The sequence below is a fragment of the Morus notabilis genome, unplaced genomic scaffold (assembly GCF_000414095.1).
Source record: "Morus notabilis unplaced genomic scaffold, ASM41409v2 Scaffold1006, whole genome shotgun sequence".
NCBI classification, from domain to species: domain Eukaryota; kingdom Viridiplantae; phylum Streptophyta; class Magnoliopsida; order Rosales; family Moraceae; genus Morus; species Morus notabilis.
In genome coordinates, this window is record NW_010363971.1 from 68774 (window position 1) to 139290 (window position 70517).

At 33.7% G+C, this 70517-nt stretch overlaps 7 protein-coding genes across 8 annotated transcripts; 5 read left to right on the top strand and 2 right to left on the bottom strand.

The window, feature by feature from the left end:
- Window positions 1–6861: 6861 nt before the first annotated feature.
- Window positions 6862–10347, bottom strand: LOC21392001 (cytokinin hydroxylase). The gene is given in 6 exon segments (XM_010105488.2): window positions 6862–7278; window positions 8629–9010; window positions 9280–9521; window positions 9706–9935; window positions 10079–10290; window positions 10292–10347. Coding segments are annotated over 6 exon segments (1539 nt in total).
- A 19953-nt stretch (window positions 10348–30300) lies between these two features.
- LOC21392002 (zinc finger CCCH domain-containing protein 17) lies at window positions 30301–33959 on the top strand. Of its 2 annotated transcripts, none has more exons than XM_024170360.1 (5): window positions 30301–30315; window positions 30468–30545; window positions 31178–31394; window positions 31525–31635; window positions 31742–33959. In XM_024170360.1, the coding sequence occupies exons 3-5, from the start codon at window positions 31266–31268 to the stop codon at window positions 33638–33640; spliced, it is 2139 nt and encodes a 712-aa protein (XP_024026128.1). In that variant the 5' UTR covers window positions 30301–30315; window positions 30468–30545; window positions 31178–31265; the 3' UTR covers window positions 33641–33959. The 2 variants fall into 2 exon arrangements, with proteins under 2 accessions (XP_024026128.1, XP_010103791.1); XM_010105489.2 differs by lacking the exon at window positions 30301–30315 and adding an exon at window positions 30339–30383.
- A 3716-nt stretch (window positions 33960–37675) lies between these two features.
- LOC21392003 (ubiquitin receptor RAD23d) lies at window positions 37676–43041 on the top strand. The gene is made up of 13 exons (XM_010105490.2): window positions 37676–37897; window positions 38579–38740; window positions 38978–39031; window positions 39329–39382; window positions 40376–40455; window positions 40546–40635; window positions 40784–40961; window positions 41747–41902; window positions 41983–42048; window positions 42133–42180; window positions 42280–42389; window positions 42494–42572; window positions 42786–43041. The coding sequence occupies exons 1-13, from the start codon at window positions 37832–37834 to the stop codon at window positions 42906–42908; spliced, it is 1266 nt and encodes a 421-aa protein (XP_010103792.1). The 5' UTR covers window positions 37676–37831; the 3' UTR covers window positions 42909–43041.
- Window positions 43042–46893: 3852 nt separating this feature from the next.
- Window positions 46894–51665, top strand: LOC21392005 (ubiquitin receptor RAD23d). The gene is made up of 13 exons (XM_024170367.1): window positions 46894–47133; window positions 47907–48068; window positions 48172–48225; window positions 48857–48936; window positions 49027–49074; window positions 49262–49337; window positions 49653–49754; window positions 50293–50448; window positions 50530–50595; window positions 50680–50727; window positions 50818–50924; window positions 51036–51114; window positions 51323–51665. Exons 1-13 carry the CDS (start codon window positions 47068–47070, stop codon window positions 51443–51445), a joined length of 1167 nt encoding a protein of 388 aa, XP_024026135.1. The 5' UTR covers window positions 46894–47067; the 3' UTR covers window positions 51446–51665.
- Window positions 51666–53575: 1910 nt separating this feature from the next.
- Window positions 53576–54884, top strand: LOC21392006. The gene is made up of 4 exons (XM_010105493.2): window positions 53576–53749; window positions 53861–53964; window positions 54040–54211; window positions 54301–54884. The coding sequence occupies exons 1-4, from the start codon at window positions 53576–53578 to the stop codon at window positions 54880–54882; spliced, it is 1032 nt and encodes a 343-aa protein (XP_010103795.2). The 3' UTR covers window positions 54883–54884.
- Window positions 54885–56449: 1565 nt separating this feature from the next.
- Window positions 56450–58463, top strand: LOC21392007. The gene is made up of 5 exons (XM_010105494.2): window positions 56450–56649; window positions 56732–56835; window positions 56954–57128; window positions 57231–57353; window positions 57523–58463. The coding sequence occupies exons 1-5, from the start codon at window positions 56464–56466 to the stop codon at window positions 58216–58218; spliced, it is 1284 nt and encodes a 427-aa protein (XP_010103796.1). The 5' UTR covers window positions 56450–56463; the 3' UTR covers window positions 58219–58463.
- Window positions 58464–58982: 519 nt separating this feature from the next.
- Window positions 58983–60140, bottom strand: LOC21392008 (30S ribosomal protein 3, chloroplastic). Its single transcript, XM_010105495.2, has 2 exons — window positions 59782–60140; window positions 58983–59443 (listed from the first exon to the last, which is right to left on the bottom strand). Exons 1-2 carry the CDS (start codon window positions 60043–60045, stop codon window positions 59162–59164), a joined length of 546 nt encoding a protein of 181 aa, XP_010103797.1. The 5' UTR covers window positions 60046–60140; the 3' UTR covers window positions 58983–59161.
- Between the last annotated feature and the right edge of the window lie 10377 nt (window positions 60141–70517).

Below are 70517 nucleotides of genomic sequence, written 5' to 3' on the forward strand. Positions count from 1 at the left end.
TCCTCTGATATACCTGAAAATATCTCCCATCAATTGTTTTGTGACTTTTGTTTATGGTGATTGGTCACCATATATATATACATATATAAGAGAAAGATAAGTAGATAAAATTAGGTCACGTCATAGCTATATATTAAAACACCGTCAAGAAAATCTTATATGAAAACGTGTACTAGTCTATAAACGTAAAACAGCAGACCCTTTTTTTCCAATCCAAAAAACTAAAATAAAATAAAATAAAAAACAACGGATCCTTTTCACATGTATGGAATACAGCAGAATTTTCAAGTTGTTCACATACCCAAGAATAACTTAAAAAACGATGAAAAAGAAGTATTTAGCTTGCAAGCATGGCATTTCAAATGAGATACTTAAGATACAATTAACTGAGCCTAAAATCACTTGATCTAGTGGTAGCGGGAGTTTGAGAGAGATAGAGTTCAGAAAAGATTGCGCGTTAGATCTCGTATCTAAAAAAAAAATACAACTAAATGATACTCTTTAGAATAACTAAGTCAACTTCCTTCCGCTTTCATAAACGACAAGTCAACTCCCCAATTTACGTGGTTTGATTTGTTTTTCTACACCCAATGCAAAAACTTTCTTTTGTGACTTGACCACTAATTTCCAGCTTTATTATGTCTTACAGCCTTATTCAGCTTTTATATATATATATATATGCGTTCTCCATTAAAGCTGAATCACGTGTGTCCATATAAAATAGATTTATTTATCCTTTTTAAAAATTTCCAATCATGTGCATTAACGTGTAATTAAAAAAACCATATAGGTGATATTATCTTTAGATACTTCTCCACAGAATTCATATAATTTAACTCTAGATTTCATTATCGGATCAGGACATTGAGATTTTATGATTTTTAAAACTCTCCAACCTCTATTTCTAAGAAGAAGAAGAAGAAGAAACGTCAACTCTATCTGGTATCAATTCCGGGACTGTATTATTTGTTTAATTTTAATGTCTAAAATGATGTTTGACTCACAAAATACCACATCATTCAAAAAATTTTAAATGTTTTTTAACTAATTTTTTCGTACTTTAATGTTTGCGTCCATTAAATGACTAAATAAAATGTGATTTTAAAGACACAACTTTGAACGTAAAAAAATGGAACAAGCTAGTGATATGAATTGAGTGAAGATAAATATTTTAAAAAGAATAAATTATTAAAAATATTTATCGGGACGCCACTTGAGATTAGCTCAAGTGATTGAGTACGTGAATGTAATCTAAAGTTTGAATTTACTTTTCCCAATCAATAGGGTATGATTCACAAGTTGTTACTGAATCTCAATGAGGCTGCACATAATTATTATAAAAATAATCTCTATATTTTATCAAAAGACAGATTTACACTCCATATTTTTTGTAATGATAAAATTATCCTTTATCCACATTTTATTTCTGAATGATTCTTACACACATTTTTTTTTGGTTTGTTTCAGAGACCATAATTTTTAAGGTTATAATATGACCATAGACTTTTATTTCTCACCATTTACGACTATAATTTTGACTTTGATGGTAAAGATTTTCTTTTAAAAAAAAAAATCTAGAACTGATCCCTATTCAGTAGTAACTAGAATATTATCAAAACAATCACAAAACTAAACCTATTTGAACACCACAATTACATCAATTTGATAAAATCTCAAACTCATTCAAAAATAAAAATTAGCTCGAACAAAACATAAATTAATTTATAAAACCATCTTAAAATTTCACATAAAATCAAACTAATTTACTAAAAATGATTTCAATACATGGCCCAATTTCACATATAATCAAAATCTCCTCCAAAAATAAAAATAACTATTTTTTCCTCAAAGAGACGGAAACTTTATGCCAGGGGAAACTGCGATGGGCCTCACAGCCGGTGAGCACACAGAGGGCGAGGGGGATTTTTTCCTTTTTAGAAAACTTAAATATTATTTTTGTCTCATGAAACTCTTTTTACATGTCCAAACATTAAGTCACAGTTTTTACTTCACTTTTTCGATAAAAGAAAGGCAAAAGCTATGTTAAATGGGTCAAACATATAAGTCACCTAAAATAAATTTAAAGGCAAAAAAATTAATTTTAAAGGCAAAATATGAGAACATTAAGACTTGGCAAACTTATCCTTGTTGAATGCTCCTTCTTCTTTACTTTCTCCAAACTAGCCCATAAAATCCTAAATTGCTAAAGAAAAAAAAACAAAGATAATCAGTGTTTAAATTTTTGCCTTTTAATATAAGTTTATAAGAGTTACATGATGTGAATAATGCTTGTCATAAGTTTGAATGAAAAATTTAAACAAAAATTCAATTTTTTGTAAGAAAAAATACTATAGGTAAAAGGTTACATTATGATTCAAATTTATAAAAAGAACGTGGCTCACCTACATGTGAATATTTAATAAAATTTCTCTCTCTAATTTACCTTTGCTTTATCTATTGTATCTTTTTTATTTTTTCTAAATAAACTTGTAATAGAAGTTAGTCAATTTCTAAAATTTACAGTTCCAAAAATATGTTTACATAGTAATATAGTTGATTTTTAGCTTTTCTTTGTTTTAAATTTTAAATACGAAAATACATAAAAAAAAAAAGATAAAATTTGGGGTATAACTGAATTTTACAAGCAGCCATTGTGTTGAGGACAACTGCCTTCTTGGAACCAGTGTAGCTCTGATCTTGCTTGAATGATAGAGTGTCTTCTGTTGGTACACCTCTGGTGCGCATTTTAAGGTTTCGTTCGCTTCGTGAATTCGAGTTTTCAATTCAAGCTAAGATGTGATATTTTCTGACAGCTTTTAACTGTAGCAAAAAATGTTAGATGTGACATTATTTAAAAGCTTTTAATTGTAGAAACTTAGAACTGAAAATTCGAATCAGTTAAATAAATGAGGACTAAGAGTGTGTTTGGTTAGAGTGAAAGATGAAGGGATGAAGAGGGGGTGGAGGGTGAGAGCTAATCCCATATTTGATTAAGGGGATGAGCTCTCTTTTTGAGCCCACAAAATTGAGGATTCATTAAATACATTAAGTTACGCTTAAAATTATTTTATCCTTAAAAAAGTTATTAACATATAATAAAAAGGGTAATTTAGTAATTAGACAAATATATATCCATTCATTCTTTTAAACTTCCCCTCCATCTAACCAAACAGTTTGGAATGATCTCCTGGAACCAAGAGATGTAATAAGATATTTATTATTTATTTAATAAAATAGTTTATTCATTATTTTATGTGCATATATTATTGAATATTTTATAAATATTACTGAAAATTCCATAATTATTTATGTAATCTTAAATATTGTATATAAGTGTTATATGCGAGATGATAATATTTAAGGATAATAATCCAAACAATATTCGTAATGAATTTAATTAAAGTTTGAAATTTTTAATTAAAACATTATTAATACATGTCATTCACATTTGGAATGAAATGGTGTTATTCGCACTGTTAGTATGACAAGTTATTAAATAAATATATTACGCATAATGAGATTGTGTGGAATTGGGACACATACACAATATGAATTTATGATAAATTCTGTTAAGTATAGAAATTCTAATTGAGTCTACTGATGGTCATATATAGAATTATCTTAATCCTGAGTTATTAGCATAATCATATTTATAGATTTGTGTTTTTTGATTTACTCGCTACGGATTCCGATATGTTGAATCTTATATCTTGTATTTTAGATACATAAAGAAGTGAGTAGCTAGGAATGTTATTATGCAAAATGGAATACATTCCGTCTTGAGAAAGAAGTAGATAAATAATTCTCTTGAGGATTGATTCGGTACTTGGACTAGTAGGATCTCCGATTTATGAATTTGTTTCATGAATCACTGTCCATTAGAGAATCAATGGTACTCAAGGATAAAGATGTAATTAGAGAGGTTAACGGATTTTACCTAGCTCTAATTATGAATTATTTATGGATGATTGATCTATATGTAATGACTATATCAAATGGGTACTTCATAGTTTAGAAGTAAATTATATCTATAATTGCGAGAGTGTACTTCCAAGTTTATAGTTGAATAACTTTTAGATTTAGTAGAATTAATTAATTAATTATTAATTTTATTGGAGCTCGGAATTATAGGTCCATGGGTTCCCGCGTCGTCCATGTAATCCTACAAGACACTCAGGGCAAAATGAAAATTTTAGAATTATAGAATTCTAAATAGAAAGCTCAAGAATAATTAATTGAGAATTAATTATAAATTAAAAATAATGTGATTATTTAACTTTAAATTTTAGAACACACATGTTGAGGTGTCCACATGGTGTACACGCCCAACACAGTGTGAATCCCTCTGGGATTCAGTTGTTTACTTTCTAAGTTATCCAATTGGCTTATTTGATAAGTTGTCCAATTGAAATTCAAATTAAATTAAGTTTGACTTAAATTAGAATTTGAATTTGAGTCAAAATTAGACTACAGGATAAAGGAGAATTTTACCTCCTTCCCTATCTGCGTTTTGCTCCTACCACATGGAGGATTATCCCTGTGGTGGTCGGCCCTATAGGATTAGGGAGAGATGGGAGTTTGTTTTCAAAATCAATTAGAAGTGAGAGATAATTATCAAGTTTTATCTTAGATATAAAGTTCAAACTTCTTCTAAGAGTCTGACTACTGCTCTATAAATAAGAGATTGCAGAAAATTGTAGAACGTAATTTTTGCTCTCCCTAACGTAGTGTGGCTGAATTTTATAGAGTGAGGAAAGGAAAAGTTTTCTCCCAAATTCTACGTCGTGCATGTGTTGGTGTTCGTGGAATACTTGAGTGTTTATTTACTAATCCAGTTTTGTTTCAGGTGTACCCACACAGACGTCTTTGTATATTCAAGGAATTAATGAAGAAGATTCGAGTATTCTAAACTAGCTAGCTTGGAGCGATGAACATTCGTAGTAAAAAAAACTTAAGTTATTGACTTAATCGTTCGCTAGGTAAATAAATTATTTTGATTAATTTATTCGTACATAAATTAATGTAATCTATAGAGTGTCTCAAAAGCTTATAAAATTTTTATTATACACGATTTGCTAAATACACACTTCCGCGTAGAAAATTGTTTTCACAACCAACACAAACACATAAAAAATTACCAATACTATTATCATTTCCATTCTTTGTATTCTTTATCTCTCGAACTTTTCCATTCTTGATGCTCTCCATCCCTCTAACCAAAGAGAGTCGTAAGGAGAATGGCTTGATATTGTGATTTTTACTCCAACTCTCAAACTAAACTCATTATTCACCATTTATTGGTGTCGAAAAGTAGCATTTGGACTTTTTTTCCATCTCTTATGTATGATATTAAAAATAAATTACCTTTAGCATATTTATATTGCTTTCTAGATAGAATGACCAAACTATCGAGTCCCACGTACTCCCACTAATTATAAGTCTCTGCTGGAATTTCTTGTACGGAGCATACTACTAGCTAGACATCGTCGACATTCGACAGAATTCCTTAATGGTGGTTGCAAACGCAACTAATAAAATTCCAATATAGGCGAAGTCCTAGCTTCAGCTATCGTATTTTGCGGTAAATATAACTTTTTATATATATATACGTAATATCATTTGTTTGTATATATAATTCTTTTTATACGCCCGTGTAATTTTATATGTTTTGAATTATTTTTATTGAATATTACATTAAAATATATTGAGAGTACACATACGTACAGCGATATATTTATATTATATAAATATATGAAAAAATTTACACGTATCTAATTAGTCCATATGTCGTATTTAAAATAATTCTTATGAATGATTAGAAGAAAAAAAAAAAGAACTATTAATAATTTTTTATTTTTAACTATCATATTTATATTAAAAAATATTTATTTTACATATTTTTTAATTTAATATAATTTTAATTAAATTTAACGGTTACAAACTCACTTTGCCGATAGGAAGGCTAAAGTCCTTATTAAAAATTGAATTTAAAGATAACACAGGTAGTGGGAAGAGCAGAATCTGAGATGATGGACTGGTGTAAGAAGATATAATTATATGGGGGCTAGCTAAAAGGCAACTTTTTGAGCCTTTTCTGTGGAAGAAATTCAAATAAAAATTCGCGACCCTACCTATCTGAAAACATGCAAGTTGGCTTTAGTAAATTCTGTGTTCTTAAAAGCTGCGCACTTAAATTTCTTAATCAAATATTTGATAGAAATTATAATATATCATCCCCTTTCTTTCTATTTTTCTCACTTAAATTATATCTTTTCCTATTTCTCCCCCTTACAAACATTGCGTCAAGACTTATCAAAAACAATCTCGGACCGTTTAATTCGTTGATTCGAATTTTTAATTCGAGTTGAGATGTAATGTGAGAGCTTTTTACTATAGCAAAAAAGTTAAATGTGACTGTTTTTAAGAACTTTTTATTATAACAAAACTCAAATCGGTGAAATAAATAGGGCCTTAATCTCCTTAAAGAAATGATAACATTTGACAGCCAAATTACTTTGTGGCATATGATAAACACTTCCAAAAGCAATATCACTGTGATATTCATTCATTTTTATTGATATCTCTATGCCTTTGTTTAATCCTCGTAACCATCATTTCATCCCTATCTCTTCATCTTCACTATATATAAAATATTCCATAAGATTAAACAAAAAAACAAAAAAAAAACTATTATTGATTTTAAAAAAAGAAACAAAATAAAGAAATCTCATATTCTCAAATTGACTCCATGCATGCCTCACCAAATAACGAACTCAATTAACTCCAAAATTCGGCCATATAGCCTCTTGTACTTCAATCACTCAATTAACTCCAAAATTAGGCCATATAGCCTCTTGTTCTTCAATCTTCTATTGGTTTCAAACAAACTTGAACCCCATACTTTGGCTTAATCGTGAGCACGACGACCGGAGCGTGGCGGTAATTCTCCGAAATGGTGAAGCTAAACCGGGAGATTAACATGGCCAATATTATCTTGGCTTCCATCATGGCAAAAGATTGACCAACACAATTTCTAGGACCGGCCGCGAAAGGGATGAAGTTGGGGTTGAAAACCTTGGAAGAAAATCTTTCTGGGTTGAACTCATTTGCATCTTTGCCCCACAATTCTTTATTGTGGTGAATTGCAAGAACTGGTATCCATATTGATAGGCCCTTTGGAATATGAAGATCCCCTAGTTTGATGTCTTCAAAGGCCATACGAGGAAGTACACTAGCCGGTGGATAAAGCCTCATGGATTCGTTTATTATCATGTTTAGCTGAAAAAAAAAAAAAAAAAAAAAAAAAAACCACCAAAAAAAATTTTTTTTTGTTTGTATTTTTATTTGTCAACTTTAATTAGTCCTATTATTACTATCAATAATCTGGTGTAGCGATTGTACAATCATATATATATATATACACACACATATATATATATAATTGTGGACCACTGTGTAATACACAATTTAAATGGAATTCTTGTGCTAATTAAACAATGTCATTAGCCTTTACATATTTTTAATTGTCAACTTTAATTAGTCCTATTGTTACAATCAATAATCTGGAGTTGCGATTGTACAATCATATATATATATATATATATATAGACACACACACATATAGAATTGTGGACCACTACGTAATACACAATTTAAATGGAATTCTTGAGCTAATTAAACAATGTCATTAGTATTTGCATATTCGTTATAGCAGATGGCTCCTCTCAAAGTATAGTATGCAACTGCCTTTTGACTGCCTTTACGTTTTTCAATGTAACAAAAAAAAATTAAATGTGATATTTTTTAAAAATTTTTAATAATAAAAATTTAAAATTAAAAATTTAATTTAGTAAAATAAACGATACCTTAATCTCCATTTATTAACACTCAGCTACGCCTATATATGATGACACTCTTTTTTTGTTTGTCTTTTTTTTTTTTTTTTTTTTTTTTTTTTTTTTTTTTGTTTTTTGGTGGAATGGGTTTTTCTTTGTTTATGCCTTTTAGCATAAAACGATATTAATAATCCTGAGAAAATGCGCAGCCATGAACTCTCAGCCCTCGGGGAGACCAAGGGTCCACACCATTTCCACGTGGCAAAAGTTCTTTCAACGCACAAAAGCCAAAGGGCATCTACCACAGGATTCTATTTTCAACGGCCTGATTTTGTTTGCTCTTTAGATAACCACTAACGCAGTCAAAGCCAAAAAGGCTACAAACTATTACGCACGAGTTGAATTCTTTTACTATCATTACTTATAATTTTCTCTTAGTAGCACTAAACTGCAAATTAACATGCCATTCCCAAGTTTTTTATTGCACTAACTAGAAGCCCAAAGAAACTTATGAGAAGGTACGATCTAGTAGGTAAAAGTAATGTTGGTTTAAAGTTATTGAAGCATTTCTTTAGTGGCAAAAAAAATATCCCTAGAAAGTAGACTCCCTTTTTTTGGTATTTTCCCCCTCCATTACCTACCCTATTCCCCCAATTCTTAACCCCCACAATAATTTTTTAATTTTCTAATTTTTTTATTTAAAAAAAACCCATTAATATTTTAGTGTATATTTTATTATCACACAAATTGAACCCCCAAAAAATGTAGAAAATTCAAATAAATTTTTCCTTACCAATTCGAGCTTATGGAGATGATCAGCAGAGGGAACTTCACCATTGCACTTTTGCTTGATCTCAGCTCGAACCTTTTCTTGCCAAGAGGGATTGCTGGCCAACAACATGACCGTCCACGTCAGCAGAAGCGCCGTCGTTTCATGACCAGCAAAGAAGAAGGTTTTGCACTCGTCCATTATAAGCTGCAAGTTTAGGCTAAGTTCCTTTCCTTTCTTCTGCTTCTGCATTTCATTCAAAAGCATCCCAAGCAAATCATTCCCATGAGAACTGCTTCTCCCAATCTCAACACAATCCTTTCGGCTTTGTATTATCTCCATTAGAAGCCTTTCCACTTCAGATTTCAATGACTTTATTTCCCTATTATACTTGCTAGGGAAAAACCTGTAAATGTTTAAAAAATTAATTAATAAATAAATTTTAAAGAAGTTCGCTTGGTGAAAAAGATTGGAATCTAATAAAGAAAGCTGCGGGAAACAAACACAACCGCGTAAAAGATATTTCCCCTTTTATAAAGGAAGAATTCCAAAAATTGAAAAAAAAAAGGGGGCAAATACCAGGTCAAGTACTAATTAAATGTGAAGAACTGTTATGACTTTTTTGTATTAATTTACAAGTCTAATGGTAATTTCACACTTATTTTGAAACTTTACCTGCTTCCAGGCAGGCACAAATGACGACTGGCTTGAGCACACAGTTTCTGCAAGACATTGAGCAGATGGAATATCTGCTTTCCCTTCTCATAGCTGCTATCAAACTCCGTCCTCGATATTATGTCGGCAGTGAGGCGAGTCATGTACTCGCTGATCTCAAACTCGGTCTTACCCGACCCAACTTCGCTCTCCAGTGTTTGAAGCATCTTCTTAGTGCATTCCACCATGTACCCCGCATAGCTCTATTAACAAAAAACAAAAACCACAACCCCATTTTAAAAAAAGGGAAAAAGGAATATATAACAAAGTTAAACACTAACATACATATATATATATATATATATAATAAAAGTCTTCATTAGATTATCATCGTGATTACGATGATGATGATAAAATTGATGATTAGTCTTATCAATAATACTATACCTTGACCTTGTCTGCCTTGAATGCAGGATGAACGATTTGCCGCTGGTGCTGCCAATCCTTACCGTTGGCCATCAGCAATCCACGGCCAATAAAGTGCTTACACCCTTGTTGTTGAAGCCAAGATTTCCCTGATATACTACTATACTTTAACAATAGCTCCCTTATCAATTCAGGTTCAGTCAAGCACATCCTCGGCTCTATTATTCCATTCCAATATATAAACCTCCCCCCTATATATATAAATATATGTTAGAAAATATTATTAATCAGAATTCTTAGAAGGATGAAAAATAATAATAATAAAAAAGTAGTTGCAGGTACAGTCTAACGCTAATTCCACACATGACTCGAGCATACGAGACGGGAGTGGTACCGTATTGCTTGGACCAGGCGACGTAATGGGGGAGGAGGCGGGAAACAACGTCGTGGGTGATCGAGTTCATGTCGTGAGAGGTTGATTTGGAGACGAGGGAGGCCACGTCGAGGATGTTGCCGGTGAGAAGGCGTGGTTTGGGGCCACGCACGCCTTGCCGTTCCATGATTTTCTTGATGCGTCTTGGGGTTAGCCAATAGCATGAAAGAGTTTAGGAGCAAACTCAGCAACACCACGAACAATGCCGTTAGCACCCCTTCCATCATCATCTTCATAGGTACTGGTGGTGCTGGTGGTGCTGAATGTTGTCGTATGAGACGTTAATTTGGCTTTGGTGGATTTTAATATTTTGGACTATGTTTTGCCAATTGATCAGATAGAGCGAGTTTTGCAGTGTTAATGTTTGTGAGAAGAAAAAGAGGAGATTTCGTCTTTGTGATTCTTGTTTTGAATGAGGGAGACGCTCCTTATTTATAATGGGCAAATTTTAGCCTCAAATTCGAGTTCTTAATTTGAATTGAAATAAAATTTTTTTATAAAATTTTTAATTATAGCCGAAAAAGTTAAATGTGACATTTTTTGAGAATTTTTAATTATAAAAACTTAAAACTGAAAACTCGAATCGATAAAATAAACGATGTCTTAATCATCTATTAGAAAAGGGAAATGAAAAAAAAAATTATAATTGGGGAAACATTTCTCAAAGGTGGGAGTACCCAATTAAAAATGAAAGTCTTAATTAAGATAGTCGCGAGTAGTGTGATTGTCCTTTTTCAACCGATGACCGGTTTGACATGGATTTTATGGTATAGGAAGAATAGACCAGACAAAAATGTAAACTTTCATATTATTTATATTTTAGATTGTACAAATCCCGTATTCTTAATCATACCAAAATTGGAATTATTCACATTAGACGAGAAAACTTATTCTTCAATTTTAATCTGACCGCTAAGGATGACATGGAATTAGTTTCCAACGGCTAGGAGTGGAGTTCGCTTGCGTTGGTGATCAGGACCAATTAGGTTTTCCCTAATTCATTCTTGTTAAATGGGGGAAAAATAAAACAGTATCCTTTATATGGGGTAATTTAATAAACAAGAAAATACATGCCCAACTTTTCAACCAGGGACGTTAATTAAAATATCATTTACTAACAAGAATTTCTAAGGTGGCAATATCTTAACTAATCGACATATTTTATTAGGAAATAATATAACATTAATAGTAAGTTATTATTTCCTAATATTTACTTACTGTTTCCCTAATATGCTTAATTTGAAATATATACTTGGCTAAGAAAATAATATTAAATGTGCTTGGATGTGGATAATTTAGTTCGTAATTTGTCTTGATACTAATTGTTCTTTTTCATTATTTATTTTAATATATATATAGGTATTTACATTTACTTATGAGGTACTGACCTTTGAGTCGCACCTTTTTTTTTTTTTTAATGGAATCTCGACCCTTTTAGAGTATGAACAAATTTAGCATATATCATATTATGTATCCTAGTTTAAACAAATAATATGGTGTCATACACTTCAAAAAAGATATAAAAAAAATTGTGTCATAAAAAAAATATCATCACAAGATCAAAATACTTATGACTATCTCAGTTTTAAAGTTAGGAGATATTATATATTTCTACATTAGATATGCAAAGCACATCTCATAATGTTGCCTAGTCAAGTGTATTTCCTTTTTCTAATTTTATACTACTAAAATTTCCCCTACCGTGTAGTGTCGGTCACCTGATGTATATATATTTTTTTAGTTAAATTAATATGCATAGCACACTTTTAAATAGGAAACGTATTTAAAAAATTAAGAGTAATTTTTTGTTTTAGGCAAGATTAAGAGTTATTGTTTTATTTCAAGGAATTAACTATGAGTTATATATAAGAGATAAAGACGAAATTCCCTTGTTTTTTTTTTTTTTTTGAAATGGTATTGTTACACTATAATTCTATGTTTTAAAGAATGTTTGCACTTATCTATTACGCTTTATAAATCTTATTGAAATCCTCTTCTTTAACGTTATCTGTTAATCGACACCCAAATTTTTATTAAATTAGCCAAAATACCCTTGTGTCCAAACAAGATTTAATTATTATTTAAAAACAAAATTAAAGCTTAAAAAGTTTCTCAAAAAAAGAGAGAGAGAGGATTAAAAAATTCATATAAAATCAACATAAAAGAGGCTTTAATTTCTTAATTATTAGGATGAGTTTTCAATGATTATATTTTTATTTGTGTTTATCCATTAAATATAGAAACATGAGATGTGATGTGATAAAAGTTCAATATCATTAAATATAATGATGTAGCGGCTCTAGATTTATCCATTTGCCATTTTTATTTAACTTGTTTGTGGGTAGTTTTATTTTTGATACAATACCATTGTGCCACAAAAATAATTGTTGATCTACCAAATATTTTTCTTTTCTTTTCTTTTCATGAGCGCAAAAATTGAGTTTGAGCATTTTTTTTTTCAAAAATTCTAACTCTAAAATATTGTTTGCTTATGAGAATAACAATCGACATTACTGTTCTTTAAAGATATTTTAGTCATTTTCATAGTGAAATTTAAACATTAACCAAGATAAATTGTCTATTAAATACAAATTTATATTTCTCAGGTATTATATAAACAAATAATGAACCAAAAATCATATTCTATATTATCTGAATAAACTCACTGTACGTGTGTGTAAATATCCCTTTTTTTTATAGAAAAATAAAATAAAAATAGAGAGCCTTGTGCTCGAAGTAAAATCAGATTACTTACACAAAAAAAGTGACCAAAGATATATTAAAAACTTAGAAAGAGGAAGCCCAATTTCCTGAACATTGCTTCAGTAGAATCAAACCCAAAAGATTTTTTTTAAGGTAAATATGACAATTTCATTAAAAGGTCACTAAAGGACTAGAATATATGACTTCATCAAAGTCATAAGAAGGGTGTCACTTACAAGACTAGATATTAGTAACACTCCCCTAATCCAATAAGGGGAGGACACCTCCTAAAAGTGAAACTATACCATTTGGTCACGGAAAAACGACTCAAAATCAGCCAAATTCTAGTTTTATAATGGACTTCACACATACACACATACCTCAGACTAGCAGTGACGGGGAAGCCAACTTTTGGCTGAGGGAGAAAACACCACAGACTGAGATAGGTGAGGAAACCACTCTCTAGCTGGAGGAACACACCAGGGATGGGAAACCATCGCCATTATTACAACAAAATAAAGAACAAAATACAAAAAACTATACACAAATCACAACTTATACAAGAGAGATCTTGTTAGAGATGGTGTAAACACCATGAGCAAGCAACACCCCCATGTTTGTCCATGAGTTTCCAGAGTCCACAGCCAATGAACCCTCTGAAAATCGTGTAAAATCACTAAGAAACTCATACCTTTACAGGCAGGCCGAATCTAACGAAATGCCACCTCCTCTGGTTACATGAAGCCCGTCACTTTATAGATCGTCTCGCTGCGAAGTCAGATATGAGATTTTTATGGCTAGAGGTCTGGCAACGCAGAGGAAAAACCGGCAAGGAAACTTAGAGAGGAGGAGGAGAAAAAGTTTTATAAAGAGAGAGAGCGCCTTCAGTTAATTGTAGTAAACGTCAATTTCAGAATAATAAGGAGATAGAGATTTTTATTCAATAACAAAGTGATAGAAATAGTGCAATATACGCAAACCTAAAATACAAAAGCATATCAACCCTTAACATTGACCAATTCTACTATTGAGTTTAAATCACACTCATGGAGAAAAACGTATGCCTTATTTCAAAAGTTTGGAGTGAGTATATATATGTGTGTGATTTTAATGGTTATTTCAATATTTATTTATTAGTATATATTATTATTTTAATCATGTAATATTAATTAGACGGTTATAAAAAATGAGGTAGTTGACGAAATCTATATATGGTAATTAATAAAATTAGTTTCTTATCACATCATGTCTTTAAATTTCTGTACTTAATGAGTAACCACTGATAGAATTTAACCATTAAAAACTCATCATGTATAAATATATGTGTGTGTGAATGTGAATGTTTAAACAATACATTTGTAATATGTTTAAACAATACATTTATAATCGATTGAAATTTTGATCGATCGAGAGCAGGAAACTGATAGTAGTAATTAAGGCCAACCACAACACTGTAAAAGAAACAAACCTAGTTATACACAGACACCTACACTACTAAAAAAACAACTCGAATAGGTTGGACACACAACAAAATCGAAAGGTGGGAAAATCACTTTCATTATTACAAAACAAAATCAAAAATACATGGGCAACAACAACATGTACGTGGCCCGAACAACATAGCCTTTATTAAAAATAAACGACAATTAAAGGAGACACGGTCCAACAACACAATCAAACCATCAGCACAGATCTGACCAACTTGACCAAAAGGACCAAATAAACAATGTTGCAATAAGATAGAGCCATCATTTGGAAAATGAAACCAAATAAGTATAAGAGAACCGCCCTATGTCGTCGACAAACACCTAACAAGGCAAGCGCCCTTCTCACTGCAACATGGGGACCATTCAGGCTTAGACCCACCAAATCTAATAGATCATCCTCAAGAGACACACTTGCGACTACCATCGGGCAGCACATCTATCTAGGGGTGTTCACGGATTGAAATTTACAAATTAAGAGTCGATTTGTAATCTAATCTAATTCAAAACTTATCAAATTTTGCGGAGTGAATTTACTAAACCAATTTAAAATCTTTGAGTTAAGAAAATATCAATTTATATCTGATCTAAAAATTTTTCAATCCAATTCAAAATCTCAAAATGAATTAGATTGGACAAATCAATCATATTGATAAATTTCGTGAAAACCTCTACTTCCATCACCGGCCACCCAACCAGACACTTCGGAGACGTTTGGTTCATGAATTAGAATCATGATATTAGAATCATTTCCGATTTACGTGTATTTTTGTGAGAAAAAATATTGTAGTGAATCATGAATCATGATTTAAATTAGAGTACGAATCTTCTTACCAAAAGTGACCTTCGGTATTATAGAACTCTTCTTTTTACTGCATTTGGGTATTGAAACAATCTTTTTTTTTAAAGGCACTTTAAATTCGAGTTTTGTTTTTTAATTGTAATATTAGGCAAGTAATTAAGTGCCAAAAGGCCCAAAGCATTCCAATTAGTTAATATTTACAAAACAAACTTTTCAACGTCAAGTTCTTTCTCGATTCTTTTCTCTCAATGAAAATGGATTTTTTTTCTATTTCAGAATTTGATTTTTTTTTTTTTTTTTTTTTGCTAGAAGATTGGAAAAATAAAGTATTCATTACGTCATATTATTATCGAAAGTGGGGGAAATAGTGAAACAATTATTTGAATTCAGGCATGCATTTGATGGATTTGACACATATCCATACCACATTGATCGCCAGCATTAAAACATGAGCAATATTATTATTAATGCTATGTATAATCTAAAATGGTGCAACAGCTAGCCAAAGCACCTCTAGTCTATATATGATCAGCTCTCTTTTAGTGCCACATAGCACTAAGCACTCGCCATTTGTTCCATTCTGCCACGACTGTGTAAATAGTTGTCAGCCTAGCTAGATAGAGAGTGATCACCATTGTAGATTGAATCGAGATCCTATGTCTAATTTTTTATATTTTAATTAGTGTCCAACTAATTAAATTACACAACATAATATTATAATAAGTATAAAAATTAGTTAAAAATAATTTAAATTTTTATGCAACGTGACATAATATAATTAGTTAGATACTAATTAAGACACTAAAATTTAAACATGAAATTTGAATCCTCGTAGATTAGTAATAAAAACTAAAAAGTTTCACATAATTTTTTCCGAAGGAGAGGAAGGGACGTTTAAGTTAATTTTACATAATTATAGTTACTATTTGTAACGTTCGTATTCAGGATATCACTTTGCATTGAATGGCAATGGCAAAGATCATGACCACATTGAATACTAGAAAATTCCTTCTAAATCATCCTAGAGAAAAATTGCGCCTGCTAAAGCAACGAGTTTTCCTCATTGATTAAAGTTTCCCGGTATCAAAAAGTTCCTCCTTCCTTTTACTTTATTCGATTAAACCAAATTCAAGGAAGAGAAACAAAAATTGATGGGAGAAAAAGGGACGAAGAAGATGATGAAGAGGCAAATGACATATAAAAGGTAGTGGAGTGTAATTTAATAAGAAAGGAAAAAAAATAATTAAAAACCGTTTGGTATATTAGTTCAAATTAAAATTTTAAATTATGATTCTTAAAATTTAAATTTTTTATGAGATATAAAAATACTATAGCAAAATTAAAATCATAAATTTATACTATAACAAAACTTATATACCAAACATACACTTAAATTTAGATATGATCTTTAACATTCTATATATATTTATATATATATATATATATATTTATATATGTGTGTGTGTCTTTATAGAGAAAAGAATCCAACCGTCCAATTCATCCAATTAGAGGTGTTCTCCTCCATTCCTACCTTCCCCAACCTGGCAGGTTTTGTTCCCCAATCCCTTCATCCTATTATCTGCTTGCGGTTGGGAATGTGTGTAATGACACTCCTACATTCAATCCCCTCTTGTGCCCATTCAAATATATATTATACAGTGACACGCACACAAACATAATACATGTGTGTATGTCTTCATTATCTTTCAAAAGAAAAGTAAACAGACGGGGGGAAAAAAAACAAGGAAAGAAGATCTTTACACTATATTTGGTTGGAGGGAGAGATGGAAGAAGAGCGAGGATTGGAAGAAGAGATGGAGGGAGAGATGCAATTTCTTATTTGCTTGGAGGGAAGAGAAGAATAAGAGAGGAAATGAAAGAATGTGCTCTCCTTCTTAATCCATCAAATTAAATTTTTCCACTAATAGAAGGATTCATATAATCCAACAATTTTTACTTTTAAAAGACTATTTTATCCTTCAAAATTTGATTAACAGATTACACAAATGGACAATATAGTAATTAATTAAATAACTATCATTCATCCTTTCAACTCTCCCTCCTCATATCAAATAAGATAAGAGATTATTATAATCTTCTCTATACTTCATACTACCTATCCCTCTAACTCTCTAGGGATGGCAATCTTACCCGCGGATACGGGTACTCTCAAGTACCTGCCCATAATAGGGTGGATATGGAGGTGAGGGCGGGTATGGGGGGTTAAAATTAACCCCAGAGTCAGGAGCGAGGTGGGATGGGAGAAGCTCCGATGTCCCCAACCCCTGCCTGATTATATGTACTTTTATTTAATACATATTTTATATATGTGTGTGTTATATTTTATAAAGAATCTTAAATAAGATTTATGATTATTAGTAATTATAGATGATCGGGAATTCTAAATGAGATATATATTTCTAAGATATTAATGGTTATATTGCTACATTTATAATAAGTTTAAAGAAATTTGCTTCGAGTATAATAATGTTACAATTTTTTTTTAATTCTTATTTTTTAATGGGTAAATGGGTAAGGTATGAAAATCTTTTTTCTAGTGAGGAACCTCCGATCCCAACCCTACCTTAAATTAAGTGGGTATAGGGGTAAAAAGAGAGTAGAGTATGGGGGTGGGAGAAGTATATCCGTCCCCTCCCGTCCCATTGCCATCTCTATCTTCTCTCTCTCTTACTAAACGAAGTCCATGTGTTTTTTCACTTAATAATTAGGCTTGTTTGATGATATACTTCATTTTTTTTAATGAAAAAATTTTATTTAAACATTTCGTTTTTTCACTTTAGAAAAGAAATATTTTTTAAAATGTTACTTTGGGAGAAAATCTACCGTTCTTCCACATTTTCAAAATTTGAGGGGAAAAAAAGTGAAAAATGGAAGTGTTGCTTAAATGGTTATGGCTACATTTTTTTTAGGGGAGTTATGTTTTCATTTTCGGGAGGCTGAATTTTATATTACCATATATTGACGGCAATGGAAAAATATTAATTATATATATTTGTAATGATGGCTTGTCATAATTGGTGATTGCCAATCTGTTCGCTTTGGTTCAAACTTGTAAGGAAATAATTAGAGGTTGCATGCAATAGGTATTTATTCACAAATGCATGAAATATGTTTCTACTATTTACCAGAGTTTCTGCCATATTTTTCTCCATATATTAATAATTCTTTTTTTTTCTTGTAATAATTCTTTTTTTTTTTGGTTAATTATTAAGTGAGTCTTTTTTTTTTTTTTTTTACAAGACGGGATTAAACTCACAATCCTCCATCCAAACCCTCAGTTCCACTAGACCAAAAGATATTAGGCAAGTGAACTTCTCATAGTCTAAAGTCAATTTATATAAATAAAAAAAAGCAAAAAGCAAAAAAAGTTTTGTCGGATTTCAATTTACTTTCTTAGATGCGTACTAACTTGTTTGATATTTATGGGTAGAATTCGACAAAAGTAAATGGGGTATCTAATTTGGATTAGGAAATGTTGAATAATCCAGTGATTATTCTGGGGCTTTTAGTACTTTTATTTTAGTTTAGGACTTTTAATACTTTTACCCTTGAAAACTGAATTAACAAGTTGCCCCATGATATTTTGAATGAATCAAAGTTTATTAATATTCTCAAATGCCAAAACAATTGAAAAATCCAACTTCTTTGAGATTCTTCTCCAGGGGAACCATCATTTCTTTTATTAAGGGTAATTGTAACTTTTTAACTTTTTACACAATTAATTTTGCATAAGTTTGACATCAGAAGTGAATTTTATGTGATAGGGGTCAATTTGACATTGTTGTACTGTTAAAAATATTTATTGTAGATGTGTTGTTAGTTAAAAATTAATGTCACTAAAAACAAGTAGGAGTGTGATTTTTTTTTTAAAGCTATGATGAATATTAAAAGCACAATTTAAAGTGTTCAATAAACTATAGATAAAATTATTGTATAGAGGTATAATGACTAAAATAAACTTTTTTTACTTTTGTTTAATAAATATTTTTATTTTTATTTTTGAAATTTGTAAATTCTAAATGAACATTTAAAATTATATTTTTTCCTGAAAACTATATTTTACTATTAAGGATGCCTTAGAAAATTTGAACAATGATAGCAAAAGTGGTCATGCAAAAACAACTTGTAATTTATTTCTTAACTGTTTGTTCCTATGCAGCAGCTTTAAAATTTATGGGGTAAAAATAGGATTTATTAAACAGCTTAGTTTATTTGCTGAAATTGAAAATTTACAAGAATAAATTTTGTTTGATTGGGAAAAGGCCAACATAATTATCTCGAAGGAATTTCTCTAGTAGGACAATCATATCAGTAGTGTTAATTTATAGATGTTGAATTTAGTTAAAATCATATCTGATTGAAAAAAATATGTAAAACAGACAATTTTTTTATATAAATTTAACGACTAAAAATAAAAAAATAACGGTAATTTATTTTCAAAAACACAAAATAGACAAAATATGAGAGGTTTATTGTCATTGTCATAAAAAATTAACTAATAGGAAGTGGTCAATCCATCAACTCCGAAAGCACAATTTAAGAGATGCCTTTGACTTCTATATAATATAACGTTAATTTGACATTTAGAAGGGCAGAGTCAACAAGGTGCTCATATAAATATCAGACAAAAGCCATAATGAGGGATTATTCTTTGCGTGCTTAATAAGATTTAAAAAAAAGAAGCAAAAATGTTAATTAATTAGTTAGTGGATGAATTGGGATTTGGGAATGCACGTGCATGTATTTCAAATTTGGGGTTCTAATTGCAACTAGTGAGGGTTTTTCTTTCTTTCTTTATTTTCTCTGAATCAATTTGTGGGACAACTTTTATGGAATACGCATAACATTTATACTTACACGTAGGTACATGAATTCCCATTACTACTATACACTGCGGTCTGCATGACACAGAATTAACTAACACTATCAACTACCTCCAACTGCTTATGCTGTTCTATTCCTTTCTCACTTGTACACGAGCACACACCCATCTTTCTATAGGATCGATCGTTCTTGGCATCTCTGTACCCGTTTATTTTGTCGATTTGAGTCACGGTTTAAATTTTTATATTAGGACTCATTTGTTTCATGCGTTTAAATTCATGATTTTGATCTGTTACAATATTTTTTTCTTAAAAAAATTTAAATTTTAAACGTCAAAATCAATAATTACTGGTTTAAATGCATGAACTAAACAGGTTCTTAGTGTTTCATCTCACAGCAAATTTTGTGTTCAAATAAAGAATAGGAAGGGAAGTTGCCAGAATAGTAAGAGAAGTCTTGTTAAAATCTGATCTACTAATAAAAAACAGAGAAAAAACTTGAGAGAGAGATTTGACACTACATTAGAGAAAAAAATTTGTGCTCAAATCTCAAGGCTCAGCATAATTAGCATTATGATAAGATTGCATTGAAAATGTTACGACAAGAGGCTAGATAGATAAAGACGGATAGAAAACCAGACAAAAACATATCAAGAAAGTAGGTTATATTTAATTGTTACTGCTACACATTAAGGACGCGTTCGAAAAAAAAAAGAAGATAAAACTGTTTTATGGTTTCAAAGCCAAGATATAGAAACAAATTTCACAAAACAATAAACTCGAAAAACAAATAAAAATGTTAATCTTTTTTTTTTTTTCCCCCTCATCTCTTCTACAATTATTAGGGATATCCTAGTCCGAAAAGTTCAACATAAGTCTCTTTTCCTCCCTCACATCTTTTGTGATCTCTTTCACGGAGTCAAGTTTATACGTCCAATTTCAAGTTGTTCATCTTTGTTACCACTAATTATCGGAGAAGGCGAATTCTCGTGTGAGATTTTTTAGTTTAAATGTATTTTTTAACCCTAATCTTTCAGTTTTTGCTAAATTTCAGTATCTTTTGGCATTTCATTCTTTATTCTTTGGACCCCAGTTTATTGAGAATCTGCTCCCTTTATATGTAAATTCTTTGTCTTTTGCTTTTATGTATAAGAATTTAGTCGTTACTATATATTCACTATCGATCTTATTGACTATATGTATAGCTTAGCATAATTTCTCTACTCTTTGTTTTTACTGTGTAATTATATCCAACTTTTTATTGTAATAAATATATGGTACTATAATGAATGATCATTCTAGAAACATTATCAATATGTAATGTTATAGGTCATGAACATATTCTAGCTTTCTCTCCCCTTGTATTAATCTATGCTCATTAACAAAATAAATAAATAAATAAAACTTGCCAAACATATATTATTGATTGTTATATTGAGCGCATTTGAAACTCGTTTTAAAATAATTTTATTTTTTGTATGAAAATGAAAATGAAAACGTTTTCAATCTCAGACAAAAATTATTTTTGAAAATGCATTTGGTAATTTTATCAAGAGATTATTTTCAGTATAAAAAATACATTAATGTCTCTGTCTCTTTCTCTCTGTTCAAGAGAGGAGAAAACGAAAACAAAAAATAAAAAATGACTAAAAATCGTTTTTCATTTCTCTCTCATTTTACTCTAAATTAAAAAATTGTTTTCATTTTTATTTTTTATTTTTATTGCGTCAAACGTCGTTTTGAAAACGTTTTTATTTTTTTTCTTGAAAAAAGTGAAAAACAAAAATGGGATCAAACACTAGGTTTTCATAACATAATTTTTGGTCATTCTTCATGTTTACCGTATTTCATTTTCAAAACTAAAAGTTGCGAAACCAACAATATATATATATATATATACACATATATATATATAAGAATCGATTTATTACTGCAATAATCCCAAAAAATATTGGTCAAACCATGTCTTTGAGCTTATTTGATCGACCTAGTAGCCTTTTCACGCAGCAAATTTATAGATTGTGTTATATAATTATATTATAATAATTTACTACGTCTTCAATTTTTGTTCAAGTTCAATGCATTTTAATTTTTTTTATTTTATATTTTTTGTTGAAAATCATGTGTTATAAATACATATCAACTGACTTTAAAAATCTATAATCTAACAGTATTATTTTCTGATCATGTATAAATTATACTAATGTTAGTTTTTAACTGACACTGTTGTTAGTTTACCAATCAATCTTAAAAACTTAAGCTGTTAGGAGGTGGGTCAATAATAATTTAATATTTTAATACTCATGGACAATCGTGTGGGTAAATTAATTGAAAAACTCAACACGTGAACATTTAAGCCCGAGATATATTAAAGACTCAATACATGATGACAATTTAAATGGGGATAAAGAATGCAACTCAAGACCTCTCACTCTGATACCATGTTAATTTACTAATCTATCTTAAAAACTTAAACTATTAGGAGATGAATCGATAATAATTTAATACTTTAACAACTATAACCTACGATCTCGGCTTTTTACCGACGTCAATTGAATTTTCCACCACGATTTTAAAGCATAATGTGTAGCAATAAATGCAAAAACAATTGTCAAACAACACGAATCTCAAAATTAGTTCGAGAGAAAATGAAATCTTTATCAACGGAAGGATGACCCCTAGAGTTAGGGGGTTTTACCGACTAAAACGCTAGGTAGAGGGGAAAAAACAGTTAGTACTAAAATCATTGCACGATGGGTGGCCCTTGTGCAATGCCCCTTAGAAAAGCATAGGCCTTAGTTCAATGACCCTTGTGCTTAGCGAAAAATCTATTACAAAACATGCTCGCACTTATGAAGTAATATGATTACAAAAACAAAAACAGAAAGAAAAAAAAAAGCACCATATAGCATTAGAGTGAAAATTCTTTTGACAATTTGTATTCAAAAAATGCATGCACTAAATATTCATGGGATGTTTATTTCAAGAGTTCGTCATTGGCTCTGAATCATGATTCTTGATTCTTTACGGTGTTTTTCTCTCACAAAAAATTTAAATTTTAAAAATTAGAATCATAAATTATGATTCTGAACCCATAAATCAAACGTCTCATTAATTTCTTACATGGACCGGCCCATATAGCGATGCGGATCAAAAAACCGAAAGTAAAGCAAACGAGGGAATTAATCAAACGTAATCAAAACTTGCTAAATAATAGGATAAAGGAGGTTAGTTAGCTAGAATCAGTTTCGAGAATCTCAAAATTAAACCATATCATGATCATCTTTGAATATGTTCTATCTATACGAAATTGCATTAATCCGACGCTAATGATTGGTGAGACGGTGCGTTAAACCCATTCATCATTATAGTAATATGGGGGCTAAAGTTTAGCTTTTGTTTTTTGTTTTTTGTTTTTGTCTAAAAGATAGAATAGAATTTTTACAAAGCGATATAAATGTGTATGTTGCGGTTATAAACTTTAAAAGAAAGAACGATTAAAAATGTCATAATTGACGGAAAGGACTTGAGGGAATCGTGATCTGCTAATCATTAAATGCACCTTTATTTTCATTAAAAAATATATGTTTTTCTTTTAATATTTGATTTGAAGAAGAAAGGAAAGACGAGTATAATTCTGGAATGAATCAGTCAAAAAGGATGGGAAAGGAAAGACATGAACATATGCAGTTTACTTTAGGAAACCCCTTTAGAGAAAGCAAAATAAAAGAAAAGAGGAACATATTATTCTTGTGGGGAATTGGCTATACCCTTGTTAAGGGCAGTGCCCCATAAAGCCCACAAAAATGGAGCACAAATTAAGGAGCAAGGACACAAATTTCAAATCTCATTAATTTTGTAACGTGGCCAAAAGTATATAGATATTTGCACGCGTGTACGGCCAAGTTGATTACTCAAAGAAAGCAAGGGACATTTTTCTTTTTATTATTATTATTATTATTAATTTTGTTTTTTTGGTGGTAAAGTGCCCTACAAGCATGCTTCTAGTACATGCATATATATAGATAATTTTGATTAAGCAAGTTGTTATTGTTTTTTCTTTGTTCCTTGTACTAGTAAAGAATAATTTGGAAGACCATGCGCATGGGGCGGTTCGGTCATTTCCACTTATCCACTTGGTTAACTTTGGAGTTCATGCAAATCTAGTGTTTGAATAAATGGACCTATTGCTCTTTGTGATTACCTTATCGTCTAGGAAAATAAATTCAAATCCCAGTTGGTAGATAATATTTCTTGCGGTTTTGTACTATACAAAATTAATGGAGATTAATCTTAATGCTGTGACATCCTGGTTGTATGAAAGAAGCACGACAGTGCAATTTTTTTTTTTTTTTTTTTTTTTTTTGGCTGTAGGGGAAGAGGAAAAGGAAAAAAAAAAATATATATATATATATATATACACACACACACACACATGAAAGGGCTTGACAAATGTCATAATAATATATCATGGGTTGAGTTTTTTTCTTAAAAAAGTTGCTATAACAACAAATCTAGGATGCTAAAAGTACCTTTGGGACTATCATACTAGGTTATTTATCACTGATCACCTCCTCGTCGATGGTAGTCTATTTTGTTACCAAAAGTAACATATTCTGTTACTCAAAATTAACCCACCATGTTACCAAAATTAGTTGACTGCTATAGTGCTATTGGCAAATAATCTGCGATATCGTTGGTATTAGTCTACCTCTTATCAAAATACTAGATATATGTACATATATATATATATATATATATATACACACACACACATAAAAGATCCAGAGAAAAGGTAGGGGCATGCGTCGAGGCGGCACAACGACAATGGCGAGGGAGGGGCAAATTCTGGGAAGATCCGATCATGTAGGAGAGAACGATTTACTCTAAAAACTCGCAGAATAAATAAGGTGGAGAGAGAGGGAAATATAACTCTAAAACTAAAATAAATAAATCAAGTTGTTCGTACAATCTTAATTAGAGTGTTAGAGAGGGGAGAAGAGGGAGAAAAAAAAAAGTAGAATGATAAATTCTCGTTTTGGACTTATCGAATCCTTCAACAATTGAATGGATTCAAGAAATCCATCACATTTAAGATTAGGAGACGTTTGGTTCATAAATTAGAATCATGTGATTAGAATTATTTTTTATTTACATGTATTTTTTATGAGAGAAAACACTATAGCGAACCATGATTCAAATCATGGTTTGAATCCTCCAATCAAACGTCCTCTAAAATGATTATTTTACGCTCCAAAACGTTATTAACAAATAGTAAAATGGTCTAATACTTACACAAATAACTATCTTCGGTTAGTTCCATTCTCACTTCCTTCTAATAATAGTCTCCCCATTCTTCATATTCCCCGTCATTCTTAACCTATTCATCCATTCTACTCTCTTTTCTCCCTGCCAAACATGCCTTTAATCTGATAATGTTACTGATCATGACAGACATCATTCGAAGGCCCATCTTTGCAGCATTTTCTACAGATCCTCCACGTGAAATACTCTCGTCTCTAAACCAAGAGCCCAAATAATCAGGGGAAAAATAGAGAAGAGTTTTATCCCTTTCTCGTAATAAATACTCTTTTTTTAATGTAATTATTTAACTAAAAAAATTATAAATAAAAAATAAAGAGTAAAAATTTTAATTTATACATTTTAAAATGGTATTTATAATTTAGGATATCCAGTCCGTTAGTGAACCTGTTACTAGTCTCAAATCCAGCCTTTTTGGGCCTAGAGAGTTGAAGATTTTAAGGCTTTGAACTTCCAACTCATCAATGCTATTGTACGTTTACCGTAAATGAGAGCCTTCAATCGGTTAACTGACCGAATTATGATTGGTTTCCGGCAGTCGGCTCCCATCAAAATTGATGTTAATTAAAAAAATTATAAATAATATTTTTTTCATCAATTTTAACTATTAATAGTCAAAATTAAGAGAAAAAAAAAAACTTCTGTTGAAGCCCAATTTCAACTATTAATATAGTTAAAATTAAGTGTGAGGCCATGGAGTGACTCACTTCTTTATATAAAGTAGTTGAGGAAGGATTTTTTCATCTCTTCTCCGTGTGAGACTCTTGCAATTTCAGTTGTTAGTTGACAAAGTCTAGAAAACGTAAAATATTTATAAATATTATTGAGCCCACAAGTATAACAACGAAGACAATGTGGTTCAGTGGTTAGTTAATATTTTTCTACGCTCAAACCTCCACCTCTACAAAACTTTGGTTTATTTTTTAAGTGTGTAATAGTAGTTGGTTAATATTAATAAATATTATTGAAACCACAATAATACTAACAAGGACATTGTTGTTCAATGGTTAGTTAATGTTCTTTCAATTTTTAAGTTAAAGGTTCAAATCTCCACCTTTACAAATCTTTATTTTTTTTAAGTGTGTAAAGTGGTCGGTCGGTTCGGTTTAACTGACGACCTAGGCCATTGGAACTGCCAATCAATCGCCCATGTGTGGTGATCGGTCGATTAACGGTCGGTGTCAATTTTACAGTTATTTTGAACAGCCTTAATTTTTATTATAGTGTTCTATTTAATCTTAAATGGCATTTAATTTGGGAAATTATTTAAATTGAATGCCCCATGTAGTTTGAACTGAACTGTTCAAAAAGTAGTTTAATCCCTCCTATCAATTCTACTTTTCAAACTATTCATCTACAGTATACTCACTCTCACAATTCTAATTTTATCCGTTATGAGCATATGTTCTCGTGTGAAACTCCACTCACTCCACTTTTCAAACTTTATTCAAAGCTTGATCCATCACTCCCACATTTTTCTCTCTAAAAATTTGCTATTAATTTGCCTTCAATTCTGGGTATATGGTATTATATTGCCATATTTGTTTATTTTATTTGTTACAAATTAGCCATAGTTTGTGTGTTTCCAAATAATTATTAAAAAATATTTTAAAAACTCAATTTTATTTACTTTTTTATTTTCTTTGATGTATTTTTGGTCAACTTTTGATTTCATTTAGTTAAAAAAATTTATTATTATCAACTCCAATTAAGTTCAAACTACAGTTTTCGAGACTCATCCAAACACTAATTTAGATTTTATTCCCTGCTCAGATTAAAAATTCTACTGCACATTCAAACGTAAGTTCAAATTACTGTTTAAACCACACTGTTTGAATTTTTATGTTCAAATAAAAAAGTTTAAATCAACACAATTCAAATCAACAAACCAAATAGATACTTAGATATCCATTTGAACCTATAAAATGAATGACCTTAAATTTTTAAATTTCTAATCGATATATGTTGGTCAATTTGTTACATTCCAAATTAATATTCCAATAATAATTTCTTCAACTTAATGAAAATGGGAGGTCTGAGTTGGTGTAAATGGTAAAATAGCAGTCTTTTTAGGAGAGAGATAAAAATCTAAGGAAAAGGCCACCTCATAGCCTAAGCACACAGTAAAAAGTGGTGAAATCAATTAGCAAACTCACTACTAAAGTTAAATTGTGGACAAATTATATGGTTGCCCCTCGAACTACGGGCATGGTCACAAAATGCTCCCGAACTTTAATTTTAACTTTTTTCTCATGAACTTCAATAACTCTTACAAAATTTCTCCTTTTACTGTTATTTGTTCAGGCTCTTACTTTTAAGAGCCCTGTACGAATTCGTGAGGGCACTCAACGGACGAGTTCATGCACTTTCTCAAGGCCCAATTTATGTAGGTTGTCTCCCAAATGCAAGTATGTTTTTGCCCCGTTCTCTCTTCCTTAGAAAAATTCCCCCTCCATCATGAGCCCTTGAGGACTTGAACTTGGGTCCGCCTATTCTAATACAAACTGATGTAGGCGTGACACAACTTTTTTTTTTTCCCAAAAGTTACAACTAATGGGAGATATGTAAATAAGGCCTCGTTCGTATCACTTGTTTAAGTTAAGAACTTGAATTAAAGAGTTTATTCATGTGAAAGAAAATATTGTCGTAGAAAAAGTTAAATTTGAATTTTTGAGAGAAAAAACACTATAACAAAACTTGAGTTGTAATTTGAATTAACGAAACGAAAGGGACCGTAATTTTTAAACTCCACCCATAACCAAACTCGGGAATCCAACCCAAATATTATTCTTTTGGGCGCTTACTTTCAGAATTCCCTTAAGAATTTGTGGTTGCATCTAATGAATGGACTTAGGTCTTGTTCACTTTGTAGATTCGAGTTTTCAATTCGAGCTGAGATGTGATATTTTCAGAGAGCTTTTTATTGTAGCAAAAAAAGTTAGATGTGACATTTTATGAGAGCTTTTTACTGTAGAAACTTAGAACTGAAAACTCGAATCGGTGAAATGAACGAGGCCTTAAACACTTCTTCGAGGTTCAAGCCACACCGACTGCCTCTTAAGTTCAAATATACTCCTACATGCCACGCTAACTGCCTCTTAAGTTCAAATATACTCCTACATATACTCCTACACCACTTATGTGGTATGCACAGTGCATTTTCTTCTTAATGCAGCACATAGAATGTGCAGTTTACTTAAAGTGGTTTCCTACTTTATGTTGGATATACTTCCTTGTCCTTGTCTTATAATATTTTCTTAGTTGTAAACGATAGCGTTTTAATATTTTACTTGCAACGTCATTATTTTCAAACTTCATTGTTTTATAGGATTAAATTCCCCCTTTAAAAATAAAAGAGAGAGAGAGAGAAAAAGAGTGCATAAAATATGAGTAAAAAGACTCATAATAAAATCAAGGGTTTTTAAAGCCTTTTATACCCTATATTTTAGGGCTATTTAATAGTGTATTTTTAGTTTTACCATCAAATTGTATTTAATAGACAAATGTATGCCTTTGATAGGTCAACAGTAATTTTTGGCTAAGAAGATTACCAAAATATCCTAGAGAGGAAGAGAATAAAAACAAACTAAAATAAAAATGTAATAACAAATAAAAATCCAATTTTTTAAACATGCACCGAGATCGACCACAACCATCCTTATTCTCATCAATGATCCCCTCCCTGTTAAGATAATTTTGCCCCTAACTTTCCCATCTGAGATCGTGATGCGCCCCATCCTAACTGAGATTGCAACACCCCTTCCTCCGCCAACCAAAAAGTGTGGCGGCCGTCTACCTCTCACCTCTCACTCTCTTTTTTGACACCAAAGCTCCCTGAGAATATCCAAAAAATGTTTGGTTTCTTCTTAAAATTTTTAGATTTTGTTTTGTTTTGTTTTTTATTTCTTTTATGCTTTAGGATATTTTGAACATGTTTCATACTTAGAGATTAATTGTTGACTAACAAGAGGCATAATACATTAGGCATAATACATTTGGCTGTTGCCTCTTTGATGGTATGCACATTCAAGAATCGAAGACAATGGATCTACTTTTTAATAACCTTGAAATGCAATGTATAAAAGATAAAAAGGAAAAAAAAACAAAAAACAAAGTCTATATATATATATATTGCTACAAAAGTGTTTGGAAGATTAATAATATGTTTTAATTATTTTTACATCTTAAAATTTAAGGTTATGAAAAAATCATTCTTTATATATTTAGATTGTATGATATTTCTTTCTTTATATTTCAAATTCATGTTAAATGCTTACTTTTTTTTTTTAGTTCAAAGATTGATTTTGAGTATGAAAAAGACCCAACGTCCTGCATATTTTGCATTTCTTCCTTATTTTTTTATTCATTTTTTGAATTATTTTTTTATTCAAAATTAACCATTGATTGAGGTAAGGTAAAAAAAATCAAATATGAATTTGAAATGTCAGTGTATAGATAAATACATTTCAAAGTAGAAGGTATGATTTTTTTAATAATCTTAAAATACAGAGTATAAAAATGTAAAAGCCCAATAACAAATATAAGTAATTTTAAAGGTTACAGTTTGCCATTAGTTTATCCCTTGCCCCATATCCAATTGCATTTATTGGCATTTATTGGATCCCATATATTTGCGACAACTTCAAATTTTCACACATTGGAGATGAAATTCAGCTGATTTTGTCCGTCCTTTTTCGTCATTCCACAAGAAAAAGAACCAATCATCAAACAAGAAACAGAAAACTTGAACCCGAATTCGAACCCTTCTCGCTTTAACCTCTTCAACCATTCATTACCAAAAATAGAAATAAAATAATAAAATAAAAACAAAAAAGAAATTCACCACTGCACACGTGCCTTGCACGTGCGGCCACAGCTCTCTATCTCTCTCTCACTCTCGCTTCTTTGTCCACAAATCTGATCGTTCTTTTTTATTTGATCGGACGGTCCACATCCATCTGAGAGTTTCAGAAGTAGGTAGATGAGAGAAGTGTAGCCTCACGTACAGAAATTTCGCCCTAAAGCTCTGTCTGCTCATCCAAGGTCTCTCTCTCTCTTCTCTTTCTCTCTCCTTCTCAGATCTGTTGCTTCTCTCTCATCCCCGATCTCTGGTAAATTTCTACTATTCCTCAAGTTTAATCCTTGTATGATTCTCTTTCTCTCTCTACTCTTCTGACCATGTCTACAAATTTCAGATTTCGTTGGCGGCTATCAGTCAATTCTCTCTCTTAGGGTTCGGGTTTCGACTTCCGATCGAAGCATATATTCGTAAGGTAAAACACGCTAATTTTCTGTCTTTTTTCTTATTTATTTTGGTGATCTATTAGAAATTTTTGTAATTTAGGTCAAAAGTTTTTTTTTTCTTTTTCTTTTTACTGAAATCTAGCTTTGGCATGTTCTTAAGATCCACCGTTCGTTGGAATTGGAGAATACCTCTTTTGTTTGCTTTAAATTGATTTTTTTTTGTTGTTGTCGATTTTTTTCCCTTATTTGCTCTGAAGTTTTGATTTAGTGTGTATTGTTGTAAAGAGTTGCATACTGTGGTGTAACTAGGTGGTTAGGATTGCTACTTTTATTCTTGAGTATCTTGGTTTTTTACTACTTTTCATAACTGGGCTGTATTTTTTGAGAAAGGGAGAAGAAAAAAAAGAAAAAGATTTGCTGTTACTTCTTAGGAATTCTAATTTGTTTGTATGGACTCAATCTTTTAAAAGTTAAACTTTGTTTTGCGATTTTATAAGTCAAGTGGTGGGAATATTCTGTCTGCTTATTATTACTGTTTGAATTAAAATAATAAATTGATGTATAATACATTGATCATCGGATCAGAATTCTTATAATTTGTGTCCTTTGGAACATCATTGATTTTCCAATTAGTGAATTGATGTTATTATTTCCGTGGCAGCTCTTCTTTGGATTTCTCTCGAAAAGATTTGACTGCAAATTCAAGTTGAAACAAAGACAATTCTTTGCAATTTCGGAGGAAAACCGCCATGGTAGCGGGTGCACAGCAACAGCCACAACCACAACAACAGCAACCGCCACTTTCTGCTGAGGAGGAGGCCCTGAAGAGAAATACTGATTGCGTATACTTTCTTGCTTCGCCACTCACATGCAAAAAGGTATGTTCACTTTTATAATGTATAGCAGAAAAAAGTCATCCTATGTATGTAGTATTCACACATTGTTGACATTGGTATTTATTATGAAACAAAGTTTTGCCTCTTAGTTCCTTTTCATCCTTTCCAACAGGGAGGTGAATGTGAGTATCGCCACAGTGAATATGCCCGGGTCAATCCTAGGGACTGCTGGTACTGGTTGAATGGTAATTGCTTGAATCCAAAATGTGCTTTCCGACATCCGGTAAGTGTGTTCCCCTATTCAGGTTGATTACGTGACCGCATTTGTATATCTGAAATATGCTCATGTTGTGTGAAACTATTTTTGACAACTACTCTTCTTTCTTCAGCCTCTTGATGGTCTGTTAGGAACCCAAGCAGCGCCTTCAGCGGGATCTGCTCTACCCTCTTCACAGGCGACAGCAGTGTCTGTAACAACAGCGGCGTCTGTACCACCTGCTACCAACAACTCTAGTAAGCAGGCTGTTCCCTGCATTTTTTTCCAAAAGGGGTATTGCTTAAAAGGTGATAGATGCGCCTTCTCGCATGGACCAAATCCCACGACCAGTACTAAAGTCTCACAGGCTTCAGCAGTGACGCATGGTTCTGAGCCATCAAATGTTAAGAAGGCTTTTGGTGGCCTTCAGAAGTGCACTCAAGAGCAAATGTTTCCACTAGCAAGTATCTCAAAGCCAGTTGGAGTAGCTCCTGAAGCTAATCATGTTCCAAAGGTTGAAAATGCTCCACCGAGAAATGGAGTTAGCATTGAGAGGAGTGTGCCATCAAGCAAGTCTTTTGACAATGAGGCTCTCAGATCCAAAGCAGTGAGTGCTCTTGTTATGAATGGAATTTCAACGACTAGGTCAAATCGTTCGCATCAAGTTAATGTATCTGATGATCATGGCTTCCAGAATGGTAAGGATGCTGATGAGTTTTTGAGGGAGTCCTCTCCTGGTTTTGATGTTCTTGTGGATGATGAGCTCAGAGATCCTGATTACTTTCATGGTGAAGATCAATATGGCAGAGCAAGAGGTCTTGATGGAAGAAACTTGAGTTCTGTTGATGAATATGACATGGACCAGTCTGCTGGTTATGGTTCAGCAAATCCGCATGGCTATGACTCTTATGATCACATGCAAGGCCAGTATGCTTGGGAGCAGCACAGGGCTTCGTCTGAAAGAACGGTAGGTGGGGCCGCTCAATTTGAGAGGACGGGTTATCGCAAATCTCATAGTCCAGACAACATTGATGAGTCAGATCTAAGGTATCGGTTGTCCAAGCAGAGGAGAGTAAATGGTTTGAGATCTGTCATCAGTCATGAACATGCACATGACACTCATGTTGATGAACGAAATTACAGGGGTTCTTCTCGAAGAGACTCACACCAGATGCTGCAACATGAGGGCCCCCTTAGTAGTCGCCTTCGAGGTAGAATAAAGCTTCCTGGAGGATCTTCTGTAAATGGTGGTGATTTGCGCCATGACAGGGAATTTGACAGAGGGAGGAGTCGGGGTAGATTGTCACCAAGCAGGCCTCAAAGCTCCATCCACCAAGGAAGGTTACGAGACAGGTTAAAAGGCAAAGTGCAGGAGGACTACAATAGTGAGGGAAGAATTTTCAGGGGTTTTCCCCCGGGAAGAGAAGCTACAGATGAGGGTACTGATTTTGCTGCCCCAAAAAAATTGTCTGAACTGAAAGTGGGGAAGGTCACAGAAAATAAGGAGCATTCACACCTTGGAAAGCGGAAAAGTACGAGGATGGAGGTTTCTCAACCACCTGAAGGCGATCGCTCATTTGAAGGACCAAAACCACTGAGTGAGATTTTGAAGAGGAAGAGAGAAGCTGAAGCAGCAGGTTCTGGAAGTGCAAAATCCATTAGTGAAGCGCGACGCGTTTCGTCAAGTCTTGCCAAGGAAGAAGGAAATAGCAGCGTGTTTAGCAACAAAGAAGAGTCTAAGTCTGCAACTATTGATGTAGTTGGGACGGAAGATGAAAAAATCGAGGGTCCCGACTCTCATGCACCTGACGCCAATGATCTCGAGGTCGAAGACGGAATGATTTATGATGAAACTGTGGATGATCAGGAGCTGGAAGCTGAAGATCAGACGCATGGGGAGTATGATTTTGAGCAAGGTGAGGAGGAGGGAGAATATGATGGGGAGAATGCGGAGGAGGGTGAGGAGGAATACTTGGAAGATGAAGACGGTGATGATGACTTTGCCAAGAAGATTGGTGTGATGTTCTCGTGAAAGAGGGAAAAATTCCATGTAGAAGAAGACTTGTTGCTATTTCCATGGTCGTTTTGTGTGGAAATTCAGTCAGGTGGCTCTCGTTTTAATCCAACAGCACAGTTGCCGTGGATTTTCTTTTGCAGAAGTAGAGATATCAAGGTTTTTTTTTTCTTCCTTGTTCCTAGCAAAAACATTTTCATTGTATTTAAATCTTATTGAATGGGGATTTTGTTTATGCTCGAGGAATTTTTCTATGCCCTCCTGTAAAAGTTGCATGACAAGTGCACGGTTGTAACAGTAGAAAGTCAATAAGAAGATAGCTATTTTACTGTTCTTATTATATCTTGTACATTTTTCCAGTTTTCCACTGATCAATTGAAACGGGCTATTTACTGTTCTTAGTTTACAAATTATCCTGCATCACAACGACAACACATAGGAAAACGACAGAAAGCGTATGGAGAAAGAATAAAGTAAAATAATTTTGAGCTAAGTAGTGGGTTGGGTAGGCTAGAAACGGGTGTGGGCAAGCAATTTGGTGGGAGGGTTAATAATTTTGAGTTAATTTTGTTACCTTTTATCTTTAAAAAAAAAAAAAAAAACTTTTTTTAACCAATTTGCAGCAAGCACTTTAATTTAGTAGATCAATCTACCACAGTGTTGGACTTGGAACGAAGAAAAAGAGCGAAGAAATTGAGTTAAAAAACATTTATGGGAAATATATATATAAATATGTATGTGTAAAGAAATTGATGGGCGGGCGGGTTCAAACAGCCACCAAAAAATCGAAAACTTGGTGGGCGGATTGGAAACCCGTCCCAAAAAAATGGGAACACGACAACGTAAAAAGAATCTAGAAACGACAACAATATGAAAAGGAACAAATAAGAAACGACCAGCATGGAAAATGACAGCAAATTTGACAACGTAAAAGAATTTAAAAACGGCAAGAATTTAGCATTAATAAAAAAAAAAAGATTCCCTACAGGACAAACGACATATCCAGTAGCAAGAAAGGAAAGCGACATTAACTTGTAAATCAATAGGTAAATAAACGATGACACAACTAAACATGACAATAAAATGGAAAATAACAGAAACCTTAAAACGATAAAAAAATTCAAATGAAAGCAATCTGAAAGATAAGACGATGACCTTTAAAACATCAATAAAGTGGATAAGACGGAAAATTTTTAAAAACAACATCACACAGAACCTAAAAGGATAACAAAAGGAAAACTTATAAAATTTAGAAAAAAAAAGGGCAGCAATCTTATAGGTTTTGGTTGTTTTCAAAAATGTTTCCGCGCGAGGTACAAAAAATAAAAACGATCTACAACCTGCGTTTGTTTAGTAAATGTTTTGAAAACGAAAACAAAAACAATGAGAATGATTTTTATGAAGGAAGTAGAAAACAATTTAAGGTTGTTTTTCCTTTTTTGTTTTCATTTTTTAGTACTTATCAACAATGTTATCTTAAATAATTATTATTAATTATTAATTATATAACACGTTAATTAATAATTAATAATAATAAATAAATATGATTAATAACTAATAAATAGAAAGTAATTACTTAATTATTAATTTATTATTATTAAATTTGTAATTTTATTAATAAAGATAATAAATAATAAACAGTAATTAATTATTTAGTTACACATTAACTGTCAAAAATTGATTATATAATATATTAATAATAGAATAATTAATAATAGATTGTTAAATAAATAACAAATTTTTAATTTATCAATCATATATTATATCAGCTATAATTAATTAATTAGTAAATGGTTGATAAATAAAAAACAAGCAGTAATCACTCAATTAATGGTTAATATTATATTATAATTATTAATTATGTAATATACTAATCAATAGTATTTAATAATTGATAATAAGTAATTAATAATTATTTAAATAATAGTTACCAAAAATTGATCATTTAATATATCAAATAATAGAGTATTAAATAAATATTAGTAATTAATTAATAAATTATTTAATTATGTGACTATAAGTTAATTATTTAATTAGTAAATTAAATATTAATAAATTATTTATATATTAATGATAATATCTATTATTATTATTATATTATTATTATTAATATATTAGTTTTTATTTAGTAAGTGATTATTAATTACTTGATATATCTTAGTTTAAGATTATTAATTACGTGTACTCAAAATAAAATTTCATAAATATAACTAAACATGATTTTATATTTTTATTATACTTAAAATAATCTCTTAAAAATCTAACCAAACGCAGTTTCATAATCGATCTGAGAATAATTTTCAATACAATCTTATTTTCACTTTTATAATAAAAATAAAATCATTTTAAAAATATTACCAATGGTCCCATAAAAACAGTGAAAGACGACAACACAAAGGAAAAGGATAACGACAAATAAATGAGATATCAAGCATTACAAACGATGACACCGGAAAAGGGAAGCAACCGTAAAACGATAACGAATTAAAGCTGAGGGCTTGAAAGACGATAAGAACAAAAATGAATTATAAACAATATTGATCAGACAAACGACATAAACCATAAAAACGACAACGAATACAAAAGACGACAAGCATCAAAGATGACAACAATAGAACGATAAAAGTAACAATGATAGAAACCTTAAAAACGACAACAGTCAACTAAATAGATCAACAACCAAAAGAAATTAAAAAAGCAAAAAGAAAACTATAGACAATAAAAGCATATTGATAAATGTGTGTTTTATTTTTAAATCTTTTTAGATTACATTACATATGTGCAGAAGAAAAAAAGTAGCCCTCGTTCATTTTACCGATTCGAGTTTTTAGTTTTAAGTTTCTACAGTAAAAAACTATCAGAAAATGTCATATCTAACTTTTTTTGCTATAATAAAAAGTTCTCAAAAAATATCACATCTCAACTCGAACTAAAAACTTGAATTCGTGAAGTGAATGAGACGTAAAACAATTTAACAAAAAAGTATTCCTCTAAAGAAATATCCAATCACCACAAATTCGTACATGTAATGCGAAGATTTTCTACCATCTAATTTGCTTGGCGCGGAAGACATGTAATTTTATTTTTGGCAGGTATGCATAGAAATAAAGAAATTATTTGTGTTTGGAATTGATCCCCTTTTTTTCTCACATTTTTTGAGAAAAAAAATAAAAACGTTTTCAAAACGGCGTTTGGTATAATAAAGATAAAAAATAGAAATGAAAACGATTTTTTACTTTAGTGTAAAATGAGAGAGAAATGAAAAATGACTTTTAGTCGTTTTTTATTTTTTGTTTTCGTTTTCTCCTCTCTCGAGCAGAGAAAGAGAAAGAGATATTAATGAGTTTTTTTACACTGAAAATAATCTATTGATAAAACTACCAAACACATTTTCAAAAATGATTTCTGTCTGAAATTGAAAACGTTTTCATTTTCATTTTCATACAAAAAATAAAATAATCTTGGAATGAGTTCTAAACGCGATTTTGTGTTTCATCATTAAAAAAAAAAAGAAAGAATGAGATAACTTTAATGATACTCGTTTACTATAAGAGTGCGTTTAGTTGGTGGATTCGTGCCATGGTTTATATAATGGTTCGTGGCTCGCTACAGTATTTTTTCTCATAAAAAATACACATAAATCGAGAATAATTATGAATCCATGAACCAAATAAATTATCAATATATTGAGATTTGGCCAATTCGAACCCCAAGTAGATACTTGAAATTATTTATTCTGGTTGATTAATTGTTAGTATTAGTATTTTAATTAGAACATTATCACGTTTTTCGCAAACAATTATTAACAGAAAAGTCTTCTAAAAAAAAATCTTAGAAACCTAACCTACTCCCCAAGCCTCCAGCAAAAAAAAAAAAAAAAAAAAAAAAAAAAAAAAAAACTTACTTCCCAAGCCTGATATTACCCAGTAGAAACGCGACACGTACTACAAATCCGCGACCTTCCGACGTGGAGATTCTTAACGTGAGGTCCTACACTTACTATAATAGATGTCACTGTAACGTGATCAGTCTCCCGGCATCTGAACATATAAACAAGAACAGAGGACTCTTCACTCACTCTAGTTTTCGAAATTGTCCTTTCCGTGGCGACTCGGATTTCTCTGGTCCACGAAGCTTTCGCCGGCGGCAATCGGTCGTCGAACATAGCCTGAGAGTAATAGCGGCTTTAGTTTCAGTTCATAGCAGAAGATGAAGGTTTGCGTGAAGACACTCAAGGGTACTCACTTCGAGATCGAAGTGAAACCCGAAGATACGGTACAGTCTAAATTTCTTACTTTTGTTTTCAATTAGATGAAGTAGTCCGTTTTTCTTGCTTATTTTGATAGTAATTTGAGTCGATTTTGAGTAATTAGGGTTTAGGAATTGACGGTAGTCAATTAGGGTTTTTTTTTTGGGTTCATGTTTTGGTATTGGGTATTTTTGGGTTTCTGGTTCAATTATATCTGCTTTTGAAACATTTTGATCTATGTTTCGATTTTCTGGATTTTGTTTTTGGTTCAACTATTTTGTTGTGTTGACGTTTGGGCGTGCATATTTTATTTATCTGGGGTAAATTAGTCGAATTAATGTGTAACTTGTGCGCGGAATTGGTGTGATTTCTGGAATTTCAATTTTGATGGAAATTGTATCCATTTGTTATAGCTTTATTTGGCTATTAGGTGTGGAGAGATTATCAATTTACAAGTTTAGTGTCATTTTCTCTTCCAATTTGTGGATTTAATGTGCTTTTATGGATATTTACTTTTGATGAAAATTGAATCCTAATTTTGAAACTCGAAACTTTGTTTGGTGGTTAGGCGTGGAGAAATTGTCAATTACAAGTTGGACGTGAATTTTCGTTCCAATTGTGCACTTTTCTTTCATGCTTCCTTTGCTACTGTTTTTTCTCACTTTTATGCGTCAATTTGTTATAATAATTTGATGCGTCTTTTCTAGGTTGCTGATGTCAAGAAGAACATAGAGGCAGTTCAGGGTGCTGACGTTTACCCTGCTTCTCAGCAGATGCTTATTCATCAGGGGAAGGTTCTTAAGGATACGACAACTCTTGAAGAAAATAAAGTTGTTGAGAATAGTTTTATAGTGATCATGATAACTAAGGTGTGTGTTTTCTCTCGTGTGGAGTGTGCTTTTCTTTCCAAGATAGTTGTGAAAAGTTGGGAAAACATGTGGGGCATTGTTGTTACTTTTGCTAAAGAGGGACACTGCGTAATCTTTACTCTTTTTTTTTCTATTATTATTTTACTTTTTTCATGATTGATCAATATCGTTTTGTAGATATTGAGTATGGTAATTTCTCAGAGTATCTTTTAACTTATGTATGTTCAATAATTATAGAATAAGGCTTCACCAAGTGGAGCCTCAAGTACAGCAGGTGCAGCGACAAGTCAGGTTAGTACAAAATGCTGCTAAAAACTTTTTGTAGATATTGAGTATGGTAAGTACAATATAGTTTTGTAGATATTGAGTATGGTAATTGCTCAGAGTATCTTTTAACTTATGTATGGTCAATAATTATAGAATAAGGCTTCACCAAGCCTTATTCTATAATTGCTCAGGTAAGTACAATATAGTTTTGTAGATATTGAGTATGGTAATTGCTCAGGTAAGTACAATATAGTTTTGTAGATATTGAGTATGGTAATTGCTCAGAGTATCTTTTAACTTATGTATGTTCAATAATTATAGAATAAGGCTTCACCAAGCAGAGCCTCAAGTACAGCAGGTGCAGCGACAAGTCAGGTAAGTACAAAATGCTGCTAAAAACCTTTGCGGTCAGTTTATGTTGTGAGCATTGTTGGCATATTTGGAATGAAGTTATTGTGTATTACAGAGGTTTCTATTGAAGGTTATGATGAATACTCCTTTTTTTTAGCGTTGTTTGGATAAGGCACACCTAGAATAGAAAAATAATACCTCAATTTTCAGTCTAGTTGGCCAATTATGGCTAGCTCAATCTGTGTATTGTGGGTGTATGAGTTACTTTTAATGTATTGAGTTTTGGGTTCCAAGTCCCAGAGGATTTTTTTTTTTCCTTTTTAAAGGCAAAGTAGACTGGATTAAGATGAAGATACGATAAAGAGTATTTAAATAACTCCTGTTTGTAGGTGTTGCTTGAAAAAGTTTCAATCTGTGTTTTGTGGCTGTATGAGTTACTTTTAATGTATTGAGTTTTGGGTTCAAGTCCCAGAGGATTTTGTTTTTCCTTTTTAAAGGCAAAGTAGACTCGATTAAGATGAAGATAAGATCAAGAGTATTTAAATAACTCCTGTTTGTAGGTGTTGCTTGAAAAAGTCTCAATCTGTGTTTTGTGGGTGTATGAGTTACTTTTAATGTTTTGAGTTTTGGGTTCAAGCCCCAGAGGATTTTTTTTTCCCCCTTTTTAAAGGCAAAGTAGACTGGATTAAGATCAAGATAAGATAAAGAGAATTTAAATAACTCCTGTTTGTAGGTGTTGCTTGAAAAAGTCTTACCACACTTGAATGCAACTTGAGTTGAGAAGATACTTTCCATTGTGCTTCATACGTTTGAATCACATACCCGCATCATATGGTGCTTCACTTAACTTCTGTTACATGTGCATTACTGAGGACTTGTGATGAAACATAAATTGCAAAAAGAATAGTAATGCGTTAACTTTTTAATGTAGATGGTTCTCGTGTCAGCTAGTTGATTATATGATGCCTTGCCTTCTAAAAGATGAACTCCATCTTATGAAGCCATTTCTTTTTGTAGGCTCAACCTGTTAGCGCATCTCCTCCTACCTCGTCAACACCATCTACAACACCTCAGACTCCCGCCCCTGCTGTTGCACCGTGAGTGTTGTTGTAATTCTTGACTTGATTCAGTGTGGCTTCTTCAAATGTTATTAACTTTCTTTTTTCTTGCTCTTGTTAACTGTGCAGGCCACAGTCTGCTCCTGAACCTGCCCCTGCTCCTGCACCTGCCCCTGCTCCTGCCCCTGCTCCTGCCCCTGCAGCAGCTCCTACTGCTTTGTAAGTAGAGTATTTACTGCTGCTATTATTGTTGTTGTTGTTATTGTTATTGTTATCATCCTTCTTCTTGTTTACTAAAGGTTTACTTGTATTAATTGTTGTTTTATTACATCCTTTATTTTAATTTTTATTGTGATTGGTTTCACAGATCTGGATTGGATGTATATGGCCAAGCAGCATCAAATCTTGTTGCGGGAAGTAATTTGGAGGCTACGGTTCAACAGATTATTGATATGGGTGGAGGAAGTTGGGATCGGGATACCGTTGTCCGAGCTTTACGTGCTGCTTTCAACAACCCTGAAAGAGCTGTTGAATATCTCTACTCTGTAAGCGTTAATACTATTTGTACTCCTTTATCTGTTTGTTGTCCACCCCATCACTTGATCTAGCATGTTCCGGAGTCAATATTGATTTCTTACTTTACATATGTGTGTGTGTGAGTAAGCATTCTACTCTGCAATTACCTTTTAAGAGTCAGAAGTTTCTTTTGTGATATATTGTATCCTGAAATACGTTAGCTGCGGTTTCCATCTGGTTTGAGTTGATTGTTTGAATCTTTTTTGATAAAGCTTTTATGCATCTTATTGGTAGAGAAAAAAAATAAAATAAAAATTGTTACCATGCCGGCATGCCCATATGCCATGTTTTTGGACTATTTCTCTGGACTTGTGAGTTCAGGCCTACAAACAACTGTCTATAAATTGCTTAGATGTATTTAGCAAGAATCTTTCAGGTGTAGGCTTATCTCTCCCCAAGAAGGTTTTGTTGTAGGATCAATAAGTTAATGCAAATATCCTTGTACGGTGTTCGGGTTTGTATCTTCTCCATTTGTCCGTGATCCAGTTTTATTTATTTATTTATTTACTAGCCTTTCAAAGTATTTCAGTTTGTCGGATTTGCTCAAATGAAGTATGCTGTTTAAACTTTAAAATCATACGCAATATCACTTGAAAACAAATGTACATAAGGTGACATTGACATAAATTTTGTAATTAAATTTCTGTTAAGACGCTATTGTGCATTTTTCTTTGAACTGAGATTGATTGAGGTGGTTTCAAGAATATTCCTGTTTGGTAACATTGTCAAACTAATTTTCTATGTGCTGCTTCAGGGAATTCCTGAACAGGCAGATGTTCCACCAGCGGCCCAAGTTCCTGCTGGTGGCCGGGCAACAAACTCTCCAGCAATCAATCCCCCAGTGCAAGCCCCACAACCAGCACCACCCACTGGCGGTCCTAATGAAAATCCTCTGGATCTCTTCCCACAGGTAGAATACTCTCTAACCTCTTAACCTTGGACTTCATTTTTGTGGCAAGTAATGAATCATGTTCATCTTGCTTGAATCAGGGCCTTCCAAATGTGGGTTCAAACGCTGGTGCTGGCACCTTGGATTTCCTCCGGAACAGTCAACAGGTATACAAATTTTGATATCAAAATGTAATTTTATTGCTTATTGCCATGATTGCTTTTCCTAAGTTCTTTTAATCTTTGTTGTAGTTTCAAGCATTGCGGGCTATGGTGCAAGCAAACCCCCAAATTCTGCAGGTTAGTTCTCGTCTTTAAGAAATAAAAAAATCTGTCGGTAGCTTGGTCATGTTGTTACCGACAATAATTAGTACTCATGCTACTGCGATGGTATTGCAGCCTATGCTTCAGGAGTTAGGGAAGCAAAATCCACAGCTCATGCGTCTCATTCAAGAGCATCAAGCTGACTTTTTACGCCTGATCAATGAACCTGTTGAGGGAGGAGAAGGGTGAGATGAATCTGCTCGACTCTTTCTTATAGTCTTTGTTAGTAATTGGATCTAGCCATGCCGAATTTTTTTTTATTTTATTTTTTAATTTAATGCATTATCAGGAACCTACTGGGTCAGTTGTCTGCAGCAATGCCACAGGCTGTGACTGTTACCCCTGAGGAGCGAGAAGCCATCGAACGTGTATGTTTGTTTGTCAATTTTTGGTCACTTCCTTTGTTGGATTTCTATAATTTTTTCTTCCCCATCCCTTGTTTTTATCTCCTCGCTGGTCTCTGATTCGAATCACTTTTACGACACATCATGTAAATCCTCGTATCGAGCTCTATCTTTTGTGGTCTTAGTTTTGTCGTTTTTTTTTTGTTTTGTTTTTTTGTTTTGTTTTTTTTGTTGTAGCTGGAAGCAATGGGTTTTGATAGAGCGCTAGTATTGGAAGTATACTTTGCTTGCAACAAGAATGAGGAGCTGGCTGCCAACTATCTATTGGATCACATGCACGAGTTTGATGACGATCAATAGCCGAGTGTTTATATATGTTTTCTGCGTCCTTTATTATATGACTTGACGTGACATGCTCAACAGATTGGTAATTATGTTTTATTTTTTTTCCCCGTTTTCTTTTAATCAAAGAGAGCATGAACTTTTACACAAACGATAAAATTTGAGAAAAGAAAGGTGACTACAGACAATAAATATTAGATTGATAATTTATTTTTTTAATGGAAAAATCGTCCAGATAATCTTTATGGAGACTATTATGTTAGAATATGAAAAAGGAAAAATGCTACCTAGCTTCATTCCCATATAAAACTACTCTTGACGTATTCTGCGGGTCTTAGTTTTTCTAAAAAAGGAAAAGGAGACTAATGCTTTTTTAAACTGTATTGAGTTTGGATTTTTATTTTTTATTTTTTTAGTAATATATCGATTAGTTAAATAATTATATTAGGTAAAATGATATTAATTAAGAATAAATGATAAAAATTTAAACTCATACAGAAAAAGTTTAACAATTTTCTCTTCTAAAAAAAAGGAAGTTTTTAGCCCATCAAATTTTAACGCACATGAACCTATGGAGACTGATAGAAGTGTTCATAAAAAAAAGGTTTCTTTGCATGGTTGTCTCTTGAATTTGTCCATTTTGGCAAATTAACCCTTAAATTAAAAAGTTTGTTAATGTACACTTTAAAATCTGCCGCATGGTAGGTTCAGTTGAAAATGTTGTTTAGACTGTGGGTAGTATATTGTACTTGACTAGCACATGGCACATGGATAACACAAAACGTATCAATGGTCATTTACTTCTATTTCTTTTTGGTGGGTCATTTACTCGTATTTTTAGTTCAAATTTAATTAAGAAAATAGTAGAAAATATGTCAATATGTAAAGCTTAAGAAAGTATATAGGTTAATTTTTAGTTATAGAAATTAATAGGTCATAACTTGTTAAGTTATGGTTCATAACCAGATAAGTTATGAACAAACTTATCAAGTTATAGTTCATAGTCAGACAAGTTATGGACAATTATAGACAATAATTTGTCAAGTTATGGTTCATAACCAGACAAGTTATGGATGAAAATAATAATTTGGCCTATTTATTAACTTATGTAAACTATTGGCCTATTAATTTTAATTCATCTCAAGTCTTGACATATTTTCCTCTTTCTCCCATTTAATTATTAATCTCAAAATCAACACAAGTTATCCCAAATTTTATATTTTAATAAAAAAAAGTCAACCAAAAATCCCGTTTTTAAATTCAAAATTATATCTTTTATCAAATAAAAATAAAATTAATTTGTAATAACCTTTAAAAAATAAAAGGAACAATTAAAATAGATATTAAATCAAGATTTTATTTTTTATAATACATTAAAGAACAACACAAAAAAAAAAAAAAAAAAAAAAAAAAAGACAAAAAAAAAAAAAAAAAAAAAAAAAAAAAAAAAAAAAAAAAAAAAAGGAGAAACTCATTCTTCCTTCTAGCGATCTAGCAAACCCAACGTGAGCCCCGTCGGAACCCTAAACCCTCCATGGCACCACCACCTTTTTTCACAGCCTCCTCATTGTCTATTCCCCTTGCAAACCTTTTCCATCGACAACAAGCTCAAGACGAAAACGCCTCCCATATGCAACTCGTTACCATCGGAGTCCAGATACTCCATCTCCTCATTCATCACTTTTCTTGTGCTATAGTTCTGTCATCGACGATCTCATAGACTTCGTTTCTCGAATCCTCCTACGCAGTTCACCACTCTCTAGCACACCTTTTACTGGATCGCCGGCTTCAGACCTCACTTTTTGACTTGTCACCGGCTCAATCGACTAGGGGTGTAAGTAGGCTGAGTAGGCTCGGGCTGGGCCTAAAATTTGGGCCGAGCCGCCACATTCGGGGTGAGGGGAATTTGGGTCACAGCACTGAATTTGGCTCACAAACCTGTAAACCTTCAGGTTACCTCGGGTAGGCTTAGTTTTGTGGGCTGGGCGGGTTGGGCCTGGACGTTTGGTTGTGTCCCCTGTTGTGCGCTTTTGCCAAATTTGTATGGTATCCAGTATCCTGGTAAACTTTTTTTTTTCCTCTTGGACATGAAAGAAGCAATTGCCAATTGGGAATCTGGTCATATAGATTTGTGACAAAACTCAGTTTTTGCCAAACATGATGATTTCATAATTTCATTTCATGGAGTAGTACTAATTCCCAATCAAACAGTTCCTTTAACTCTTCCAATTAACAAGTAGATTATCAACTATCAACAGTCATATGTCTTACACTTTCAACACATTCAAAACCTCTAGTCTCTAACATCCATTATGCAATAGTCCTAAAAAAACATTCCAAGTCCAACAGTCCCAATAATTTTAAGTTAATAAAACATACTTCTTAACAGTCCATAAAATCTAGCAAACAGTCCAACAATTAAAACAAAGTCTACAAAGATAACAATGAATCCAACGAAATAGGAATTTTAGTCCACGCAAAATAATTCAATCTAGAACGATAGCACCTCCAATTTCAGCTTGCCCCTCATGTGTAGGAACAAAAATTGACAAATCTTGAGAAGAAAACATAAAAAATATCATGAGAATCAAATTAAGGAATCATAGCGGAGGAAGTTGACACAAGGGTTCAAAACGGCGAGAGAGAGTCTGAGACGAAGAAGACGAACAATGAGGGAACGGTGGAGGAATGGCAGACAAGCGGAGGAAGTGGGAAGAAAAGAAACCGCCAATATCAAGAGACTCTTCGGCCAACTGAGTGAGCGGCGCAATAGGTCGAGAGATAAGAGGGAGAAAGAAACTAATAAGAGAAAGAAAGGGTATCATAGGGTTTCTAATTTTTTTTAAACATTCATCTCCTATTTTCTGCCGGGTAAGGTCTGCTCGGGTCAGAAAGAGATCACCCCGCAACCCTACCTGCACAATGCGGGTTAGGCTAATTTGGAACTAAAAAAAAAAGAAAACCCTACATTTTCAGGTATGGTAGGGTCGGGTAATGCGGGTTCAAGGTTATTTCTTACACCCCTACAATCGACGACCTCACGAAAAAAATCAGAGACAAAGGAGTCAAAGCGAGCGAAAAAGTGGTAGGAAAGAGAGATAAAGGAATTAGTAGAAGGATTTTGGACCTATGGTTGTTTAGACCTTTGGATTTTGGATGTTAAAATCTTACCAAAATAAAGGCACGTTAGAACTATGTATGGTTGCACGTTAGAACTATGTATGGTTTAATGGGAGTTGATTTTGCAATTACACATTAGAGCTTGATCTTTTAGAAAGAAGCTATGTCATTTTCAGTTGAGATTTTAATGGTGAGAAGGCAAAGAACCAATTTAGGACGATTTAATAGGTTGAGAAATCATAAGTTGTCGAAAGTTAGTGACCAAAGTAGAGTTTGGTGTTCGGGCGTAAAAACAAGTTGAATAGCCATTTTTTTAATTTGTTATTATTTTTAATAGAATTTTTACGGTAGATATTATCCCTTTCAACCATTGGTAAAACTATAATTTTTAACTATTAGATTAAGTTTTTAAATCAACGGTTTAATTTGTGAGTGTTCACATTAAAAATTTACAACGTGACTCAAATAATCGCAAATTAGGTTTTTTTTTTTTTAGGATATTAAAAGTTAATGATCAAAGTAGAGTTTGACATTTGAGCTTAAAAACAAGTTGAACCCTTTTTATTTTAATGTTTTTTTAAGAGAACTTTTACGGTAGATATTGTCCTTCTATTTAACTATTGGTAAAAATTATTATTTTAAATATAGGATTAAAATTTCAACGGTCTAATATATAAATATTTACGTTAAAAATTTCAAACATGATGCAAGTAATCTCGGGCCGTTAAAAATTTAATCTCACATCCCCCTCCCCCTTTTTCAATCTACTCTACTCTAACTCTCTATAAACCAATATATTTTTGACACGTAATACCACGTTACGACGTGGCCACTTTTATATTGAAAATATATCCGCATATGGTAGATGTCTATATTACCCGATCAAACCCCTGCATATGAAAATATAAACGAGAACAGGGGACTCTCTCGCTTTCCGAAATTTTCCTCTTCGTTGGCGAGTGGGATTTCTCTGGTCGACGAAGCTTTCGCCGGCGGCAATCGGCCATCGCACCTCGCCGGAGAGAATAGCTGCTTCAGTTTCAGTTCAAAGAAGAAGATGAAGATTTGTGTCAAGACACTCAAGGGTACTCACTTCGAGATCGAAGTGAAACCCGAAGATACGGTACTGTCTAAATTTCTAACTTTGTTGTCAATTGGATGGAATTTCCCAGTTTTCCTGCTTATTTTGATGGTATTTTGGGACGATTTTGAGTTATTAGGGTTTTAGGAATTGACGATAGTCAGTTAAGGGTTGTTTTGTTTACGTTTGGGTTTCTGTTTATTGTTTTAGTAGTTTGCTTCGTCAATTATGTATGCGTTTGAAACACTGTGATTCATATTCCGATTTTCTGGAAGGTTTTTGTCTGCTTTGGTTCAATTTTTGGTTGCGTTGACGTTTGTGCGTGTATATTGTGTGTCTTGGGTAGATTAGTGGAATTAATGTGTAAATTATGTGCGGTGTTGGTGTGATCTTCTGGACATTCACGTTTGATGGAAATTGAATTAAATGTCATAGCTTTATTTGGCAGTTAGGTGTGGAGAAATTATCAATTTACAAATTAATGTGATTTTCTCCAATTTGCGGATTTAGTGTGCTATTCTGGATGGTCACTTTTAGTTGAAATTGAATCCAACGTTGAAGCATTCCATGCGTTTGTTACATAGGTTTAAAATACTATTCAAACCTTTTTTCTACAGTGTTTCCTCTCACAAAATTTAAACTTTTTTGTTCAAATTTCGGTTAGGCCTGTAGAAATTGTCAATTTACAATTTTAACATTTTTTTTTTCACTTCTTCTCTTTCCTGCTTTCTTTGCTACCTTTTTCTTGTATTATTCATGAGTTTCAGCTCATTGCATCAATATGTTCTAATACTTTGTTGTTGTGTCTTTTATAGGTTGCCGATGTCAAGAAGAACATAGAGGTAGTTCAGGGTGCTGACGTTTACCCTGCTTCTCAGCAGATGCTTATTCATCAAGGGAAGGTCCTTAAGGATGTGACAACTCTTGAAGAAAATAAAGTTGTTGAGAATAGTTTTATAGTGATTATGATAACTAAGGTGTGTGTTTTCTCTCTTGTGAAGAAAATAAATATGTTTTTGACATATTGAGTGTGATATTTTCTCTGATTATCTTATAACTTATGCATGTTATTAATTGTAGAATAAGGCTTCACCAAGTGGAGCCTCAAGTACATCAGGTGCAGCTACAAGTCAGGTAAGTACAAAGCGTTATTGAAAGCTTTTCTGGTCAGTTTACGATGTAAGCGTTGTTGGCATGTATGGCATGAATTTATTGCATCTTCAATGGAAGAAGCATGTAGATTTCTCTTGAAGTTTATGAAAGAATCTTTTCACATATAAGTTGTTTGGACAAGGAACACATATTTGAAATTAAGATCAAGATAACAGAAAAGGAAGTTAAATAAACTCCTATTTATAGGTATTGCTTGAAAAGTCTCTCACACATGAAAAGAACATCTGACATTTTGTGTAATTTGTTCCTAACTTGTAGGAAATAAAAATAGCTGTTCAGCTGATTTCTATACATGGATATATGTTGATTGGTACTGTAAGCGTGGACCATCAAACATCTCACAAACTATATTGTAATTGGAGTTGATAAGACATTTTCTATGGCGCTTCACACTTTTGAAGCACTTATTGGCATGATATGGTGCTTCACTTGGTGTGTGCTAGATGTCAAATTTCGAAAAAATACAAAGCTTTTAATTTAGATGGTCTTTTCCAGAGCAAAATTTAGATGCTCTCTTGTGCTGGCTAGTTGCTATACAATGTCTTGCCTTCTTAGAGATGAATCCATCTTATAGAGCCATTTGTTTCTGTAGGCACAACCTGTAACTGCTTCTCCTCCTGCGTCATCAACACCGTCAACAACATCTGAAACACCCGCCTCTGTTGCGCCACCGTGAGTGAATTTCACCTGATAAACTTGATTTAATGTGGCTCCTTCAATGTTAATTAACCTCCTTTTCCTTGTTTTCGTTAAATCATGCAGGCCGCAATCTGTTCCCGAACCTGCTCCTGCAGCAGCTCCTACTGCTTCGTGAGTATTATTATTATTATAATAATAATAATAATAATAATTATTATTATTATTATTATTGTTGTTGTTGTTGTTATTATTAGTATTATTATTATTGTTTGCTAAAGTACTTGTTTTGGTTGTTTTCTTATTATATTTTCATCATTCAGTTAAGGCGTTATTTTTGCTGTTGGTTGGATTTTTGCAGCGCTGAATTGGACGTATATGGACAAGCAGCGTCAAACCTTGTTGCAGGAAGTAATTTGGAGGCTACTGTTCAACAGATTCTTGATCGCAATCTGTTCCCGAACCTGCTCCTGCAGCAGCTCCTACTGCTTCGTGAGTATTATTATTATTATAATAATAATAATAATAATAATTATTATTATTATTATTGTTGTTGTTGTTGTTATTATTAGTATTATTATTATTGTTTGCTAAAGTACTTGTTTTGGTTGTTTTCTTATTATATTTTCATCATTCAGTTAAGGCGTTATTTTTGCTGTTGGTTGGATTTTTGCAGCGCTGAATTGGACGTATATGGACAAGCAGCGTCAAACCTTGTTGCAGGAAGTAATTTGGAGGCTACTGTTCAACAGATTCTTGATATGGGTGGTGGAAGTTGGGACCGGGATACCGTTGTCCGTGCTTTACGTGCTGCTTTTAACAACCCTGAAAGAGCTGTTGAATATCTGTACTCTGTAAGTGCTGATACTAATGTCCCGAACTGAACATTGTGTTTGGTTTCATGTGTATATATATGTGTGTGTGCACGTCACATATTACAACGGCAACAGATTCTATCTGGTTTGGGCTAATTGTTTCGATTTCCATTGGTCCCTAATCAAAAGGAACATCTTGAGACATAAATTCGAAAGTAAAACAACTTTCTACCAATTGCTTAATTGTACTAAGCAGAATCTTTCAGGTGTAGGCTCATCAGAAAATTTATTATATGATCAATAAGTTATGCAATGTGCCTGGTACACTATTCGGGCTTGTATTTGCTACATCTATCCATGCTCCAGTTAATTTTTTCCTTTATTTTGTTTCACTCATATGCAATGTCACTTGAAAAGAATATATACAAGATAGAAATTTGACTTACATTTTGTAGATAGATTTTCCCTTTAGATATCATTATCATTCTTTTTTTGACACAGATTGATTGAGGTGGTTTCAAAATGATAATTCTTGTTTGGTAAGATTGTCAAACTAATCTACTATGTCCTGCATCAGGGAATTCCTGAACAGGCAGATGTTCCACCACCTGCTCAAGTTCCTGCTGGTGGCCAGGCAGCAAACCCTCCAGCAATCAATCCTCCAGTGCAAGCCTCACAACCAGCAGCGCCCACAGGTGGTCCTAATGCAAATCCTCTGGATCTCTTCCCACAGGTAGAATACTCTCTAACCTCTTTAACTTTGGACTTTATTTTTGTGGCAAGTAATGAATCATGTTCATCTTGCTTGAATCAGGGCCTTCCAAGCATGGGTTCAAACGTTGGTGCTGGCACCTTGGATTTCCTCCGGAACAGTCCACAGGTATACAAATTTCGATATCAAAATGTAATCTTATTGCTTATTGCCATAATTGATTTTTCGAAGTTCTTTTGACCTTTATTGTAGTTTCAAGCATTGCGGGCTATGGTGCAAGCGAACCCCCAAATTCTGCAGGTTAGTTTTCATCTTTTAAGAAATCAAAAAATCTGCTGGTAGCTTGGTCTGACGATAATTAGTACTCACGGTACTCCGACGTTATTGCAGCCCATGCTTCAGGAGTTGGGGAAGCAAAATCCACAGCTCATGCGTCTCATTCAAGAGCATCAAGCTGACTTTTTACGCCTGATAAATGAACCTGTTGAGGGAGAAGGGTGAGATGAATCTGCTCAGCTCTATCTATTAGTCTTTGTTAGTAATTGGATCTAGACATGCTGATTTTTTTTTTATTTTTTATTTTTTATTTTTTTTTAATGCATGATCAGGAACCTACTGGGTCAGTTGTCTGCAGCAATGCCACAGGCTGTGACTGTTACCCCTGAGGAGCGAGAAGCCATCGAACGTGTATGTTTGTTTGTCAATTTTTGGTCACTTCCTTTGTTGGATTTCTATAATTTTTTCTTCCCCATACCTTGTTTTGATCTCCTCGTTGGTCTCTGATTCGAATCACTTTTACGACACATCATGTAAATCCTAGTATCGAGCTCTATCTTTTGTGGTCTTAGTTTTGTTTTTGTTTTTTGTTTTTTTTGTTTTTGTTTTTTGGTTGTAGCTGGAAGCAATGGGTTTTGATAGAGCGCTAGTATTGGAAGTATACTTTGCTTGCAACAAGAATGAGGAGCTGGCTGCCAACTATCTATTGGATCACATGCACGAGTTCGATGACGATCAATAGTCCAGTGTTTATATATGTTTTCTGCGTCATTTATTTATATCTTTTCTATGTCTTATATGACATGCTGGACAGATTATTATAGCGTTTAGGGTGTCTAATTCCTTCTCCTTTCTTTCCCAATATTCCCAACTCCTTATTATCTCTTGGATATAGCATCTTCCGAATTCTGTCCCAAATCTTGGTTTCGATTTTACATTTAATTTCTCGTTTGAATGTCCAAGTTGTGCGTCACTTTTTTACTTTAAAGGTTTTTTTTCCTTTTTAATTTTTTAATCTTATTTTCCTTTACAATGAATGAAAATTAGAATATTGTCTTGAGATTAGTATGGGTGTGAAATGTTGGAGACAAAGGTGTGCAAGTGTTTGTAGTATCACGTCACTTGAAAAAAAAAATGAATTAAAAAAAAAGTGATATTATCATCGTCATGCATGGATTATTGCATAGAATGATAGAAAGCACATCGCCAACTCTTTGCAAAGTTTTACCGTACAGAATCCAGTAGTCCGAGAAATTTGCTAACTAGGGGCTGCAGAATCTTATTTAAGCTTAAAGCTTTATATATAATTTGGCTTTGGGGGTTTTTTTTTTTTTTTTTTTTTTTTTTTTTTTTTTTTTGCTTTGGGGCTTTTTAAATGAATGAATATGTTAGTTTCTTTTTTTTTTCTTCAGACCGATGGGACAGCTCATATGTCTTAAACCAGAACGTCTGCAGATTTTTCTAATGTATGACTCCGGATTTAAGGAATAATTAGATTATTATTTTTTCCTTTCTTGTAAACCATCTTCAAACTTATACTCTGTTTCCTTGATGCAGCTCTATTTTAACGCGGCTGCATAATGTTCTAAATAATTGAACAAGTTGATCACTCCTGGTGATCCTGAACAACTTAAGATTGGGGGTGAGGTTGACATGCAAACCAACCTTTTAATTCAAGTTTCGTGTGTGTTTGATGTTTCATTAATGTTGGGATGACCATGTTAGCTTCTATTGGTCTCTGGAACTTTTTCCTTGTGTGGGCAATGGAATTGAAACGCGTTGTCTAGACTTGGTCAAACATGGACCAACTAATTTTAAGCGTGGTATACACTTTTCTACACTTGCCTCAATTCGTAAAGAAGAATTCTGTGGCAAGATATTAAAAAAAAAATACACTACTGGAAGAATAATTAACTTTTTAACTATAAGATATTTAAATTGCGTTAGCATCTTTTGTTGCCCGATGTCCTCTGACTATTGCAGTGTAAAACTGTTTCCTAATTTATATCCCTCGTTCCTCCAACTGCTTGATCAACCAAGCATTTTAATCATGGACCCTAAGAAAAGGAATTATGTAGACCACACCAGTAATTAGGTTTTAAGACTTTTCTTAGACTAAGTTGCCCGCATTAGAAGATGAACTTGACTTGTAACTATCATTGAAAAGATGTCCTATGTACGTCGACATTGTTACTCGGTGAAACGAAGAAGTTATTGATATATTGACTTATGGCCTATAAGTAACTATCTTAAAGAATTGAACAAGATTTCTATCAAGTTTTAAATATATTGCCCAAAGTGTTAATGGCTTTAATTACAACAGCAAATTGCATACTTCCAACTTTTTTTTTTTTGGTCCAAATGTGTTAACTTTGAGTACTTTTTCTCCAGTCAAATGGTGTTAAAAATATCGTCAGAAACGCGAATATTTTCCACTATAAATGATGAGTATTACTTGGAATTGAGGCCATTGCATATTGCTTTCTTCATTTGATATAGAGTTGATTAGATCGTTAAAGGAAAGAGGACAGAGAAAACTCCATTGCCGAAACTGCAACTAAAATACTTAACAGCAAAGTTGTTGAGAAAGGAAAGAGTTTATAATGATCTTGACAATGCATGGCCTCTCATATCCAGTTAAGGAGTCGCTTTCCATTGATCAACTTTCCATTACTCTAAACTAGAGAATCAATGGCATACTTGGAAATGCACATATAGTTTGTTTGAATATTTGAAATAATTAAATATATGTAACACTTAAAAAGTTTATAATCCTTGATTTTATTAGCTTGCTTTTGTTGGTGATACACTTCCACAACAGGATATTGAACCTTCAACAAAAATCAAGAGGGAAAGAAACATGGGTAATAAAATGGATGCTCTGCTGGGAAAAGACTTCAAAACTGCCAAATTCAAAAGCTTAGTTGAACTTGTTTCCTTGAGAATAGCTGTTTGGGAGAAGCAGCACCATCTCCGGTGCATGCAAGCCCAGTCTGATGTCGTTGCTCTCCTCAAACTTGGGCACCAAGAAAGCGCTCTTCTTCTCGTAATTTCTCATCACCACTAGCATCATCATAATCAATTTCCTCTCGTCCTAGCTCTCTCAAGTTGAAGGATGTTGTTGTTATTAGCATTTATTATTATTATTATTTTCCAGGTTGAGCTTGTAATCACAGAACAAAACATGTTAGATGCATATTCCATGATAGAAAACTTCTGCAATCTTCTGGTAGAAAGAGTGGTGCTAATTGAAAGCAAGAGGTTTGTATTGCCTTTTCTTCTGAACTGGATTCCAGACTATTTCAAAAACATTTTGAATTCTTGTTATGTTCACAGAGAATGTCCTGATGAGCTAAAGGAAGCGATATCAAGCTTGATATTTGCAGCCTCAAAATGTGGAGAAATGCAAGATTTGGAAAAGATTAGTAGCATGTTTGTGAAAAGATATGGTAAGGAGTTTGCATCTAATGCAGTTGTTCTGTGCAATAATTGTGGAGTTTCTCCAAAGGTGAGCTTGAATATTATGTTACGGTCACATGTCCAATTTTCTTGTTATGTTTATCTTTACCAAACTGATTATCTTTGATTTTGGACAAGATTGTTTTGAAGCTTTCGACCCACAGACCAAACACAGAAAGAAAACTGACAATGCTGAAGGAAATTGCTGTTGCAAACGGGATCGATCTTCATCATGAGGGAGATCGGGATCAGTCTCAAACGGTTACTCAGGACACAAATGAGAAGCAGCTTATTCCCCATGAATCAGCTAACAAAGATGGCCAAGAACACTGCATTGATCATTTGTCCACGGAGCGAAAACAAGGTGAGAAAATCCATGAACAGGTTATGGAAAGGTGGAAATACAAAAATTTCAAGGCTGCAGCTCAAGCGGCTTATAAATTGGCTGCTCATGCAGCAGTGGCCGCCAAAGCAGCACTTGAATTGTTGCAGCCTTTGGATGGAGACCATGATCATCCGAGGAAATCTAATGAAAAAAAATACGAGACTCAGTTTGATGACCAGCCTTCAAAATCAGGAATTTCAATTCAAGGGTATGGGAATTCGGAGAGGAAGAATGACTTAGAGAGGGGTATATTCTATGCTAAAGTCATACCTAGCTCAAGTCCAAGACATGAAAAAACCGAAACAAATACTGGAGGCCATCTAAAGGAGGACTAAATTGAAGCAAAGCAAGTAGTAGGAATGAAAAAAACAAATAGTATACTCTTATGTTGCGTGAGATCTAGCCGGCTACTTAGGCTCGAGCATGTGCATGAAAAACTCTCTTTTTTTTTTTGGTTGTCTATTAGGTTGTAAACTATTTTGCTACTGTATATTTTGAATTATGGAAAGGGAGTGAAATTATGCAAGAGAAGGTGATTCTTTGTAAACGAACTCACGCGGTTTTGAAGGTAATAATGATAATAAGAGGTTTGCATGAACAACATGGAATCTCAAATCTTATACAGCTCAAACTTTGTAACATATCTTAACATAAGGTCAATCACAATTGCCACAGAAACCACCTCGAAAAAAGACTAACAGTTCCAGACAATCTTCACAAAACCATACATATACATATCAGAACTTTCAGCAGTGAGCAACTGATTTTCTGTTGTTGGTTTTCCAACATGAACATGGGAAACAAGGTGGAAACTAGCTAATGGAATTCTGACTCTTTAAAAATTCATGACCTTTCTTTCTCTGGACATGAAAACTGACCCTTTATAGGAAAGAACAAATTCAGGCCACTAAAACCAGAATTTCTTAGGTATGATGACTGGTAACGGCGAGTACATGCAACTACCTATCAACTACAAGGACAGGTGTTTCCGTGTGGGTACCAAATTATGAGCCATTTCTTCTTGTGGACCTATTTCATGTAGTTTTTAGTTCACCTTTTCAAACAGGCGTTAAGTATGACATGACTTTTTGTGTTTAATGACGTGACTTTTTGTGTTTAAGTGCCATGATTTTCTGTTTCGTTTCTACAGAATCTCTTTGCACTAATCTTCCTCTTAATTTGGTTTGATTTTATTAGGTTTTTGGGGTTCACATTTTCCTTTTCTGGGGACGTATCACATTTTTCTGAGGTGGGGGAAGGTATTTTGTCCGTACTTTTATTTTCCTTGTTTACGTATTGCACTTGGCTATTGATCTTTCCTCGTATTAGCCTCTTTGCCTCTGAAAATATACAAGTCTCCCCAACATACGATCGGATTTACAACGCTTTTTCATGCGTTGGATGATAGTCTGCATGGACTTAGACCATTGAAATTTTTTCTTATTGGGTCCCACTTGAAAAAAATAGTTTCAAATTTCATAATCTCAGATTAATTATCCAACGCATGATAAATTACTTGAACAATACGACCCAAAAAGACTGAGCAATCGCAGTTCTAGCCTAAAAGCATAGTTCTTCTAGTTGTTATAATAACGGTTTTACCTGACGAAGAAATGATGAAGCTTCTTAGTACTTTCTTCTAGAAAGGTAAATAAAATCCGTCTCAACCAAAACATGTTTGGCCCTTTCAACACGTCGAATTTTGCTCTAAACAAGGTCCATACTTGAGCATGTGTAAGTAAGTACACAATCACAGCTCTAATACCCAACTTTGTAACTACAATGGCACGTGTCTTTTCCCAAGGTGTCTGTGACAACAAATAATCACAGACACCTAGTATTCCTTCATCCTATATAAGCAAAGTTTTGGTGTTGAACATTACTAATTCAAAGCTTCTTGTGAATACTTGGCAAACATGGGTAGGAAACTGGACGCCCTGCTTGGAAGGAACTTCAAGACGTCCAAGTTCAAAACTCTTTTGAAACTTGCCAGTTCTAGGATTGCTATCCTCGCCAACCAACACCAAAGCCGGCTGTCTCATGCCCGGTCCGATGTCAAAGATCTCCTTCTTATCGGACAACAAGACTGCGCTATGCTTCGTGTAAATTTTCCATCCAAATCTCTCTCACACACTTATTTATGTTATTACATCATGTTCTGATCTTTAATGGAATTCTAAACAGGTTGAGCATGTGATCATGGAGCAGAACAAGTTGGATGCGTTTTCCTTGATAGAATATTTCTGCCAGCTCTTGTTGGAAAGGGTCAAGCTCATTGCACAGAGCAAGTTAGTTGTTTATCCATAATAGTATTATGTATAACGTAAAGTTTTAAAGACAATTGGTTCTTGTTTCTTGTATTTATTTATATCAATTGTATCTTTATGTATGCACGTGTGTCTCTAGAGGGGAGTGTCCTGAAGAGCTCAAAGAGGCAACATCAAGCTTGATATATGCAGCCTCAAGATGTGGCGAGTTCCCGGAACTTCAGAAGATTCGTGAGGTTTTGACGCCTAAATTTGGGAAGGATTTTGCTACTCGCGCAGTTGAATTACGCAACAATTGTGAAGTGAATCCTAAAGTAATTAGAAGTTCGACTATCTACGACATATGATTATGAACAAATTTTTTTTTTCCTGCTCTTCATTTAGATTAATTAATTATCTTGTGTTGCCCACTGTAGATAGTACAAAAGTTTTCAACACGACGGTCAAGTCTTGAAAGCCGGCTGAAATTTTTGAAGGAGATTGCTTCAGAAGCTGGTGTAATTCTAAATCTAGAAGAATATACTCCTGTTGAAGATAAGGTAGGAAATTTTTTCCTCGCATAAAAACTAGTACAAACTTTAAGGAAAAAAAAAAAATTCAATTGTCTCATCTCTCTTAATAGCTTAAGCTTTTAAGAGAATTCATAATAATCTACAAGGTATCGAAGTAAGAGCTCCTGAGTCCAATTGTAAACTTTAATGGCTGCAGGAGAAACTCGATGCGAACCAGAATCATGGGCATATTGAGCCTACTAAAGCTTCGAAGCCAGATGAAAATGGCCTCACGCATAACACTACTTTGCTTGAAGATATAAAGCAGGTAGAGAAATTTTCTGAAACAATGAAAGCTAGAAGGAAGTACACAGACGTGGCAGATGCTGCCCAAGAGGCTTTCGAATCAGCAGCTTATGCAGCAGCCGCTGCTAGAGCTGCTGTCGAGCTCTCCATGTGTAAATCAATGGACAACAAAGATCGTGATGAGTCAGATAATCAAAGAGGGACTGTGTCGGATATCGGTGTTTCTTCAACAAACAAAGCTCTTGTGATCACCAGCTATGCAGCCTCAGAGAAGATTGAGGATTTAGTTAATAGACTTGGTTCTCAAAATGAAAGGATCCATCCGATTGAGGACCTGGAAAGATCGGAATCAGAAGGTGAAGATGACATGGGATATGAAAGCCTTAATGATAATCCTCTTGAAGTGGAAGTAGAGAATGAAAAGAAAGAAACAGAAAGGAAATCATCTGCTTCATGTGCAGATATTGAGGAAAAGGACAGCAAAAAGTGGCCAGAGAACCTTCCGGTTAATGAGAACAAGCACAACAGGTTGTCTAATGCAAGTACGGATGACAAAATATCAAATGAAGACAGTATTATTAAGCTTTCTTCTCAATCTCCAGAGTGACCTCACACAAATCTCTAATGCTGATGCAATTGGTCTCCATTTAAAAGAAAAAAAAAAGCTGGAAAACTTTACATGGCTAGAGTTTTACAGGCGTTGAGCAAACAAAGTGAAGAAATGACATCAGAAAAATATGGATATAGGTGTATTCCAAAGCATGGTCGGTCTAAATTTTTTCATTTATTTTTTGTACAAATAGCTTGTGGCGAGTGAACTTCAATACGGGATTCATATTTTTTGTTTATTTAGTTATTTTTCGTAAGTTGGGTTTTAATAATTGAGATATACAAGTTTGGAAGGAGATATTTTGTCTGTGAATTGGGTATTGTTATTTAAAGAGGAATAACAACATTATTGAGAAAGTTTATTATAATTGAAATGTTGGACTAGCAATAATACCATTATTGGTATAGTTCTCTTGTTTCTTATTTCCTCTCTCGCTATTATTGCTTTAAATTTTGTTCTACTTGTCCATTCAGGACGCCAAGTATTCAATGCCCAAAATGAAGAGTCATTTGGATTGAATCCTACAAAATCTGAATGATAGTGCAAGAGCCATAGTGACTCTAGTTACGGTACATGAAAAACCAATTAAAATCATTTGGTCACCAAAACCTGAGCTTAATTATGGATGTCCATCCAAAGAGACCAAGAACTGAAAGCCTGAAGTGTGTGTTGATAATGCAATCAGATGGTAACTTTGTCAAGATTAACCAGAAGTTCCAGAAACCACAGAGAGTAACCATGGATTGGACAGAGAGATGAAATTACAGAGCAAAAGGAATTCAGAGTCAATTGATAAAACAACAAAGTTTAATACATCTATGGATACAAATTTATCATCAAGAAAATCCTGCCAAGCAATTCTCTAGGAAAATATATCAAATTCATCCAAAATCAGAGAAAACTGCTAATAAATAAAAGAACAAATTTTCTACATAGTAAATTAAGACAAATTGCCTCCACTCTGCTGCCACAAGTTGATAATGTCAGTAGCCTGATTGAGAAGAATGATCATCTGCTTTTGGGATATCCAAGGCTTGCTTTCTAGTAGAACCTTGAGCTCTTCCCAAGCGTCTTTTCTGGGCCAAAAGTAGTAGGGACTTAAAGGGATGGTCCCATGTCCAGGTATCACTTGATCAAGCCCAATTCCAATGTTCTTCTCCATCCAAATGAATTTCAATATCAGCCTTGGCTTCGCCACTGGCTTCACAACAACTCCAAGCTTCTAAATCACCAAACAACAAATTCAAGAATAAAAAAAAGAAATGCCTTTACAACAACAAGCTTCTTACTTTATCCCCCCGCCCCCCAAAAAAAAAAAAGCGAGAATAAAGCATTAAAAGAAAACTAATAAACACACTGACACAGTATTTAAAAAAGCAAATTATTTTGCGTACACATAATATTATATATATATATATATATATATATATAACTAGCAAATTGGATAAGTGCCCATTAACAGAAAATTGGTAGACATGCTAATTCAGTCTTTGGCTGAGCAAATAATCCAAATTCCAGCGACAAATTGTAGAAAACAAAGAAAGCGAAAGTGATAAGAACCTCTGTATCTTCAACAGTGGAATCATCAACGGTCGTGTCTTCGGCGGCGACGGCAGAGGCAGAAAGCGCGAACTTTCTGGAAGAGTGGGTGGCTGTGGGTGTGGGTTTGAACTCGGAGAATGAGCGTGAATTCATGTTGGAGAAGGTTCTGGGCTTCGCGAAGAGCGAGGTTTGAATGGGTTTGGGAATGTGAAAATGGGTTTTGGAAGGCCATGTCGAGGGCTTGAAAGACGCGTTCCAGTTTGCTTGAAACTGAAGAGCCATCGTCTTATCTCAAGTTCTTCAGCTCACACAGAAAGATGAGAGAGAAACTAGAGAGAGAGAGAGTGTGTGTGTGTTTGAGAACTTCTGCGCTTATGCGCCTTTTTTTTTTTTTTTTTTTTGCTTTACCGTGCGTGCGACAAGTTGCTTCAGAGTTCAGGATAAGGAGTGTCGGGTCATCGGAGCCAATCGGGTTTCTTTTTTATAAATTTGGCCCGAATCAAGATGGTACGCTTATTCACTCAGATGTTGTATAAATTATTAAAAATCTTTCACAGAGATGGTATTTGTATATTAAAGAAAAAAGGAAAAAAAAAAGACAAATACCCATTTAGATTGCATAGGTTTTGATTTTACCTTTTACTCTTAATTATACTCTTTTAATCAAATATTCTATTAGTTAGATGAGCAAAAAATTAAATACTCTATTAGTTAAAAAGATATTAATAAAGAGTAAAAGATAAAAATTTAAACATATGCACTTTCAAAAATAAGTTTTTTAATTTTCTAAAAAAAACAAAGGTCTTTTATATTTTAGCTCATAAATTTAGTAACTATCAGCTTTTTGAAACTAAATTAAGTATGTTGGTGGCCTGATCGGCACCAGTTTATCGATCGTTGTTCCACTTATCACTTTGCCGAACGATCTAGAGCTTTCGAAAAGTGTTCGCTAGTGCAGCCAAACTGGACAGCAAGACCTCATCTCTTGTTTGTTAGCGTCTCCCGGACCAATATGCGCTCGGCAAGGCTGCTCCTCATCTATGCTCAGTGGGAGGCGTCAAGGGAAGGAAGTTTCGTACGCGATCTCCTGTTTGGAGTTATCTCCGCCCTCCATTTAGGCATAGTACGACTTACATGGACTAATGACACCTGTACACAAGCTTGACATGGTCGTACAGTCGTACATGAGGGCCCAAACGGGTTGTGGGTTTAACTCGGGTCTAAAAGCAAACTATAAATACCCCCATGATCATTTATTGAGGTAAGGACATTTCTCTACCTAACTTTGCTCACTCATTTATTGCCCTCGATCAAAGCACTAACTTGAGTGTCAAAGAGCCATTAGCATACACCACACTAGTGTCCTCTGACTCCGAAGCTCACTTACTCATTGGTGAAGGATAATGTTATTCCCATTCCTGAATGGAAGAACACCAGACCAGGACATCCGACTAGCTCCGACAAAGAAAGAGAGTCTGATCACTGTGCATAGTCGCACATAGTGTTGTGTCATGTTTGAACATCAACGAAGTAAACTAGAGAGAGAGTGTTTGAGAACTTATGCGCTTAAGCGCCTTTTTGCTTTACCATGCGTGTGACAAGTTACTTCAGGTTCAGGATAAAGGGAGTCGAGTAATTGGAGTCGGATCAAGATTCTTATATAAATTGACTCGCCTGAATGAGGATTAGTAGTTAGGTACCACTTACAAAAGACAAGTTATTCACTCATAAGTTGTATAGATTAACTCCGAAAGTTACATTAGTTCGAATCACAACCAAAATTTTTATTACAGTATTTTCTCTTATAAAATTAAAATTCAATTTTTTGTGCTACAAAATCTTTCTAAAAATGGTATTCATTTATTTCTTTTTCTTTTTTTAAAGAAAGTATTTGTACTGACATGACCCAAAAAACTCTAATTTTAGCCCAATAAAAGTATTTTTTACGTGGGATAAAGAAGGAAATAGCATAATTGGTAAAGTGATTAGTAAATTATAACATAATTTGATATTTTAAGTTTTAAACATTATTAAAAACTGAAAAATACCCCTAAACCTCCTTTTCCACCTCACTCATTCCTTCTAAACATATATTTTTTTAAAAATAGTAAATTATAGCATTTTTTTTTAAATAGGTAGATTATAGTTAAGTCCACCATGGTTGGGACCGGCTACTGGTTCCGGCGACCGTTTAACATTGTATTTACTTCTAAATAGCGTATTTATCATTTAGTATCGTATTTACTAATAAATATCATATTTACCCGAAAAGTCCCGAAAAGTCGACCACCGACTCTGGCGACCGTTCGCTATATTTACAGGTAAGTATTGTATTTACCAATAAATATCATATTTACTAGTAAATACCATATTTACCCGAAAAGCCGACCACTGACTTAAGCGACCGTTTAACGCCGTATTTACAAGTAAATATCATATTTATCAATAAATACCACATTTATAGGTAAATATTGTATTTACCAATAAATACCACATTTATTAATAAATATCATAGTTACTCAAAAATCTAGCCATCGACTTTGGTGACCGTTTAACACTGTATTTACTAGTAAATATCGTATTTACTTGTGAATATCATAGTTACTCGAAAATTCGGTGACTAATTTTTTGGCAATTGTTTAACACTGTATTTACCAATAAATATCTTATTTACAAATAAATATTGTATTTACTAATAAATATTATATTTATTCAAAAATTCAGCCACTGACTTTGAGTACTGTTTGACACTGTATTTACTGGTAAATATTGTATTTACCAAAAAATATCATATTTATAAGAAAATCCGACCACCGACTTCGACGACCGTTTAACACTGTATTTACCTGTAAATATTGTATTTATCAGTAAACACCGTATTTACTAGTAAATATCATTTTTATCTAAAAATCTGGCCACCACCGACTTCGGCAACCGTTTAACAATGTATTTACTAGTAAATACCGTATTTACTAGTAAATCTGGCCACCGACTCCGGCGATCGTTTAACACTATATTTACTGGTAAATACTTTATTTATCAATAAATATCATATTTATTAGTAAATATCATATTTATCTGAAAATCTGGCCACATATTTTGACCACTATCTAACACTGTATTTACCGATAAATACTTATATAACCACCATGTTTGTTGACCGTTTAATACTGTATTTATCAATAAATACCATATATACTAATAAATACTTCACTTTTAATAAATATAATATTTAACAAATTCAAACTCAAACTCAATAAAGCATTTACTGGTAAGTACAATATTTACCAAAAATAATAACATAAACGCCAACAAAGAAAGGAACTTTCAAATGAAAAAGACCAAAGACAATCCACGGAAATTCCAGAACAATTTCCTCGACAAATGCCTAATAGTCGCGTCTTTTTAATAATTCTTCGACTTTTCCTAATCAAAAGACAAACCCAAGAATATAAACAACATTAACAAGAAACAACCATCAAAATCCCTATAATAGCCAGTGAATGGAAAATTGTATGTATGGTTTTATTTCTTCTCAAATTAACAATAATGCACTAACAATCAGAAAAGAAGCTAATAAATCTTCTCCGGCCAAGTCTTATTCCCTTCTCCGTCATTGTGCGACGATGAGCTTCGACCTTCGATTCGTGATGACGACGAGCCACACTACAAGCTTCAACCTTCGATTCTTGACGTCGTTGCCGGAGTCCGCCATTCCCGAGAAGAGAGAGATCGTAAGTAGAGAGATGGCAGCGGCGGACTCCTTGTCGCTATGTTCGTCGCGATCTCGGATCGCGAAACTCGGAGATGGCAGCGTCGGGACTCCGATCTCCGACAACAGCCGAACCACGCAATTCCGATGATCTTCGTCACCACCGGGATCTTTGTCGCTGCTATCTGTCACTCGCCGTGCAGAGAAAGAAAAATCGGAGGAGGATGAGAGAGAGAGAGAGAGATAGATCTCCGATCGACCTCCGAGCTTCGACGACATGGCGGCATGGCGGCGAATCTCCAAGCTTCAACGAGAATGGCAGCGAATCTCCTAGCGTGGACGGCGATGGCGACCGTCGTGGCAGCAGATCGACATTGTTATTGCCTCAATGCAGTGAACGGAAGAGATGAACGAAAGAGAGAGATGGAGAGAGAGAAGGGTTAATTTTAATAATAGCACGCTTCAATAAATTATTATTAATTTTAATATTACTTTTGTATATTTTAACAATTAGTATTGTCATATTAATAGTGTGCAGTAAAATAATTTTTATGTTACTTAAATCAAAATTATCATTTAAATTCATCTTAAAGAGACTCTCAACTCTCCTTCGTCCATTCTCGCTCTTTATACCCTATTTTCAGCTCTCTCTCTCAAGTTTGACCTCTCTCTTTATTCGGTTTCTCTCTTTCCTACGTCCTCATTTCCTCATCGCCAATACTTCGATTGGTAAAAAAATAATAAATACAAAAAAAAAGAAAACAAACAAAGTTGTTGATGAGCACCAAGAAGTGGAGATCGTGGGCCAGCATGAAGTGGGGCACGTGGAAGACTTGGAAGAGGGCCAGCAAAAAGTGGAGCATGTGGAAGACTTGGAAGCCCAAGTGCTGTCAACGGTTCAACAATTTTACAATAGAGCCGAATTCTATAATGGGGAAGAATTGTTGGGCCAAGAGGCAACACAAGTCTTCGTGTTATTCAACATTGAAGAAGATCAAATCCAAGAAATAGGCCCTTGACGTGTGGAATGCATGGAAGGCAAGGGAGGGACACGTGGCTGGAGTTTTTGATTACTTTTCCTTTTTGACTTATGAATTACTTTCATGTTTTGTAATCAATTATAAGTTACCGTTTTGCTTAGGCTAAGTTTCCTATTTTTTAAGATTGTTTCCTATTTTTGAGATTGTTTCCTGATTATAAGTCTTGTTTTAAAAGGACCCTTATACTACAATGAAAGATAGACCTAATTTACGCAATTTTGAGTGCTATATTTTTTTAGAACGATTTTTTGTTCCGATCTCTTAGTAGATGCGTCTTTGAGAGTTTGGGTTTGATTCCTTAGAAAGTCCTTCAAACTTCACGTTTGTAGTCTGCTTCCGCTAGCCTGAAAAGGGTATTCACTGGAGTGTAACCTTTGGTTAAAGTATTTTGTGTTTTAACGGGTGTACAACCTAGAAAGCATATCAATTTGGTATCAGAGCCATTTCGACTCTGATTCTTGTGTTATTCCTCATCATGTTGTCAGAGAAAGCAGCATGTTCAGATCCTATTTGTAAGAAGGAATTGTGGACTGATCTAGAAAAGATAGCAACCATTGAACGTGACAACAAGGAGCTGAATGCAAAGGTGGATCGCTTGACCCAGTTGGTGGAACGCTTGGTGATCCAAAACCAGCCACCAAATCCGCCACTACAACCTCAACCTTATGTCCAAATTCCACCTGGAATGTTCCAGCTCGTAATCCAATCCTTTTGCCAAGGAGAGGAAGACGTATTACACCAGAAGGAGAAGCACAAAATGAGCAGCCCTTGATGAGACCTTGGCGTCGAGTACATGAAGTTAAAGATTCTGACTCTGAACTTTCGGATGATGTGCAAAGTGAAGATTCCGATCCTGAAATTCATCACTTTCGATATGAAGGCAGGAGACCCCAAAGAAGACAACATGAAGATAATCGAGAGAGATTTCAACGAGATGATGTTAAGTTAGAAATTCCGGAATATGATGGTAAGTCTCAAGGTGATGATTTTGTTGATTGGTTGCTCACTATTGAACGTCTCTTTGACTTTAGAGACTATACTGAGGAAAAGAAAGTTAAGTTAGTTGCCATCAAACTTAGAGGTTATGCATCTTTAAGGTGGGAAAACCTCAAAAGAGAGCGAGAACGAGAAGGAAGAACAAGGATTCATACTTGGGAAAATTTGTTGTTGTTTATTTTGACGATATCTTGGTTTTCACCAAAGAAGAAAGTGAACATGTAGAACAATTGAAGACAATTTTTGAAACTTTAAGGGAACAAAAGTTATACGCTAACTGGAAGAAGTGCCAATTCTTCACGGATCATGTGACTTTTCTTGGTTACATTGTTACTAGTGAAGGAATACAAGCTGACCCGAGCAAGGTAGAAGCCATCACTAGCTGGCCGGTTCCCAAAACTATTTAAGAGGTTCGTAGTTTTCATGGTATGGTTTCTTTTTATCGGCGCTTTGAGAAGAATTTTAGTTCCCTTGTGGCCCCCATAACTGATGCTTAATATTTTTGTATAATAATAAATTTTCGCAAGCGTACGGTGTCAAGTTTTGAGTATAGGGTGAGTGAGTATCGTCTCCACAGGGATTGGGTTTAGAATTGTCGTTAAGTACCGTGATTATTGTAACTTAACTTTATCTAGGCAACCTAATAAGATAATAATTGAGAACAAAAACAAAATAAATATAAGAATAAAAATAAAGTATCTATACACAAATGGTCTAGGGACTTGATTTCGCTTTATTATTCCTATCTTCATCCTATTATGTAATCGCTAATCAATTCTGTTCAATTCATTAATCAAGGCTCTAATGTCATCTAGCAACCTCTCTCGAGTGCCTCACAAGAAATTGTATTTAAATATCCAAAACAATATCTCTATTCGAAATGAATATTTAAATACAAATTAAGCTTCGCCTTTAGAATTAGAAAATAGGAATATTGATCGCCTCTCGGCCTCACAACGACCTAAATCTTAATTTGATTATCTAACCGTTGATCTCCTCTTGGTCTCACAACAACCTAGACTATGTTTTCTAGATAAAGAACTCAATCTCTCTCGAGCATCAAATTCGCAATCTAAAAGTCATCTAACTCAATGGCCAAATAAATTAAAAGCATTAAGCATAGAGAAACATAAATGAATTGAAAACGAAATTAAATTAACAATCAACAAAATATTTAAAACATAGTTCAAATAAAACTACATCAAGTCCTAGATTTAATGTCTAGCTCAACATGGAAAAATATATGAAAGAAGATAAAACTCAATATCCATTGAAGAGCTTCCAAGGACCTCCAAGATGAAGGATTTCGGCCTCCTTTTGATGTTCTTCAGATTTCTGGGCTCCCCTTCTCAAATGGCATATCTTTCCTTTTATACTACAACATTTCAGAGCTAGGGTTTCATACGCGCGCTGCAGCTTGCGTGAAAATGCGCTGCGGCGCGTGTTCCTGCTCTGGGCGCGAGGGCGCGCGCGCGGCCGCGCGCCTGGATGTGGGGCGCACGCGGGCGCGCCCCTGGATGTGGGCGCGGGCGCGCGTCCCATTCTGACTTCGCTTTCCTTGGCGCGCTGTAGCCCGCTTTCTTGCATTCGAAAGCCTCATATTTTGTGCCTTAAAATCCTCTTTCGCCTCCTCTTGGCATTGATTCACAAGTTGGACAAATATTCTTCTTTTCTTCATGCAAGATCATCCAAGTTCGCATTTATTTCTAATTCCTATAAAAAGCATACAAAAGACATTAAACTAACAAAAATGCTTGAAGACTTACAAATATTCAAGTTTAAAAGTACTTGATTTGTTGGTAGAAATACCCCTCATCAAATACCCCCAAACTCAAACATTTGATTGTCCTCAAGCAAAAGAAAAGAAAGAAAAAGAAAACACAAATCAATTACTAAGACACAAACGAAAAAAAAAGTGTGAGTTTTGTATCGAGTTAACAACTGTGCATGTATCTCCAAAGCCACATAATGCTCTAAGCTCAAAAGAAATGCAAACACTGAGATTATCTAGAATTTCAACATCAAGCATCAATTTCACTCCACTCGAGACTCTCAAAGTGTAAGTGTGCACAATCAATCTCAATCAACCAAATAAAATCCGAATAGACCTATGTGCCAAGGAGACTATGAGTGATATCTTAATAAGAACAGTCATAGGCCCATTTTTCGTGTCACTCTCCACTAATAAAGGTTCACTTGTCATTGAAGATCAAAAGGACTTTTGAGGGTTGTAATATATGACTAGGGTAAAAAGTGGATGAAGTTAGAATTTTTAGGCTCAAATCACCCTAGGCATGTATCACAACTCATGGATCTCACATGATTTCTAAGAAAAGAAAAAAAAATATTTTACCAACTCTTCATTTCATCATACATTCACTTTCAATCGAACCCAAAAAGAAATAAAAAAAACACAAAAATTTGATAAATAAAGACCACACCCCCAAATTCAAAATCGACATTGTCCTCAATGTTGTAAAGAAATAGAAATGATAACTCAATTCCTCATCTGATTAACTATTATTATTATTTTTTTCTTTACTATTTTTTTTCTCTTTTTTTTTGAATTGAGAATGAAAAACAACACGAGCCAATCCACTAATGATTTCCCAAACATAACCCACACTTGCTCTCAATCTTAGCGTTTAATGCAATCATGTCTAGTAGTGATGGGTTTAGGAAGTGAAAACGCATTTGGTGGTTTGGATGTACAAACATGGGTGATGAACAAAATAAGCAATATGGCTCAAACGGGGAAAACAAATGATGAATTTTCTTTTCAAGGGTTAGCTTCAAGGGCCCAATCAATCCGAATAAAATGCCTTAATCTTCTCTCCAATGATACTAAACCAACAATTTTGCCTCAAGTTTCACTCAAATGGGTTCTAGTGTTCATGAGATATCAAAGTCTACCTAATGCACATAAATGTTCTCCAAATGCTCAAGAGATCAAGTGATCATGATTCATGGTGCTCAAAAGTAGAGAATCAAGAGTGAATTTCAATCAATGCGAGTCAAGCACACAGAAATCTCAATGAAATACATGTCAAAAGACCTAAGAAAGCATCAAGTGATTATACTCATCATTATTATCTAGTCATTTCATCTCAACAAAACTCACAATTTATTCAAATGACCTAAAAGAAAAGCGAGTAAAAACATGGCCAAAAGAACACAACTCAATGGAGACAAGTCATAACAACCAACTCACAAGTAATGCTCCAAATCCATAGAAATCACAAAGTGTCTCACCCTCAAACTCAATATCAAACAATCTTTAAAATTAATAACAAGGGAATAAGAACACGTACCGGAGAGGCGAGACAATCTCGCATCCTAGTATGGTTGGCGATGATGCACCGGGCAAGATGGTATAAACTCGGGTTGGGGCGGGGCTCTCCTCCATAAGTTGCGTCTTTAGGCTCAATTATTCCTATGTCGAGGCGACTCATCAAAGAGTGGCTTTCGCCCATAGTACGTGTCATACAATACAACGTACGGGTCTTGATTTTCGTTACACCCTCAAGCTTTGCGAGATTTGGAGGTTTTCGGCTCATTTGCTCAACTCGACTCGGCGCCGGCATATGTGCTTGGTTGGCGTGGAAGAATGACGCTCGAGATGGTGGGGGAGTTGCCGGCCACATTGGGTCTACATAGATGTGATCTTTCTCAACTGGGGGTGGCACAACAATGGGGATCTCGAGGGATTGAGACTCATTGACATCTTCTTGAAATTCTTCACTAACTAATTCTTGAGTCTCCTCCTCTCTCAAAGAGTCATCTTCAAATAACTCCCAATCATCCTCTTGTGTTTCTCTATTCATGGCGTTAGTAGATTCATTTGGAACCAGCTTCAACCTAAACAACTCTGCTAGATTTGTCTTCATTTCCTCGTGAAGTTGGTTGAGCGCCTCCATCCTCTCTAACTTCTCTATGCGGAGTCTTGTCTCCTCCGAAAATTGGGCGAAAAGGTCTTCAAGTGAGGTAGAAGACTCCGCTTGGTGACGGGGGGTGTCAAGCCATGGCTCCGAAATGATTGAGCTATCCTCAAAACCGTGGTAGTTTATTGAATACCTCCCATACTGATAGTTAACATCGGTCATGTCTTCCAACTACCAATAAGCTTCATCCGCGGATAGTTGGTGAAAAGAGGTGGTACCATTTCCTCTTTCCACCCACATTCTTGTTGCGGCATCTAACCCGTCGAGGAAGATTTGTAGTTGTACCTCCCTCGGGAAACCATGGTCGGGAAACTGAATGAGCTGCTCCTTGTATCTTTCCCAAGCACTAAAAAATGACTCGGAGTCTCGTTGAGCAAATCTTAAGAGGACTTGTCGATCAACCATCTCCAAGTACCTCGTAACACAAAAGAAAAAAAAATAAAACAAAAGATTAAAAATGAGAAAAAAGCCTAAATTAAAATCAAGTTATGTACTCACAATATTAACAACAATTTAAAATGCCAATCCCCGGCAACGGCGCCAAAAACTTGATGCGTAATATTTTTGTATAATAATTAATTTCCGCAAGCGTACGGTGTCAAGTTTTGAGTATAGGGTGAGTGAGTATCATCTCCACAGGGATTGGGTTTAGAATTATCGTTAAGTACCGTGATTATTATAACTTAACTTTATCTAGGCAACCTAATAAGATGATAATTGAGAACAAAAACAAAATAAATATAAGAATAAAAATAAAGTATCTATACACAAATGGTCTCTAGGGACTTGATTTCGCTTTATTATTCCTATGTTCATCCTATTATGTAATCGCTAATCAATTCCGTTCAATTCATTAATCAAGGCTCTAATGTCATCTCATAACCTCTCTCGAGTGCCTCACAAGAAATTATATTTAAATACCCAAAACAATATCTCTATTCGAAATGAATATTTAAACACAAATTAAGCTTCGCCTTTAGAATTAGAAAATAGGAATATTGATCGCCTTTCGGCCTCACAACGACCTAAATCCTAATTTGATTATCTAACCGTTGATCTCCTCTC

Bases quoted from the DNA above. Each gene is read 5' to 3' on its own strand.
- LOC21392002 (XM_024170360.1), top strand. From the start codon at position 31,266: ATGGTAGCGGGTGCACAGCAACAGCCACAACCACAACAACAGCAACCG. The intron at 31,395-31,524 runs GTATGTTCACTT...CCTTTCCAACAG, and splicing joins CGCCACTCACATGCAAAAAG to GGAGGTGAATGTGAGTATCG. The intron at 31,636-31,741 runs GTAAGTGTGTTC...TTCTTTCTTCAG, and splicing joins AATGTGCTTTCCGACATCCG to CCTCTTGATGGTCTGTTAGG.
- LOC21392003 (XM_010105490.2), top strand. From the start codon at position 37,832: ATGAAGGTTTGCGTGAAGACACTCAAGGGTACTCACTTCGAGATCGAA. The intron at 39,032-39,328 runs GTTAGTACAAAA...CAATAATTATAG, and splicing joins CAGGTGCAGCGACAAGTCAG to AATAAGGCTTCACCAAGCAG. The intron at 40,636-40,783 runs GTAAGTAGAGTA...TTGGTTTCACAG, and splicing joins GCAGCAGCTCCTACTGCTTT to ATCTGGATTGGATGTATATG.
- LOC21392005 (XM_024170367.1), top strand. From the start codon at position 47,068: ATGAAGATTTGTGTCAAGACACTCAAGGGTACTCACTTCGAGATCGAA. The intron at 48,226-48,856 runs GTAAGTACAAAG...TTGTTTCTGTAG, and splicing joins CAGGTGCAGCTACAAGTCAG to GCACAACCTGTAACTGCTTC. The intron at 49,075-49,261 runs GTGAGTATTATT...GGATTTTTGCAG, and splicing joins GCAGCAGCTCCTACTGCTTC to CGCTGAATTGGACGTATATG.
- LOC21392006 (XM_010105493.2), top strand. From the start codon at position 53,576: ATGGATGCTCTGCTGGGAAAAGACTTCAAAACTGCCAAATTCAAAAGC. The intron at 53,750-53,860 runs GTAATTTCTCAT...ATTATTTTCCAG, and splicing joins AAGAAAGCGCTCTTCTTCTC to GTTGAGCTTGTAATCACAGA. The intron at 53,965-54,039 runs GTTTGTATTGCC...TTATGTTCACAG, and splicing joins GTGCTAATTGAAAGCAAGAG to AGAATGTCCTGATGAGCTAA.
- LOC21392007 (XM_010105494.2), top strand. From the start codon at position 56,464: ATGGGTAGGAAACTGGACGCCCTGCTTGGAAGGAACTTCAAGACGTCC. The intron at 56,650-56,731 runs GTAAATTTTCCA...AATTCTAAACAG, and splicing joins AAGACTGCGCTATGCTTCGT to GTTGAGCATGTGATCATGGA. The intron at 57,129-57,230 runs GTAATTAGAAGT...TGCCCACTGTAG, and splicing joins ATTGTGAAGTGAATCCTAAA to ATAGTACAAAAGTTTTCAAC.
- LOC21392008 (XM_010105495.2), bottom strand. From the start codon at position 60,045: ATGGCTCTTCAGTTTCAAGCAAACTGGAACGCGTCTTTCAAGCCCTCG. The intron at 59,444-59,781 runs GTTCTTATCACT...TTGGTGATTTAG, and splicing joins CCACTGTTGAAGATACAGAG to AAGCTTGGAGTTGTTGTGAA.